We start from the raw sequence: 50,518 nt of genomic DNA, 5'->3' as shown, positions 1-50,518 counted from the left end.
CACCAGTGATTTCAAAGCCTGGGTTTAGGTTTTATAAACAAAATAAATACATATGCCTTTTAGAGGAGGCTTTATTCAAAATGGGTCTGTTAGATAAAACCCATTATGATCCATTTATTTTACTCACAGCTTATAAAACACAATCATTGTTAATTTACTTTTTTAATCTATTTCATTATAATGTTATATGGATATGAGAACCATTTCACTGAACATTTGATAAATATAAATGACTGACTGAAAGATGCATGTTGGTCTGAAAGATGCATGTTGTTGATTTTACCCAGAATTTTTTGGACATCTTTATTATTTTGGCATGATTTAAAAAATAAAAAGAAGAAGAAGTAACCAATGTTGAATAAAATTAAAATAATCACAAATCAATCGTATCTTGATCTCATCACATTCTCCTACTCTCCACCAAAACAGAGACATCCACTATTATTTGTGTGCACTCCCATTCTTGAGCTCTTCGGCTTGGCTTGTGCGCAGGGCTGAATACTTGCAAGGAGGCATCTGTTGCTTATAGTTCTGACAACATCTGCTGCCATTGCTCCCCTTTCCCAGCATGCTGTTGGATATGGTTTCTCCCAAAGGTGGCCTTTGTATGCACCATTGTGAATTCAATCATTGTCTGCCGCAGGCGGTTCCCACGAATCGTGCAAAGGAAGTTATTGCCATGATTAAAAACCTGTTGTCATTGCCTCTGCGCTGTGATCGTCACTTTTACTATGAGGGCATGAAAAAAAATACACTTTTGAACAGATGAGCTCAATGACATCGGTAATCAAGGAGGAACTGCTGAAATTTCTACTGAACTGGAAAATTAATGAGCACAGAAAAATGTTAAAGAAAATAAAGTGAACCTATACAAATGTGTATTTTTCACCCACGCTTGCTTTGATGACTTCGAACTAACTATCTGTCCAATATGGTCAGTTAAAAGATTGGTAAAAGCTGGGTTTGGGGTTTGAGTTTGTAGATTCCCTGTCTCCTGGGGTGTATCTGTCAGCTGGTACGATTTCCAAGAGCCCCTTCTGGGAGCACAAGGGATTCAAAGAAGCTTGGTCCCTAGGGACCGACTTTTAACTCCTGACAATGTCCACAGTGTCACAACATAATAGCCCACCATGGGGTTGGTGGGGAAGACACAGCAGATGTTAATGATAAACTTTGCTCACTGTCCTCCTCCTCAGGACGACTGCCATTGGTCTGTTTCACTCGCAGCCTGCTAAGCTGCAGACAACATAAAAGACTTGCATGATATTTCTGCCACACCACAAAATAGGCTTGCCTTTGCCACACTTAAGAATAACATTCGGCACCTAAGCGAGTGTTTGCTCTTCAGACAAGCTGTGCGTTATAAAACAAATGTGTTTGTGCCCACAGAAAATATTCATAATTATACTGTCTTACCGTTTCTGACATACACTACCGTTCAAAAGTTTGGGGTCATTGAGAAATGTCCTTGTTTTTTAAATAAAATCACATTTATTGTCCATTAAAATAACATCAAATTTATCAGAAATACAGTGTAGACATTGTTAACATTGTAAATGATTATTGTAGGTGGAAATGGCAGATTTTTAATGGAATATCTACATAGGAGTACAGAGGCCAATTATCAGCAACCATCCCTCCTGTGTTCCAATGGCACGTTGTGTTAGCTAATCCAAGTTTGTCATTTTAAAATGCTAATTGATTGTTAGAAAACCCTTTCGCAATTATGTTAGCACAGCTGAAAACTGTTGTGCTGATTAAAGAAGCAATAAAACTGGCCTTCTTAGTTGAGTATCTGGAGCATCAGCATTTGTGGGTTTGATTACAGGCTCAAAATGGCCAGAAACAAAGACCTTTCTTCTGAAACTCGTCAGTCTATTCTTGAGAAGTTAAGACTATTCCATGCGAGAAATTGCCAAGAAACTGAAGATCTCGTACAAAGCTGTGTACTACTCCCTTCACAGAAAATCGCAAACTGGCTCTAACCAGAATAGAAAGAGGAGTGGGAGGCCGTGGTGCACAACTGAGCAAGAGAACAAGTACATTAGAGTGTCTAGTTTGAGAAACAGATGCCTCACAAGTCCTCAACTGGCAGCTTCATTAAATAGTACCCGCAAAACACCAGTCTCAACGGCAACAGTGAAGAGGCAACTCCGGGATGCTGGCCTGCAAAGAAAAAACCTTATCTCAGACTGGCCAATAAAAAGAAACGATTAAGAACACAGACACAGAACACAGACACACAGACACACAGACACAGACAAAGAACACAGACAAAGAACAAAGAACACAGACAAAGAACACAGACAAAGAACACAGACACTGGACAGAGGAACTCTCATCCACATGTACACCTCAAATTGACTCAAATGATGTCAATTAGCCTATCAGAAGCTTCTAAAGCCATGACATCATTTTCTAGAATTTCCCTAGCTGTTTAAAGGCACAGTCAACTTAGTGTATGTAAACTTCTGACCCACTGGAATTGTGATACAGTGAATTACAAGTTAAATAATCTGTCTGTAAACAATTGTTGAAAAAATTACTTGTGTCATACACAACTGACTTGCCAAAGTCCTAACTGACTTGCCAAAACTATAGTTTGTTAACAAGAAATTTGTGGAGTGGTTGAAAAACGAGTTTTAATGGCTCCAACCTATGTGTATGCAAACTTCCGACTTCAACTGTACATGTAAATAATGTCAACTGCTGGTCTGTTGATTATCAATAAAGTAATTGATGTAAGTCGCTTGTTTGCATTTTTTGTGCATGCATCCATCTTGCACTCAGAAAATATAAACTCAGTTTACTCAGTGCATTCAGGACAATTGTATGTATTGATGTTGGCTGGATTTTCAGGCATACCAAGATGCTGGCATTTCACAGTTCATCCAAAGTTCACGTTGATTCTCAAACATGTTCAATCAAATTAAATGATTTTAATAAGCTCTTCTCAATACATTTCTACCTCCACTCTCAAGCTTGTTTACTTCCTTTGCCCGAATTACTCGGCCATATTTGCCTGACATGTTGACACAATCTCTGTTTGGACAGATGAGGAGCTAGGCCTGACTTCTTGTCTGTTTTCCATGACTAAGGGGATGTGGAACCCTTGGATTCCTGCAGAGGCTTTTAGGAGGACCAACGCTCTCCGAAAGGGTGCTGGCCATCCCCGGACAGTAAAAGTGTCAGCTACAACATGCGTAGAGAAAACAAAGAGAGATTGTTATGCTCTCTGGATCACTGAGTTTTGTATCAGAGGGTGGAAAGCTCTGTACCTTAATGATCATTGGAAAGCTCTGTCCCATAATGATCATACCCACTCTGGCACCAAAGGGCCAGAGTGGGGATGGGCATTATGCTACATGTGGAATTTTACTTTACTCCACCTATGTGGCACTAATGGAATGGAGGCATGCCTCTCCTGTCTTGAATGGTCATCAATGTTGGTTCATGCCAATGGAAAGATGATCAGACCAGGTTGTAAATATTTTGAGTTTACCACATTTGTTACGCTGAGGCAAGAATTCCTTCTCTATTTGTACCTTTATTTATTTGATCTAATTCACTAGCTTTGGGTTTATTTTGTCAAATTGATCCATTTAGCTACGTTTACATTAAACATTTGTATTGCTGTGATTAGGAGGTCATATCAGCCGGTCCATTATCAACTACGTCCTCACTTCAAGTAGTGGTTCCTCTTCATTCCTTTGCATAATATCTTCTTCATTTTGCATAGTAACTTTATCTACAAATGTCTTCAGTTTAGTCCCCGGTCCATAGTGAGTGGAGAGGGCTGTTTAAAGTGTGTGGTGTGGGGACTGGTCGAGAGTGTTGTGTAAACAGTATTCCCCTTTGTGGGGATTTGTGTGATGACAAACTAGCTTTTACACCCACCGCTTTCCTTTGTGTCCTTTCCATTGTCCTGCATGAAACAGTTTTGTTTCCCAAGACTTCCCTGGCACAACCCTAAATCCTATCCTTAGCTCGTCGAATGAGATCTGAGGCTCCAGGTTGCAGTGGTTCTAAAGGGGGGTGGCTCCACATTGTGGGGAGTGACAGGTGACCACTATACAGGAACAAAGGATGGCTCATTGTCGGACCAGGATCCCCTTTCTTCTACCCATGTTCCCCTCTCTCCACAATCTGTCAAAATTGTACTTGCCATTGAGGGGCTTGGCAGCAGAAAACAGCTTTATATTGACTAATCCATGCAGAAGTAAGAGTGCGCATAGAGACTCGTCCAAAGGGGGTCCACAACACCAGCATCTCTCCTTTTTACTTGAAAAAGAATAAAAAGAAATACGGATGAAGAAAAAGGGGGATATCTGTGACCAGATTAATAAGATCATGGGAAAGTAACACTTAAACAAGTCATTGACTGTACTAACCAGAGCACTAACTGCTCTCTTGTCATGGTAATATAGATTAGGCCCAAACTAATTCTGCCTTCACAGAGGTCCCAGTGTGGATTTAAGAAATAACCTACAGATAACAAAGCCAGTTTGTTAGCCGTAGCCTGAAACAATTGGGTACATTTAAGTAAACGTTTAAAGGTTGCAACACCACCATTGGGCATCTCTTGGATGTACAGTACATTACACAGTGACAGAAAGTTCTGAAAAAGATCCTGCGGCTATTTTGTGTGAGTTGATTACTCGATAGTGTCACATCCAATCAACACCATTGACAAAAGACATCTACATCAAATACCATTCATGTAAATCTGAAGAATGTATCTGAAGAATGGCGCCAAAACTTTCAGGAACCGTTGAAACTTCAGTGTTCTCAGGGGGATCTCAGTCCTGTTGGGCGGTGGGAAGATGTTTAGGAGCTAGAGCTTATGTGCATCTTTTCAAAAGAAAAGAATGCCCACACAAACATTTGGCATCCCACCAGATTCCAAACATATAGTTGGATCAACCCGCTCCCCCCCACCCCCAGTGGATGAATAGAAGCCGCAAATCCTAAGGATGAATCCAGCACTAATAGCTGAAAAGCAGACAGTTGCCCTGCGTGATTCCATCAAAACCAATGCTCTGATCATTGCTATGGAATGGGAAGAGGATTGAGCTTTGTGTGTGAATGAATTGTGTTCAAGGTAGAATCCTGCCTAAACATGAACAAGTACGCAAGAAGTACACACTCGTACACACCCATTATATTGTGTGTATTGCATTACAAATACATTTATAAGCATGTATAGGTATAGATTTGTTAAAAGACACATTATGATTCTGATTATAATGTAATAGATTTTATGTGTGTAATGCATTCCACACGGATTTATAGCGTTTATATGTTTTTACAGGCTGTTAGAATAAGCCAGATGTAGGGTACACAGTTTAAAATGTCGGAAACAAAAGTAAACATTTAGTAAGAGAATGAATCTTTCGTAAAAAACACTTAGTTTAGTGTAAGTCCAAACATTAAAGTAAATCATACTTTCAAAAACCTTCTTTCCTTTTTAACAATCCTTTATTTCATGCTGATCAAAGACCTTCAAAGTTCTGCATTCAAAACACTCTGGCATATTGGCATTAATCGGTGACCTTTGTTTGATTATAGACACAAAACTGAAAAGAAAAAAAAGATTAAAAAGAAGATATTCCCCATTGGACGCAGAGCCGTGGACCAGGACTACACTGAATGAAGAAACAAAGGGGCTGCTTTAGGCCTGTCTCCTGATATTTTCCAACTCAGCGAAAAGCCTTTGTGCGACTGAAAAAAGTTAAGTTAAAAGCTTAGCATGGTATGTGGAAACAACTGTCCGATAGTTGTGTAATACTAGCAAATACTTTTCACTGGTCCCTATCGGAGCCACTATATTCTCCCTGCATTCACAGGGCAAACTCTCTCACCACTCCTCTCTGACTGGCTTTAAAACAAAGTTGAAATCATTTCATTGGCAAACAAAATGCGCACATGGAAATGGTCTGTAACGTTTTAACCAAGGCTAAGAAGACTTTCTATTACATTTATAAAGCACAAAATAGATATGTATTTAGAGACACACTCTGCTTTCTATTTGAATGCATACTCCAGGGAAGAGAATAATATTTACACTTTCATTATTGTTAGAATTGTAATGCCAAACAGGGTCAATGTTGCTATTGACCTTCCCTCGTTTTAACCCTATTCAAGACAGCAACATCCCTTTCGCAATAAAGAAAGAATCAAAATGAACTACAAAGTGAGTTCTCAGAAAGATTGCTTGTCATACATTACCAATAACCCGGGGAAATACTGTGATTAAAATAGCAGGTTAATAAAGCAGGTCTGGTTGATAAACATGTGACGTACCACATCATTAAAATGGTCAGAACATGAGGTTGACTTTCCTCGTCCCTGATTGAAGTTGCTCGTAAAAAAACGCCAACACTCTCACAGCTGTTTGATTCAAGAGCTTGTTTATCATTTCAGTGAGTAACCTGACAGTACACATTCAACTACCCATTCTGGTCAGAATATAAAATCTATATGCCACTGCTGCAGTCAGATCCTTGTTCAGATGGCGAACTAGAACAGCTCATTTTTCCCTTTAGAGTGTCAGTTAACTCATGCATTTCTTAGGTATCTTACTGCAGCATGTTTACAGATGGATGCTGTTTATCAAATAGAAAACGGATTGAACAGAAACATAATTCTGGATCAGCATTCTATAATGAATATTATTGTTTGGCTCTCTTGTGCTTATACACTGGTACAGTATACTGTATCTGCATCATGCTCCCCAATTCTGGAATGGGGTGTCTCTCTAGTCACCATCTGGACAGCTGCAAGTCAATGTGTTATTCAGTCTAGTTTTCAGCTGTCCACTGCTCACTCAGTGCTTCAAAGACTGATTATGAATGACTAAAGAAAGACTTACATACTGTGCATATAGTAATGATGTATTTTCTTCCTGCTTTCATATCTGAGAGGGCTGTTCGACTGTCCCCATAGGATAACCCTTTTTGGTTCCAGGTAGAACCCTTTTTGGTTCCGGTAGAACCCTTTTGAGTTCCATGTAAAACCCTCTGTGGAAAGGGTTCTACATGGAAGCCAAAAGTGTTCTACCTGGAACCAAAATGGGTTCTTCCAAGGGTTCTCCTTTGGATACAGCCGAAGAACCCTTTTAGGTTCTAGATGGCACCTTTTTTCCAAAAGTGTATATTTGTAACCATTTGTCATGCTAGTTTGGTTTCTCCTTAAGTATGGACCAAATAAGTATTTGACGAGTACAAAGTGCAAGTTACTTGTACACTACCACTAACAGCCTTACTAAATGACATTGACTAAGGTTTAAACAAAGTTGGAAAACTCAAACCAGCACATTTTCCAGGGGTGGTTTCTTTTTTTGACAGAGGGTTCTTTCTTCCTAAAAATAAATTGCCATCAAGATGAGGGTAGTAATTTGTGATTACCGGGTGTGTCTTTGTCTCACTTAGTGAGGTACCACAGGGAGACAGTTGCCCGTTGCATCAGGCCAAGAATACTCACAAAGTTTGCAGAGACTACTTAGAGAACTTGAGGTCAAACATTGTATGCATGTACTGTATGTCAAAGAGAAAGCGCAAGAGAAGTAACTCTAGTATTCAGTGTTGGATGTTTTGGGTGACATGTTATGGTGTATGTGGATATCACAAAGACACTTCTACGTTATGTTAATTATTTCATACATTATTTATTTTGGAAAAATATTTAGTTGATTTCCTTCATGGGCAACAGTGATAAAACAATTCCGATAGCTTCTGTACAATGCTTCTTAAATACATTTATGTTGGAAAACAAAGTCACATTGACCTGAAGTGCCTTATATACATTATACATATTTGCAAAACAAACAAAATGAACTTAAATTATATCAAAATGTACTCTACAAAAATCACAAACAAATGGAACACATAATGTAATTAAATTAAAAGAATACATCTTTGAAAAAAAAGCAACATTATTTTAACAAATTTGAAGGTAGTGTTTTCCCCTCTCTAAACCAATTCAGAAGACTGGCTCAAAGGATTTACAAATATACACTGCAGTCAGTGCATACTCATTATACACAGTAATTAACTCAAATGTGTATGTTTAAATACATATTAAAAAGCAACCCTCCATAGTGCAATGAGGTAAAAAACTGTCCTCACAGGCAGTGCAACAAGTCCATATTACGCACGTTCCTGGGAAACATAACTTGTGAGAGCGCGGGCCAGTGTGGTCCAACATCCTTTTTATCTGCAGTCACTGTGCTTACTTCAGTTGAGAACCAGCTCATTCTGAATATCACTTTCAATGTCTTAGTCTCACAGCAGCAGTCACACGAAGGGAAACCTTCCCCCTGGGTTTGAGCAGCATTCACCGGAGTAAAACCTCCTGTAGAGAAGACGAGCTACAGCTCAGCTTGGTGTTAAACCTGGGGAAGACAAGAGGGAAAGATGCTTTAGTTTCAGAGTGTTGAGCTATTCGCGGACCAGTGAAAACGAAATATGCAAACTGAAAAGAGATATTAGCAGTGGTGAAAAAGAGCCAGCTCAACTCACCTCAGTCGCAATGATACATTCATCTTTCTCGTCTGATATGACGTAGACTGACTGGTACTTTGTGTCATTGCACATCGATGCTTCGTTGCACGTCGACTCCTCTGGACGTTTATCTTCTGAGGCGTCACTGAGAACACAAGAAAAAGAAATACATTAATATCAACATTCACCAAGACTCTTCAGACACAAGCATGACTACTCCCATATGTGGCACATAATTTATATCCAAATGTGTAGATATTCACCTCTTTAAACTTTTCCTGTGTTTATCTTCGAAATCACTGTCCGAACACAGAGATTCGGAACAATTTGATTCGGAACACTTTGCCTCGCTTTTTTCTTGGTCCTCTTTCGACACATCTTCTGGCTTCAGCTCATGCACCAGATTATAATCCGATGACGAGTATCGGGACTTGTAGCCATTCTGCTCTCCTCCAGCACTGTCCGAGTGAAAGTCCACTTTCTTATTGGTGTTCTTGACCCCCGTCGTGCCGATCACGCTGACAGATAGGTCCTTGTCAGGTCGTTGACAGTTGTTGGCCAGGTTGTTCATGGTCTCACTCTCACTGTGGTTGTCTCCCTGCTGACTCCTCTGCTGCACCTTGACCCGGATGTAAACCACCAGCACGGCACAGGCCACCAGCAGCAGCAGCGCCAGGATAATCCCAGCACACACCGCGGTCCAGGGGAATGTGCCTTGGTCCTGGTCGTCAGAGTATCTCTTATCAGCTCCCCCTAACCCGGGCTGTCCCTGGGGGTGCGGTGGCAGGAGGAACTGGCAGTTATGGCCGCCGTAGCCTGGCACACAGGCGCACACGTAGCGGTTCTTCCTCTCGTGGCAGGTGGCTCCGTTGTGGCAGGGATTGTGCTCGCATTTGCTGATGGGCGAGCTGCAGTTCTTGCCGGTGTATCCAGGTGGGCAGGTGCATTTGTAATCGTTCATGCCATCCGAGCATGTGCCACCATTCTGGCAGGGGTAGTTGGCGCACTCGTCAATGTTGTCCTCACAGTTGGCTCCGGAGAAGCCCTCAGGGCACTGGCACATGTAGGAGTTCACAAGGTCCATACACTGAGCACCTGGAGACATTAGAAAGACATGTTAACCGTCTGTTCCAGTATTCATTCATGTCCTCATACCTTCAGTAGAAAGATTCAACTGGTAAACACAGAACTAGAGAACTTTGTTTCAGCTTACCGTTGGAGCATGGGTTGGAGGTGCAGTGGTCGATCTTCTTCTCACAGTTGAATCCGGCATAGCCGAGAGGACACTGGCAGTAGTATCCTCCCTCTGGGTTGTCAGCACAGCGTCCGCCGTTAAAGCAAGGCCCATCGGCACAGGTCATGGCACTGAGCTCACAGTTATTGCCATAGAAGCCAGGGGGGCAGGTACATTTGTATGTGTTTTCTTGATCCTGTCAGAGGAAAGACAAAGCACTTGCTTAGCAAAAGTTACAACTCCCTAACGACTTGTTATTAACTTGTTATCAACATGCTACATTCACCAGAAGGAATGCTTGCCAGCTTTAGCATGGAAGCACCACACACTATGTGACATTACATCACTGAGAAATGCTTTCTAATGTAACTAATGAGGGGCAGCTCAGCCAAACGACTTACAGTGCAGCTTCCCCCATTCCGGCAGGGGTTGTCGGAACATTTGTTGACCTCAATCCCACAGCTGGCCCCAGAGAAGCCGGGTTTACAGGAGCAGGTGTAGCTACCCTGGCCAGTATTGGTACAAGTGGCTCCATTCATGCAGGGCTTGTGGTGTGTGCAGTAGTTGAGATCTGAAACAGACAATGGCACATGTGGCTTAGTCTTCTGAGAGTTAATGTACAGTGATATCCAGGATGTTTTACGACTTATTTTGAGGCGAAGAAAGCACCCCCCACTAATGTTGTCACCAAGTTCAGATTGCAGTGTCCTATTCTCTGAACCTGATTGGTATAGTGCCTTAAAGAACAGATACTGTATGCTGTCTCAAGACCAGTAGAGTCTGGATATGGTGGATAATGACAGAAGAGCACTAGTCAGTTGCATATGGGAGATAAACAGAACTCACCTTGGTTGCAGAAGAGGCCACCCCATCCCTCCAGGCAGTTACACTGCCACGGCTGCTGGCAGGTGCCGTGAAGACATCCTGGGTAGCGGATGCAGTCATCACAGTAACGCCCACTGAAGCCAACTCTACACCTGTAACCACACACAATGGAAATGGTTAGATACTGGCATATATGAAACTATACCAAACTGTGATCCTGTTGACTGGTGTTTAACACAGAGATGGACAGGTCATTGGGACTTACTTGCATTCACCAGGCTTGTCACAGAACCCGTGCTCCTCACCACAACCAGGAAGACAGATCGCTGTAATGAAAGAAACCATCACACGTGAATCATGGGAATCTAACTCATTGGAACATGTGTTTATACCAGCATAGCTTCTTTTCAGATGGGCCCTTTTCAGTAAACACTGGCTAATTCATTTCAGTGGGCTGGTGGCCCCATTAGCCATTACCTAGAAAATACGCTCCCCTTGTCACCAGGGGGACCAACATTCTGCTTAACACAGTTGGTCCCACACAAAAGATTCACACACAAAGGCTTCTTTTTCTCCTAACTATGGGTCAGAAGTCCCTTTTTTTCCTTTCTGCTCATACAGCCCCTCCCCTTAATGTCCCCGAGTCTGTGCAGATAAGAGTGGACAGCTGGTGTACATGGTGCCAGTGCAGGACAGCTGCTCCATTGTCTACTCTCACTCAGCAGCTGCCCGCTTCCAACAATGCCTCACCGCACTAAGCCAATCAACGCCAAGCGCACTGCCAAGTAGCCAATCAGGCATTACATTTAATCTATGGCACGCGTGTGATTATTCGGCAAACTTCTCTCATTTAAATTCGCCTAAACAGTAGCATAGACACCTGTTGCAACCCAAATGTTTGATAAGTGAAACTATTTGGTAATAACACATCATTTATTCTGACTAAAGACTGCAAATTAACCACATTAAGAATACTTTTTGTCAAAGAAAAAGAAAAACGGAAAAACAACAAATGTTAAAGAAGGCTAAGTATGGGAAAGGAAAAGTAAGGTGGATGCAGTCTACTTACGTTCTGTGCAGTAGGTTCCCTTCCATCCTGAGTTGCAGATGATCTCACCACGTTCCCCACAGGTGAAGTGACCAAAGGCATCATCTCGTGGACGGCAGAAAACAGAACAGCCCTCCCCATAGTAATGCTCATCACAAACAAATCGGTAGGAGTACTTCAGCTCTGTTCTTCCACCAGTCTGTAAATCAGAGGACCACTCATCTCCCACTGTCAGATGCCTCTGAGTGGTGAAGCGACTGATCAGACGTTCAGGGTTATCTGAAAATGGTGAATACAGGAATTAGTACATATATCCCTATACATATTTACAATGAATGATGATGTACATTTGTTTGGTGACCTGTTGCACTCTATGGAATTTACCTGTTGAAAGATCATCATCGGAATCTGTGTGTAGGGCCTCAATGATCAGAGAGAATGTCCCCTGTTGAGAAAAAAAAGAAGGAAAAAAAACGAATCATGAACAACTGTGCCAAAGGGTTATAAGATGCTGAGGCACCACTGTCCATAAACATCAGGCTATTTCACATGTGAAGGATGGCGTCTGTTAGGCCTAATAATAGAGGTGTGCCACCTTCAGGCTTCACACTTAATTCAACCACTTTCACACTTACTCATAGCTGTAAAATGAAACGTTTCGGAATTTCACGCAGAGCTGCCAATTATATGCCATCTATGAGGATGTGAAGTTTCCCACCCTGATAGCATTTGTTAAACGTTCCCAAGTCCCCCTCCTGTCCTAATATAGGCTACATTTCACGACCGTTACTGACATTATCAATGCCCCATAAGTAGTGATCCCTGAGCATGCTGACAAAGCCGACATTGTATAATTTTACAAAAATGCGCTGAAACACTCACCGGCCACGTGAATCCAAAAGAAAATGGAATAGGATTGGCGAATGCTTCTGCAGTTGTTTCAGGCACTTGGAAGGAGTTTGATCCGAGGACAGGAGTCACCGCACCGCCATAGGTACAAGGGGGTTCCGGTGTTACGTTAACTTGATAATGCTTCAAGCAGATTCTAAAAAACGTTTTGCATTCACACTGCTGAATCCCAGAGGCTCCTTTGCAGCAGTTTGTATTGCCTGTCACTCCTTTCTTGTTGAGAAACTCTTGTAACTTCAACTCGAAAACGCCTGAACCAAGACCCTGTAAAAACACAATAAAAACATTAAGGTTGTAATATGTTTTCGATATGTACACATGACTAATGAATATGCCTACACTTAAATTACAAATCAATACAAGGGAGAGTCAAATTCGCAATACCTGGCATATCAAGACACAAAGGATGACGGCTATCGCGAGCGACTGGCGTCCCATTGTGGTGAGAATATTCAATAAATAGTTAAATGTCCACGAGCCAGGGCAATTTATGTATGACCCAGCTCAGAAAATCATCGAGAAAGTTATTTTCCGTTATCAAAAGTCCCAACTAAAAAATTCGTACGGTCTTCAGACGTCTTGAATGGAACTGGAGTTTATCTCGATGCTTCTCAGTGTATCTTCATGAACAAAGTTTACAGTACAATGTAATCCTCAACAGTGGTGCTGGTGACGAAAAAAATACCGACGAAAAATGTGGGAATGAACTCGAAATTCCGTGACAAGGCGTTAATTCCAATCCAGTTATGAGATAATGCAGTTCAACACAACTTCTGATTTGAGGGTGCAAAGGAGACAACCCAGTGTCAGGGTTGCTTGTGTTTTATTTATTTCCCCTTGATTGATAATGAGAAAAAGTTGTACTGATCCAAGGCTTTCTCAGTTATTCTCCCTATGTAGCTATGCGTGTGTCTGATATCCCAGTCAGCCTGCGGCTGGTTATATACAGACTGCGCTGCTAGAGTAATGAGATGCAAATGAGCTACTCCCCAATCTGGCTCGAGCTGTCACAAAGGGACACTTTTCAAAACCTCCCTCTCAAAAGATCGCCAAATGGTCACTGAGCTGTAAAATGTGCAACCCTCCTTCCCCATGGCACAAAACAAAACATTCTCATTTACATTCCAACAAATTTTTAACCTTCAAGAATCCTTTACATCCCTCTCTGACATAAACCTCAAATGACATCACAGAACATCTCCACATCGTAAGACCCATGTAGGCTCCATGTACCCGCTCCAAATAGCTCAGGCCTCCAATGTAAGATTATTTCAAACTTCTTTTTCAGCTTTTCATCCCCATTTTCTCTGAAACTGCTTTTTATTTTGTTTTTTTATTTTGTTGTTGTTTGCCAACATAAAGTGTTTGTTCACACCATTACAATTAGTTTATTTAACCACAATGTAAAACTAATGGTCAACATTAATTTACATGTAATCAAAAGGATGAATCGATCAACTATAGCCTAAACAGGTTTCCCCATAGCTCTTGAAAAATCTTCCCCAAAACGAATTATATTATCTCGATATAATTCAATATAACCAAACTACACAAATGTAGATGCTTGCACTTTACGCATGTACCATGGGTTTCCTCAATACTTTTATGACTTTTGAAAACTTTTAGCATCAACAGGTGGATGCTTTCATTTGTATGTATTTTTACAACTGTAAATATTGTGTTGACTTTAGGCATATATGTATAGATTTTCCATTTTCCATTCTTATTCACTGGGCAGTAAAAACTGAGCTGGTGTGTGTCATTCGCGTGGCTGTCATTAAGGCACTTTGTTATTGTGCGGGGGTAAGAATAAGTTTCTTCTTTGTTTCTCTCAGCTGTATGTTAATTCAGGCAGCAGCACCTGCTCTCTCCACAATGTACTAGGGAGAAAGAGCTCCCCTCGGCGCACGCTGCCGTCCCTACAACAATGTCCAGTTAAAAAAACAAGTAGTTTGCTATTCCAGAAAAATAGTTATCCCTTTTTTGATTATTTCGATATTATTCAACAACAGAGATTTTTCAACTAGGCCTAGTCTATAAAATCTGGAAACTGGACATTCTTTTTCATTGCTGAAACTTTTAGAAACACATTTGTGTCATGTGAAAGAGGACATAATTTGTATTGGTGGCTCTAAGCTGATTACTCTGCCTCTCTCTGGTGACATTGAGAGGCACTAGCGGTTCTGGGGGGGGGGGGGGGCAGTGCCCCTGTGACAACAATTTTGGACCCCCTTGTGGCCCCCCTAAATGTGGAGTATGAAATAATTTTTACATAACTAATTTTTGCTATCATTCTTTTTTTTTTACATCCGTTATTAGACAGTGGCAACGATGATGATTATGAACGTGGTCTTTTGCCTGCTAATGCCTGCAATGCAGGGAAGGAAACGATATGACAACAATAACGTCTAATGTAACTGGCCCCTCTAACAGTACAACTGGCCCCAGCTTGGCCCCCCCAGTTGAAATGGTCTAGAACCGCCACTGCTGAGAGGGTGTGTGTGTGTGTCGGGGTGGTCTTAATTAGGACGCTAATTGAAACGGCATTTCAATTTCTGGCGGGTGGCAACAACGACATTTACATTTTTGAGCGGCGTTTAAATACAAGGAAATCGTTGATCCCATGCGCAATTATGCAAAGTTTTTGTTTCGTGTGTTTTAATCTACTCTTGAGTTTACTAAGACATTGTGTGTATAATGTCTGACTGATGTTTTTTTTGTTTACAATCCTTATAATGTTCAAGATATGACACATCCAAATAAAGATTTGGAATAGGTGCCTACCTTTGTACCCAAAGGAAAAGTAGGAAAGAAAACATTTAAACACTATGACTAATACCATTATTCATGTGTCTACATGGCCATATGTGTTCTAAGATCTGAATTGTATTTAACCAGTTGATTCAATGCAGTAATCCGAAGGATGTGGCTCCACGTTTTTACAGGTCTTTGCTGTGTGCGCAATTCCGCGTGCTTGAGGTTTACGCATTCACCACTTCCCGCAACCCTTCTATCATCATATCGGCCTTCTATCAGGGATTTATTATATTGACGTGGCACACATTTTTCGATTACTGCAGCAAAGCGTAACTGAAAGGCATGGTGAAATCCTTCAGAATCATGCTCACTACACTTATTCTTTTCAAACTTAATTTATGCCACGCGATTCTGTCTTGGTTAAATCAAGCAGAAAGCTCCTTATTCGAACTCCCCCTTCTTTCTGAAGGTGGACTATGGGGAGACTGTTTAACTTAAGTGTTTCTATAGGGGGCTGTTGTACTTTAACTCCTGCCCACCAGTAGCTCCAATGAACAAAGGAGGGACTCGAGGTCTGACTATTCATCTTTTCTTTGCGCTTTAATTTTCATTGATTTTGAATACAAGGGGGAGCCCTTGGGGATTCTATCTGAAGGGCACGACACGCCTTTAGACGCGGACAGCCCCCCAAGCCAACCATCTGCTCCTCACCAAATGGCGTTTCCCCCCCAACTTCAACTGCATGTCTCTACTGTTTCTCTACATATTGCAGTCTTCATCCAAATTGGACTGGAAGCATGTTAAAGAGACCTCAACGGTATGATTCTGACCATATGGTTAGGGAAGCCAGAACTTTTCCCGGATAGATTGCTCGTGGGAACATAATCACTGTGAACATCACACCATAACGACCAGATAGGCCAACGCCTGAGTTGCTATGTTAACAGTACACTTCTACAACCCAATCATCAATTTAGTACCTTATTTGAAGTACCGCGGTATGGCAATTGCTCCTTTGGATCAAAATGATGACCTGCTGTTATAACTGTGTTGCATAAATATGTTATTAGTTGTAAATAATACATGAATGTATATTGTTTTGAACAACATCAACAGGTTGACAAACGTTTTGCTTTGTCAAATAGGCATGCAGGCAACAGGTGAGATGTGCTGAGGCATCTCTTTTCTCCATCGTTTCCCTCAGTGATATAACTGGAGTACAGACATAAGACGTAGCTTGTTCAGTGCGCTGAACCTCCAGGCCTAGATTTATTTTAGGACAATGGATCTCTCGTCGGCATCCTGTGTGATGCTGCAAAGGCTTGTGTTGATTACAATGATAAAGAATCTGTCGCGTGGCTCGATTGCTTCCAGATGAAGGATAGGCAACAGCGGAGCATCATCCCATGACGACAGAAACTCAATAGCAAATCATCTGCTCGCTTTGGCCCTACCCCTATTTTAATGACAATAGCCTACCCGTGTTCTTACCTGTGATTCTATGAAGGAGTTTGGATTCATTTGTCTTCAAGAAGTCCGATTACTCTGGCCAGCTGCTCTGTGAGTGGACAAAAACACATTTCAAAGAGGTCGTTTTTTGTGCCCTGTATGTTGTTGGGGTCATGGGGGGAGATTGGGGTAACTTTGTTTGTGTGGGTCTGTGTGTGAGAGTGTGCGTGTGCCTGTATTTGTGTGCATTCTTTAGGACGGATTTGCACTGCTGAGCCACTCTTGAATTCTTTAGCAGAGTGGTGGGCAGTCGCGTGCTTTACCGTGAACATCTGCCTCTCTTCTGAGTATTTTTTTTACTTGTGTGTCAAGGGTGGGTCCTTGGGGGGGGGGGGGGGGGGGGGGGGGGGGGGGGTGAAGAAAGTCAATAAAAGGTTAGAGGTGATCCACACTGCAATATCAAGACGTAGGCCTAAGTCTATAACCTAGTCATTTAAGAATATGAACATAAGAAAAGCCCATATTCAATGGATTAGACGTATAGCATACATTAAGGCCTCTGGGCCTACAAATTAAAGTATGCACTGCAAAATAGTTTGCATTGTTGTATTATGAAATAAAATAAATACATAGACTAAGGTAGGCTAAAATAGGCCTAATAAGTTAGCAGGAAATATTGTTGTGACTTTGTATGCTGCAGTCTTTTTTTGTTTTTAGCCAATTGCATCCCTACCCCCATAAAACCAACCACCCTCGCTATTTCACCCTCAGGATGAGCTCCAGTGATAAAATACCATCAGACCGTTGTTATGAGCCCCTCACCCCAATTCTGTAGCAAGGCAATCTGAATTACGACACAACGCCATCCCACTGAATGGTGGATTTAACGGGGCGGTGCCCCTTTAGAATGGCTCCCCATGTCCCTGGGAGCATCTGCCCAGAGATGAACAGATGTAAGCACCTGTGGTGACAGCCCGCATATGCTCTTACCCATTCACACTTTTCAAGACACTGACACAATAGAAGATAGAGCTTTGTGTGCGCAGTAATATAACTCCTGGATGATCTATTTCTCCTCAACAGCAGTAGGCCTAACATCAATTCAATATTATGCCTAGTTAACCAACTTCACTATTGATTAAACGCTTTCCTCAGCTATATTTCAAAAGGTTCAACAATTATTAGGGTATGAAGAGGGACAACATTTAAGCTAGGCCTGAATCATAACCTAGGCCTACTTCTTATTAAACAGGTTAAAGCTTTATGTTGCAATAGCTAAAATACATCTCCCTAAGGGGCTACTGTGGCGATGTTTCAAAAACCGAAACAAATGTTGCAGACTCGAGTTACCTTGTTGCAGAACGTTACATTCTACATCCAGGCTGTATCATGACAGGCGGTGATTGGGAGTCCCATAGGGCGGCGCTCAATTGGCCCAGCGTTGTCCGGGTTTGGCCGGTGTAGGCCGTCATTGTAAATAAGAATTTGTTCTTAAGTGACTAGCCTAGTTAAATAAAGGTAAAATAAATAAAATAAAATAAATAAAACAGTGTAAAAGTTAAACAAAAAGTATCCCTGCGCGCACGTGTGTTTTTGTCTCTAACGTGCTGACGCAACTCCGCGTCCAGTTCAAAACAGGAAGTGATCCTATCTGCTGAAGATTAGCTAGCACACATGCTGCCACGTTATCTTAACGCCGAAGTAAGTAAGTAAGATCACATTAAGGAAGGCTATTTGGTGCATCACGTACACACAGTTATGCAGACTGCAATGCATTGAATGCAGATACAGTGCATACCCATAGTTGCTTGCCAGGTCTAGGGGTTGTTTAGCTAGCTAGGTAGCTACTGTTTCATGCAAGTCCTGCAGACTGAAATGCATGGACAGGGAGGCACAACTAAGCGAGCGCAAAGTGAGCGTGCACCTTTGAAACGGTTTAAATTGTTGTGAAAATTATTTCCCTGAATATTCTGTGAGCATTACCCATTTAGTCAGTCATTAATTCACTTGAATGATATACATTGACTGGTATGAACTTGTGTAAAATATTGCTCCTTTCGCAATAGCTCAGCACACTATTTAAAACGTATTTATCTCATTTGTTTGTCTTTGTAGCAGGAATGGGTGTAAAAGGCTTGCAGTATTTTATGGAGAAATGTTGTCCAGAAACCTGTGTGATGGTGGACTTCAGGGAGATGGCAAGGCAGCATGTCAACAGCCACCAACAGGGCAGTAGCACCACTCTTCCTACACTGGTGGTGGATGGCATGGCCTGTCTGAGGCACTGGTATAGCTGTCAAGCCTGGGTGTATGGTGGTCAGTGGAAAGAGTATATGCATTGCCTGAAGGAGTTTGTTGGTGCATTCACGACTGCAGGTATCCGACTTGTGTTTTTCTTCGACGGGGTAGTGGAAGAAGAGAAACGGGCGGAGTGGGTGAATCGGCGACTGAAGGTGAACGAGGAGGTTGCCAAGGTGTTCCGCTATTTAAAGTTTCATGGTCAACAGCCTGGCCAGGAGCTGTTCTGCCTCCCCTCAGGGCTGGCCACCTTCTCTCGCTTTGCCCTCAAGTCTCTGGGCCAGGAGACCTGGTGCTCTGTTCGCGAGGCCGACTATGAGATCGCCAGCTTTGCACTCCGTCACAACTGTATGGGCATCCTGGGGCAGGACACAGACTTCATCATCTATGGCTCAGTCCCCTATCTGTCTGTGGCTCAGCTAAGGCTAGACACCATGACCACTGTGCTGTTTTCCACAGACAAACTGTGCCACGCCCTCCAGCTGCAGAAGAGTGAGCTCCCTCTGCTCGCGTGTCTCCTTGGTAATGACGTGGTGCCAGAGCAGCGGATGCAGCGGCTGCGTAGCGATGCCTTGGCAGCTTACAGGAGGAAACATCCACAGTCTCCACCTCAAGGGGAGAAGATTTATGCTGTAGCAGATTTCATCAGTAGCAACAAGCTGTCCAGAGAGGGAGCCCATGGTGTTAGCTGTCTGCCTCTAACAGATAGAGAGGTTCTGGAGAAAGGAGTACTGTACTATCTTCTTCCTGGTCAACAGCCGCTATGGGACATTAGTGATACCTCTCCTCGTAGCCCCGTGTGTCTGATGAAGAGCTACTTGAGTCCTGACATCCTCCAGGTAATTCAACAGAAGAAGCAGACATGCATTGTTGCAGTTTTAAAGAGATAATAACATAAAAAGCCCAAACAATATTATGGTGATGTTAGTTTTGAATCCTGTTTTACAGGCAGCCAAAGAAAAGCACATGCGAGCAGAGTGTTTTATGGTATACAATGTACTGTATGATGGTGTGGTGGAATGCAGTAATACACTTGAAGACGGGGATGATGCTGAGCTCATTCCACAGGCAATTGTGTATCAACCTTGCAGAGAACGCATCTACGGCATTCTGTTACCCACAAATCCAGGTATTGTATATTACATGGTTATTACAATATTACATGGTTATTACAACATTGCATTCTTGTTTGTTGTCAGTTTTACTACCAGGCACCAACTCAATGAAGCAGGTTGCTATTTATCGTGCATCTTTTCTCAGACAGTGGTGGACGGGCCCCAACCGTGAGGGAATGGTTTGTTTTTCCTGGAAACCCACTAAAGGACCCCAAAGTAGTCTCTCCCTTGCCCCTGAACCACTCTGGTATGTTGTGAATTCTTAACATTAATTTAACAACTCTTGTGGAATAAGAAGTTGATTGCATATTGATGCAAAGTGCTGTAGATAGATTTATCTCACTTTGAAATAATATTTTCCTTGCCATGTTGGAAACCAGATTTGAAGCGTTTATGGTTTGGGAAGGACTCCGAAACAAAAGGCCTCCGCATCTCCACCTTCTTGGCTGTATTTGAGTTGGATGAATTCTCAGTGGAGCATGATCGTCTGGATGGCTCTTTGATGGCTGTGCTGTGCCTTGTGACTTACATTGCCATGCAGGTGGGGAAAATACTATGTTTTAGTGTGAAGTGTTTTTTTTCCGTCTGTCTTTACAAACGCCTGTACTTCAGCCTCTTGTCTCAGTAGAATGTTAGTCTACATGAACCAGTCTCCCCTCTGGGGTTGTACAATGTTGCCGTTGGTCTAGCCATATTATTCACCTTTGTTATGAAAAGAGGACTGCCATTATCACATAGATAATTTACCCCCCCCCCCCCCCCCGATGCTCTGATTTAAACTTTTTCTCTGTGGTTCTCTCTGGACAATGAAGCTATCAGCGTCTGATAAGGAACAATAGTTATGTCTACTGCTGCGCTTAGGGTGCTCTATGCATAATGCCTTTTTCATGTTTTCTCAGTGATTTCTCATTCTTGTATGTTTGTTTTGTATACAACACCGTGTTTCCATTACCCTCAGGCTAGAACACTCCTCATGCTTCTTTTTAGGTGGGCCACCTCTCCTTGGAAGACATAGATGCATATCTCAGCCAAGCTATCTGTGTCAGGTACAAATCCTACACAGAACTGCTTCACACAAGGGTGAGTGAGATACGCTAGTGTCCTCTGGCTGTTTCAGACAAACCATTTAAGATCTTTATAGATGCTTTATAGAAGGGTTATATCACATTTCTGAAAGTGTCAGATATAAAGACCTGTTACTTATATAGTTATACATTTGCTTATAAATTATTTGTGTAGCATCTATGTAGGCCTTATTAAGAGTTTGTGAAGACTTCATTTAGCTTTTAAAGTTGTTTTGTTTTAAAGTGGGATCCTTCTATTTTCTAAAAACTAAAGATAGTTGGAAAGCTTTTCGGAAGGCATAGAAGTCTTTCCAGTATGTGTTCTGCATCTTTATACTACTCATCCAAGTCTTCTAATTTTGCATGTGAGGACAAGCTGCTAATTAGGTTGGAGAGTGTATAGTGTATAGCCCATGATCATATGGCTCCAACCCAGTCATTGAGGTGTTTGCAAATAAACAACCACTTAAGATAATGGCCTGACAAAGGCCTCAGAGTGTGATGAACGTCAGATGGAGGATGATTGGCTTATAGCAAATTACTGACAACAGACTGAGAGACAATAGCAGGTAGGGTGCACTGATTTTATTTGACCCACCCTAGGTCTTGTGAATGTCTGTCTCCACACCGGCAGGCATTATTCACTCACTTAAATGACAACTGTGTAGACACATTCAAACAAATTCATCCCTAACCGCACCAAGGACAACAACAAGAGAATGGGGCTGGGAGAATTGCATAGCCAAGAAGCCGTTTTTCCACGATACAGCTCGTCCCACAGAAGAAACTCGGTTGACTCTCTCAATATGCAAGAAGATGCAGCAGGAGAAACTGCTGGGGGTGGGGGTGTAATTTTGGGTCGCATTGCGACATTCCTGCCCAAACTGCTCTAATTGTGGCCTGAACCTGAGAGCGATGCTTTAGCGACGGACTCCAAGCTGTCCCTGACACTGACCACAGCGGCTATTTGCAGCTCCCCACCCTAATTTAAACCTTACTATGTCTGCTATTTCTGCCCCGGCTGCCCAGAGCGGGCGGCGGTTTTCCTGGGCCCGGGTTGATAGTGGCTCCTTACAGTAGAGATAATGGATGATAGCAATGACAAATTAAAGCCTAGTGGGAGACATTCAGGAAGCCACCTCCTGATTTACAGTGCCTCCATAGCGTCCTCCCTAAAGCTAGCATCAGTCAGTTTCTCTGGTCTTGTCAAATCAGGATTGTTACTGTTAGTCTGATATTAATAGAAATCGACTCACTGTGGACACTATCATCTGTAACTCTCCATTCTTTCTCTTGTGATCATTGAACATTGTAAGGATTTTGTGTGTGTTGGTTTATATAACAGCCTCAGTCAACTCCAGCTTGTGTAACACTAGATCCCAGACTATATGGGGTGATTTGTTTGTGTTGGGGAGATTTCCATTTAGTTAGTGCACATTAGCAGGTGTTGAATGGGTGGACTGGAGGAGGGAGCGAGAGAGGCACACGCGCCGGGCGGGGTGGGGACAGCCTGCTGCTGGACAGATCAGAGTGTGTAAGCTTGTCTGCCTTTCCTATTCCAGGGCTCCACACGCACCTGTTGCCCCACACCATTGTTGCATCCCATAGGGAAGTATGTCACATCTGCCTGAATTCTCAGAAGGCCAGGGGTGGGGAGGGTCAGTGAGAGGAGGAGGGGGAGACAGATGGCAGGAGACTTTCCAGGAGCAGCCTGATGCCCCCGGAGAGTCTCTATCTCTCTCCTCTCTCTCTAATCTCTCTCCCCCTGCAGTGCTTTCTCATACTGGGGGAATGTCCATTCAGCCTTGGGCTGGGGATCAGGGGATGCCACTGCATTAGGGAGGTTGGAGGATTCCAGATTTCCTGCTTTATCCCTCGGTATTCCGGGATTCCTCCAACCGGGATTTCGGGAAAACCAGGGAACTTATTGAAAGTTCCCGGAATTTTTCACCCCTGGTCATGAGACACTTCATCTAAGCTTGTTCAGCAGAATGGGATGTGCGGTGCTGTTTCAAATATACACTGGTAAGATCCTCTCTTGTGTAATGGACAGATGATTGTCCTAAACACAGAGGGGTGCCCCCAGGAGTGTCGGCTGTCTCAGGCGTCTGGTTGGAGTAGATTTGAATGCTTATGCTTTGGGGAAGTTGCTGTGAGGACAGCTGCACCCATCTACTTAAAGACATGGTTCTCCCCAACTTTTACCCTCTTCACTGAGGGTGGTTCCATGGCTGGAGATAAGTATTCTTACTTCAGCATTTAGAGTAAAATACACCTAATTTTGGAAAGGAGGTTTGACTAAGTTTAGAAATGTTCAAGGAAAATTGTAACTGGTTTTCTAATTGGCCAGGGATCCCACACACAAGTATGTGTTTCCTACTTAACTGCCACTTTCAACCAATGAACAGGACAAGTGTAACCACACATTGTCAAATTACTACGTGTCAAATTGGCCAGTTTAGGCCTATACTCTGTTTTTAAACAAGCCCCAAAGTAGTAGCTTCCCTTGCTTGCCTGTATGTGTGTTTAGATATGGGATGAGTGCTTTGTTTAGGGGCAGTGTGCCTGCTGACTGTAGCCTTTTTAGCTTTCTTCGTTTGCTTTAGCTGAAGCTGTGTTTGAATGAGGAGCAGGTGGCAGGCAGGTCTCTGGGCTGATGTGTTTGAATGAGGAGCAGGTGGCAGGCAGGTCTCTGGGCTGATGTGTTTGAATGGGGAGCAGGTGGCAGGCAGGTCTCTGGGCTGATGTGTTTGAATGAGGAGCAGGTGGCAGGCAGGTCTCTGGGCTGATGTGTTTGAATGGGGAGCAGGTGGCAGGCAGGTCTCTGGGCTGATGTGTTTGAATGGGGAGCAGGTGGCAGGCAGGTCTCTGGGCTGATGTGTTTGAATGGGGAGCAGGTGGCAGGCAGGTCTCTGGGCTGATGTGTTTGAATGGGGAGCAGGCAGCAGGCAGGTCTCTGGGCTGATGTGTTTGAATGGGGAGCAGGGGGCAGGCAGGTCTCTGGGCTGATGTGTTTGAATGGGGAGCAGGGGGCAGGCAGGTCTCTGGGCTGATGTGTTTGAATGAGGAGCAGGTGGCAGGCAGGTCTCTGGGCTGATGTGTTTGAATGGGGAGCAGGTGGCAGGCAGGTCTCTGGGCTGATGTGTTTGAATGAGGAGCAGGCGGCAGGCAGGTCTCTGGGCTGATGTGTTTGAATGAGGAGCAGGTGGCAGGCAGGTCTCTGGGCTGATGTGTTTGAATGGGGAGCAGGCAGCAGGCAGGTCTCTGGGCTGATGTGTTTGAATGAGGAGCAGGTGGCAGGCAGGTCTCTGGGCTGATGTGTTTGAATGGGGAGCAGGCAGGTCTCTGGGCTGATGTGTTTGAATGAGGAGCAGGCGGCAGGCAGGTCTCTGGGCTGATGTGTTTGAATGGGGAGCAGGTGGCAGGCAGGTCTCTGGGCTGATGTGTTTGAATGGGGAGCAGGCGGCAGGCAGGTCTCTGGGCTGATGTGTTTGAATGAGGAGCAGGTGGCAGGCAGGTCTATGGGCTGATGTGTTTGAATGAGGAGCAGGCGGCAGGCAGGTCTCTGGGCTGATGTGTTTGAATGGGGAGCAGGTGGCAGGCAGGTCTCTGGGCTGATGTGTTTGAATGAGGAGCAGGCGGCAGGCAGGTCTCTGGGCTGATGTGTTTGAATGAGGAGCAGGCGGCAGGCAGGTCTCTGGGCTTATGTGTTTGAATGGGGAGCAGGTGGCAGGCAGGTCTCTGGGCTGATGTGTTTGAATGGGGAGCAGGCGGCAGGCAGGTCTCTGGGCTGATGTGTTTGAATGAGGAGCAGGCGGCAGGCAGGTCTCTGGGCTTATGTGTTTGAATGGGGAGCAGGCGGCAGGCAGGTCTCTGGGCTGATGTGTTTGAATGGGGAGCAGGGGGCAGGCAGGTCTCTGGGCTGATGTGTTTGAATGGGGAGCAGGTGGCAGGCAGGTCTCTGGGCTGATGTGTTTGAATGGGGAGCAGGGGGCAGGCAGGTCTCTGGGCTGATGTGTTTGAATGGGGAGCAGGCGGCAGGCAGGTCTCTGGGCTGTTTGGCAGGGCCTAATCAGACCTCTTATCTCCTATGGGAGGGACCAGGTGAGACCTGAGGGTAAAGACACTCCCCTACGTATTTATTTGGACAGTGAAGCTGAAACTTAATTTGTCTCTATACTCCAGCATTTAGGATTTGAGATCAAATGTTTCATATGAGGTGACAATACAGAATGTCAGTTTTTATTTGAGGGTATTTTAATATCTGTTTTACCATTTAGAAATTAAAGCACTTTATGTAAAATTACAGATGCACAAAGATCATGCCCCCAAAACATGCTAACCTCTCAGCATTACCAAAACATGCTAACCTCTCAGCATTACCAAAACATGCTAACCTCTCAGCATTACCAAAACATGCTAACCTCTCAGCATTACCAAAACATGCTAACCTCTCAGCATTACCAAAACATGCTAACCTCTCAGCATTACCAAAACAGGGGTTGTTAGCATTTTCTGGGGGTATGATATTTAGGCCTCTGTCACAATTCATTATTCAATATTCATTCATAATTATCTGTAATCATGGTAGTATCCACATCAATGTAGAAGTGTTTAGAAACATATTCTATTATTATTTACAATAAAAGTGACTCCAAAATGACACCATACATTATTTACTATTAATTTCTACTGGGCACAACATAATCTGAAACAGAACCAAAACAAACTGCATATACATCCAACAACTTTGTGGAGTCACAAGCTTGATGAAAGTCATTGTGTGCTAGGAATATGGGACCAAATACTACATTTTTGACTAAATTTAATACACTGTAAGTGCATTTGTCCAAATACTTATGATACCTTCAAATGGGGGGACTAGACACATAAAGTGCTTTCATGTCTAAACAGATATGCATGAAAATACCCTCAAATAAAAGGTGACATTATGTACTGTCCCATCATATAAAACATTTGAGCACATATCCAAAATGCTGGAGTACAGAGCCAAATGAAACCTTTTAGTGTTCCTGTCCTAGTGAATATGTAGGGAATTGTACAGGGAACATCTGCCTGTTGGCTAGCTAGCTACTGCTCTTGTCCTGCTGCTACCCCTGCCTCTCCTCTCTATGTGCAGATCAACTCTCTGGGGCAGAGTTTATTTACTGTAACTGGCCTGGCTCCATAATGTATGTGCTATAGCATACTCTTCTATTGTCGTCATGCCATACAGTTAGGACGATACATTACAGAACACTCCCAAAGAAACATTTGGTGTAGAACAGATATGATTGTCTGTCATGTAGAATAGAGAATCATGTGAGCTCTATTGACTCTATTTCTATCTGCTCTGCAGGTCTCTCATGTGGAGCCCCGGGCGGTTCAGCTGGGCTCTCTGTTTGTCCGAGGGCTGACCCACCTGGTGGCCGCCAACAGTGCTTGCGGATGCCCCTTCCCCATGGAGCAGCTGATGCCCTGGAACACCTTTGACGGCCTGCTCTTCCACTCAAAGTATCTGCTGGCTCACTCAGGGAGGCCTCAGGAGGAGCTGCTGGAGGGCAATGTGAGTCAGTGTACACAGTGGTAGTAGGATTGATTATAGAGATTAGCTAATGTAACGGTGGTGGTAGGGTTGATTGTAGATATTAGCTGCTGAAACAGTGGTGGTAGGATTGATTGTGGATATTAGCTAATGTAACAGTGGTGGTAGGAATGATTTGTAGATATTAGCTAATGTAACAGTGGTGGTAGGATTGATTGTAGATATTAGCTAATGTAACAGTGGTGGTAGGATTGATTGTAGATATTAGCTACTGTAACAGTGGTGGGTAGGCTTGATTGTAGATATTAGCTACTGTAACAGTGGTGGTAGGATGGTTGTAGATATTAGCTACTGAAACAGTGGTGGTAGGATTGATTGTAGATATTAGCTACTGTAACAGTGGTGGTAGGCTTGATTGTAGATATTAGCTACTGAAACAGTGGTGGTAGGATTGTAGATATTAGCTAATGTAACGGTGGTAGGAATGATTGTAGATATTAGCTACTGAAACAGTGGTGGTAGGATTGTAGATATTAGCTAATGTAACGGTGGTAGGAATGATTGTAGATATTAGCTACTGAAACAGTGGTGGTAGGATTGATTGTAAATATTAGCTACTGAAACAGTGGTGGTAGGATTGATTGTAAATATTAGCTACTGAAACAGTGGTGGTAGGGTTGATTGAAGATATTAGCTAATGTAACAGTGGTGGTAGGATTGATTATACACTGAACTAAAATATAAATGTAACATGCAACAATTTCAAAGATTTTAATGAGTTACAGTTCATATAAGGAAATCAGTCTATTTAAATAAAATCATTAGGCCCTAATCTATGGATTTCACATGACTGGGAATACAGATAGGCATCTGTTGGTCAAAGATACCTTAAAAAAAAGGTAGGAGTGTGAATCAGAAAACCAGTCAGTATCTGGTGTGACCACACATCTCCTTAGCATAGAGTTGATTGTGGCCTGTGGAATGTTGTCCCACTCCTCTTCAATGGCTGTGCGAAGTTGCTGGATATTGGCAGGAACTGGAACATGCTGTCGTACACGTCGATCCAGAGCGTCCCAAACATGCTCAATGGGTGACATGTGAGTATGCATGCCATGGAAGAACTGGGACATTTTCAGCTTCTAGGAATTGTGTACAGATCCTTGTGACATGGGACCGTGCATTATAATGCTGAAACATGAGGTGATGGCTGCGGATGAATGGCACGACAATGGACCTCAGGAGCTTGTCACGGTATCTCTGTGCATTCAAATTGACATAGATAAAATGGAATTGTGTTTGTGGTCTGTAGCTTATACTTGCCCATACCATAACCCCACCGCCACCATGGGACACTCTCTTCACAATGTTGACATAAGCAAACCGCTCACCCAAATGACACCATACACGCTATCGGCCTGGTACAGTTGAAACCAGGATTCTTCCGTGAGCACACTTCTCCAACGTGCCAGTGGCCATCGATGGTGAGCATTTGCCCACTGAAGTCGGTTACGACTCCAAACTGCGCTCAGGTCAATACCCTGGTGAGGACCACGAGCACGCAGATGAGCTTCCCTGAGATGGTTTCTGACAGTTTGTGCAGAAATTCTTTGTTTGTGCAAACCCACAGTTTCATTAGCTGTCCGGGTGGCTGGTCTCAGACAATCCCACAGATGAAGAAGTCAGATGTAGAGGTCCTGGCTGGCGTGGTTACACGTGGTCTGCGGTTGTGAGGCCGGTTGGACATGCTGACAAATTCTCTAAAACAACGTTGGAGGCGGATTATGGTAGAGAAATTAATGTTAAATTCTCTGGCAACAGCTCTGGTGGACATTCCTGCAGTCAGCATGCCAATTGCATGCTCCCTCAAAACTTGAGACATCTGTGGCATTGTTGTGCACATTTTAGAGTGACCTTTTATTGTCCCCAGCACAAGGTGCACCTGTGTAATGATCATGCTGTTTGATCAGCTTCTTGATATGCCACACCTCTCAGGTGGATGGATTATCTTGGCAAAGGAGAAATGCTCACTAACGGATATAAACAAATTTGTGCACAAAATTTGAGAAATAAGCTTTATGGAACATTTCTGGGATATTTTCTTTCAGCTCATGAAACATGGGACCAACACTTTACATGTTGCATTTTATATTTTTGTTTAGTGTAGATATGAGCTACTATAACTGGTGGTAGGTTTGATTTATAGCTATTAGCTACTATGTCTGTGGTGACTATCCTCAGATGAGGCCCCAAAAGCAAATTCCAGACATTGTGGCTCCAAAGTTGTCTTTGAAACCAATAGAAGTCAAAATCATGTAGGGGAAACCCTACCTTGTGTGTACACTCAACTGGGAAGTGTTTTTCTTACTGAACTTGGCTCATCCTCTTGTTTAGGTATCCTGGGTGTCCCTGTTCCGTTTTCTGAGAGAGCTGGTCCTGGGAATCTGCAGCAGCCGTGGCCAGACCATCCAGTCCAGACCACGGATAACACATCCCGGTGAGAGACCCATTCATTTTACCAATGAAACATGTTGAGGTTCGAGTGTCGGTGAACAAAGCACACACATTTACATAAACACAGTCCATTCGTAGCAAGGTCATTCTGTCCAGTTAGTGGGTAATCACTGTTCAATATACTTTATCTACAAAACATTTTTATATGCTTATACTCTTTGTTTAGGCTAATGTTAAAAAAAATTCATGACAACATGGATCCTCCTCAAAGTTATGCTGCAATGTTGGTTGATTACTGAGGCAAAGACATTGCTACTCTTTGCCACGCTCGGAGAGTCAGCCTATCATTATTATCCATATGTTCTGAATAAAAGGAAAGAATTATAGTTGAGAGAATGTGTACTCTACCATGTAGGACTGTGGGTGCCCCTTGTGGGGGAACAATACCCAGTAGTCTCTACAGTCTATAATAAGATCCATCTGGGCCTCAGTCCATTGGCAACGTTCCAGTAGAAGATTATTTTGGCTCCTCAAGATGCTTTGTCATAACAAGAATAATTCTGGGTTTCTTTTTATAGGATGTGATCTATATTAGGTAACATAACAAGACAACCAAATTATAACATCCCAGGACCAGCCTGTTACAAAGTCCTCAACCCCCACTGCTCATCTGGCATCCAGCGTACTGTGGTTCTCTTTGGAGATTAAAAGAACCCGGACGGAAAAATCTGTTTGTTCTCTTGACATTGAACAACACGTGAAATATGAACTACATTTTCTTTAGCTTTGGTTGGTTTTGCTTGGGCTGCAATGATTTGATTTGTGATGTCTGCTCTTTGTCCAAACACAGTATTTGAATGAATGTATGATACCCTATTTCTGTGGGCCACAAATACTATGAGATATTGAGAGTGGAAAGGAGGCTTAAGTTTGGAATAAGCGACTAGTTCTGTAAACAAAATCTAACAAACTCAAAATAAGTGTTGAAGTATAGATGGGAATGGGAACTTGTCCCAAACTGTCATGCTTAGTAGGGCCAAGACAATACCAGTATCTCCATACTCCTTAGTATCGTAGCAAGGAAACAAAACATGAAGCGGATTTAAATTATTTAGGAAAACAGGGTCTAATGTTGGAAACAGACATCGTTATGTTGTCATCCAGTCACATGTATTTATTTTCCAAGCTATAGGGCACAATATTTGACATACAGCAGGTTTTTAAACGGAACAAAAGAGTTTCGTCTGCTTTGTGTTTTCATTTTTGCCATGGAAAATATATTGAGATATTGGTATCGTCACAGCCCTACAATAAGCCCTACAATGCTTTTCAGTAAAAAATTGTTATGCTCCCAGAATATTGAGTTCCTCTGAGGTGAAACAAACATTCTGACCTTAATAACATAATGAGGCCCCTCTAATCATTAGAGTGGCTAAGTAAAAACAAGACAAAAACAGAGCCACCACGACCATGCGTGTGTGTCTGCCTGCATGCGTGTGTCTGCCTGCATGCTTGTGTGTCTGCCTGCATGCGCGTGTGAGGCCGATGTTTTAAGAACTGCCTTTTTTTCCCCTTTCGTTTTTGTTTGTCTCCTTGCCAATGTTCACTTTAAGTCTCTTGTCTTTCATACAAGTATTGTCCTGAGTTTATAGATCCCATACGCTGAAAAAAACCAGTTTTTTACTCCTTTTATTCAGTGTACACAAAGGTATGTCTTCAATATATGTCTTAGACTCAACCAGTAATCATTACCCAAGGGTTGTGGGGAGATGGTGGTGGCGCTTTGCGAGCACAGAATTGTATGGTTTGTGTTTGGAGTGATTCTTAATGTTTCGTCTCCACAGCGAAATATTTATACCGAGACTCTGAAACTCATAATTAACAGAGCATTTAAATATTTTGTGTGGTGTTTTCCTCAGGGAAGCATGTGGATCACAGCGAGCAGTGGAGGGAAAGAGGAGCCCCATCGGGACAGCATGGTCCCTCTCCTCAACGCTACAGACCCCAGACCAGATCCCCATCAGGACAGCATGGTCCCTCTCCTCAACGCTACAGACCCCAGACCAGATCCCCGTCAGGACAGCATGGTCCCTCTCCTCAACGCTACAGACCCCAGACCAGATCCCCTTCAGGACAGCATGGTCCCTCTCCTCAACTCTACAGACCCCAGACCAGATCCCCATCAGGACAGCATTTTCCTTCTCCTCAACACTACAGACCCCAGACCAGATCCCCATCAGGACAGCATTGTCCCCCTCCTCAACACTACAGACCCCAGAGCAGAGGTCCTAGAGCACAGGCACATGGTAGGCTACAGACAGACCACTAGCTGCAGGTTGCTGCCTGGGCCAGGGCGTAGTGCCATTGAGGTTTATTCCAACCAGCCAACAACAAAGCAGTAGCAACCTAATTTGATTCTGTTGTTGGTTGAATGACTTTCAACCAGCTGACTAAAACATGATGTTTTTTTTTTTACTTGATTTTATTAATAATCGTATGATATCATTCATAATTAATCATATTTTATAGTTTTCACAGAACATAACAGACCAAGATCAACACGTCCAAACAGAAGGAGATACCACCTGGCACCTAGGTGAGTGTCTGTTATGAGCAAGCTGCATCCATTCATCTGCATTGCCTTGAAAAAAAAATGTATTCTGATTTGTCTTGCCCCTCTGTTTTTAATGTAGGTGGCAGAACCCCCATCCTGATTTCCCCTGACTGTCAGTGTTGAGTGGACATGCCTTGCTGGGACCATGTTACAGAATTGCCCTGTTAAGAGCAGCACAGCCCAACACACTCAGGGGATATGTCTGATATTAGACTGACTTGTGTTGAACTTTGAACACAGTTTGTGTTACCATAACCTCACAATTGGATTGGCTTGGAGAAATGTAGTTCATGTAACTGAGATATTGGTTGCAATAGGAGAGGATATGCGTCACAAGGAGAGGATTTTGTTTCTTACTAACTGTTTGAGGTACTGGAATGTAACAAGTGAAAGAGGACCTGAGGGAGCAGTTACATTTCACTTGGTTTAGCATCTGAAATCCCAAAGTAAGTATTGACATACCAAAATAAGACGGGATAGGTGAGAGTGGGGAAAGTTGAGCCAAAGAGGTAAGTTGAGCCGCCCTTGTTTCTAGGAAACCAGACACATGTCATTTCACCAAATGTTTAGGAAGAGGTCATCATTTAATAGAGTCTGTGAGGGAAGAAACCACATGGAAAAAGTGGTAAGCAAGTTGGGTCCTCCAAAAATATTTTCACCAAGTCAAATGTATTTAATGTGTTAGGTTAAGATACAAGCATCATGAAACTTCTAACTAGACACTTTTAAGATGGTTCCATACGTCAGTAGAGGTCTGTATAAGCTTCAATATGAGGTCCTAAACCTAGCATAAAAGTGCATCCTTGTAGCTGTGTGGGCTAATATAGTCAAAATGTTTGCCTTGTGGTAAATTAAGCCAATGGTTGAGGCAATGGCAAGTTGAGCAAATTGAAGTGTTTTCTTCCCAGGCATAATAAAAGGCATTATCGCTGGGATATGAGGTACCAACAAGACCTGGCCTGTGTTACGTGTTTTAACAAGTACAAAGTGTTTTTTAGGTGTTAAACCTGTGTTTTAAAATATGCTTTAAATTATTTTTAAGTGATTGGGTTGAATTGTGTTTGGGAAATAAAAATAGACGTTTTATAAGGGTAGTGGTAATATTTCATTCGGTACAGAAATGTGTAGGCGGCTTAACTTTACCCTGTCCCGTGGCTCAACTTACCCCATAAGTTGAGCCAAGAGAGCACTTTTTTGGGGGGACAAATTATGTAATTTTTACATGAATTCTGATAATTTCCATGGATACACAACATCCTGAAATATACGTAGATCATTGTTTGAAAGAACACTGTATTTCCCTTGATAGAGATGCTGAATACATTTTAAAAAATGTCTCAATTGACCCCACTTTCTTACCCCTACATTTTCTCCCAATGCTAGGATGTTAGTCTGGGGCCAGTGGAATCTGAGGTAGTTACTCTGAATCTGTCAAGTTACTCTGCATCTGAGCAAACTCCAAAGCATCACTTCAGAGATGTGGTGAGAGATGACTTGACTTTGTTGATGTTTTTATATCAACTATCACTTAGGGTATTTTATCATTTCACTGTAATTTACTGTGTGATTATTCACGCAGATGTGATTTGTCATCATTTTCAAAATGACACATTTCAAATGAAGTCTCAGACCCTGAACAAGAGCAACATCCAATGCTATCAAAACCAACTGCCATGCTCCACTGCCATTATCAGTGTTTAGAATGCTGCTACATTCCCTCAGAGAAGGCAGCGAGCAGCGCTAGGCTTACACTCAGAGAATCTCTGAGCTGGGTGATGACATGCATGGTGTACCAAGCAGGGCCTCCCTATTCCTGACAAGGACAACACCTTCTACAAGTGGTAATTCACCACATTACCTGGCCAAAGTGGTCAAAGCACAGCTCTTTCCTCTTATCTGCAGAAAATGAAGCACATGCTGAAATGAAAAACAAAGCAATATAAACAGATGTCTTGACCTTGGCGGCAGAGCAACATATAGACTGAGCAGGAAAGAGATCCGATCGATTTCTACAGAAGAAAGAAAGGAGAAAAGGACCAGGTTGTTGATACGGTGATGATGATGTCACAGGGTTCAGTATGATACTGAGATAGATGGGCTTTTAGACAAAATACAATGAAAGTCCTGTGAAGTCACCATGAAGGGAAACTATGCTGGTTAGAGCACTACTGCACAAGCCTTTTTCATATAATCTGATTATGTAAAACAGTGGACTGAATGCATGAGTAACCCACAGGGGTTTGTCTTAGCTGTGACTAGTATGATGTCAAAGGTGTCGCAGCAGGTAGCCTAGAGGAGGACCATTAGCCTGAAGATTGCTGGTTTGGATGTGGAGTTATGGAAGGAAACAGAGTCCAAACTAAGATTAATTTTGGTACCAAGGTCTTTAAATCTGGCCCCCATACACAATGCTAAATGAAGCGTATATGTGCATGTAAGTTAAAAAGCAGCCCAGAAAGAGGCAAAGTAGCTGCAACAGCAACACATCTTCCCTTTTGAGTTTCACAGTCCCCAATTACCCATTTAATTATGGCATGGCTTCATGTGCCCTAATGGTAAATATAGTCTCTTTGCCCCAGAGGCTCTGTGGTTGTGGTCAAGGCCAAGTGGGCCAGAACTGAAGGTGCCGCGTGGGGGCTGTGGTGGCTGAATGCGTGACGGGCGGGGCGCACCCATCCTCATGGCCATAACAGGGAGCAAGTCGCCTGTTGTGCGCCAGGCCGGGGGAGAGACAGGAGAGCAAGAGCGGCGGGTCTCTGCCACAGGAACCAGAGGACTTGGCACACTGTCATCTCTGTTTCCTCTATGGAACAGAGGGAATGGGTGGGGCCTGCAGGCGCGCCGGCACAGCCATCCGTTCCAGAGCCCCGAGACTGTGCTGTACCCAAAGAAATGAAAGCCTGCACACTGCTGTTTTCAGTTTGACTTTGTGTTTTGGTGGTTGGGTGTGGGAAGAGAGGGGAGGGGGGATAGTGAAGATGGTAGCATGTGCCAAAAACTGTGAAAGGGCCTTTACTGCAGTTGGTTGGCTACTCTAGATTGTCATTATCAAGGTGTTGAATACAAGTACCCGTTAGTTGTGGCTTGAATTTAACATTTTGTGTGTATGTTTAGAAAATATAAACAATCAAAATGTCAAATGTTTACTTATAGTGTTGGTGATAATTATAGAATGTCCAATCTGTTGTCTATAATAAGCCCTTTTAGGACTGCCTATAACTTGAGTTGAAACACAGTAGTTTACCAATAAAAACGACGCGCTGCTGGGACAGGACAAATATGCAATACTACAATAGTCAAAAAATAGTTTAAAATGCCAAGAGCCAAAGTGAGCAAATATAGCCAGGGATATTTACAGCCTGAACAATAAATAGACACCTTTCTTTACAAAGTCTGGAACCGGTCCCAGATTTGTTGATGCTGCGTTTGTGGATGGACTTCCGCAAAGTCAAAAACCAATGGAGAAGAAGAAAACACAATCAAAAGAGCGGGCACGTAGTGTGCTGGCTGGATGTTGGCATATATTTAGTGGGTTGAGGTGAGTGTGAGTGCTAGTCTGCCTTTGTGCATGTCAACTGAACAGTATCATGCCCTCGCCAACACTAGCCCATAGCTTTCACTATTCTCTTTGTTGTATTTGGAATCTAAGCCCATTTAGAGCCATTATTTAAAACAAAACGGGATTGCCACTGGCTCCAATTGTTCATATGATGACAGTTAAGTGTGAACTGTAATACGAAATAGCTTGAGTAATAGTATTGAGGACTTTGAAACCAGCTCTTTTAATAGCTCTGTATTGTCTGCCTGACAGCACTAAGCATGGTTTAGTTGGTGTTAATGTGACAACTCACTTTAGAAGGATGCCCTACTACCATTGAATTCAATCTATTTCAGTTAAATCGTGTCCTAGGAAAGAACTAAAAGAGAGAGGACATTCTTAACCAGACATGGAAATGGGTTAAGTCACCTGTTACTTTGACCAAAGTCAACCTACGGATGTAGGATCTTAATTTGAGCCAGTTTGCTACAGCAGGAAAATAATCCTGCAGTAACAGTAAATGTGTATTAGAATGAATGGACATTTTTGTAGGGATTGATACATTTTTCCTAAGGGATAATGAAGTCTGAAATTCCAAAGTGGAAATTACAAACTTCAGAAGCCTTTTTAAACCTCAGATCGACAAGTTTTAAATTTCCTGCAACAGGTTGATCAAATTAAGATCATACATCTTTACCATGAAACCCTCCCTTGTTACAGAGCTATAAAACCCAGCAAGGGGAAGTAAATATATACACATACAGTATGTCAGCATGAGCAAACCATTCCTCCTATTTCTCATCCTGCCTAGTAATATACAGTCAGTTGTCAAACCCAGTTTGGTTAACGTTCAGTCTAAAAATGCAATGGACTGTCAGTAATTTGCCTTCAGATTCTCCAGTGCTATTCACCTCGTAGGGCTAATCTCGCTTTGTGGTATGTAACAATGCAGCACCAAATGAGGAGGAAATGTCAGGTTATGTTTCAGTGCCAGCCTCCTTCCCACCCTCCATCTGTAGTAATAGCCGGTGCTTATTGGAACATATGCTGCTTGTTGCACACCCACCATCTGTTGGCTGAACTGATGGAGTGATCCTGTTGCCAGGGTGATGGGGCCATTCAGTGAAATAGCCCTGCCTACAAACATTTATTCTCAAGTTTTGGTGTTTCTAGTACATAGGAATGTCTTTGGTACTGCATGTTACCTAGAGCAACTTTTGTCAGTGGAAAGGGTTTTGAAGACAATAAGCGTCTTTGTAAAGTAACAACCTAACAATTTTGTGCATAATACAATTAGTCTGAATACCAAACTGCTATTAGGAGCTTTCAATATCTACATTTAGATCATCAAAATAATGCTGCTTTCAATATGATTTAATATCTTGTAATATTTAGACATGTTAAGTTTCTCCCAAATGGAAGGTCACATTCAAAGCACTTATACTGTTGTTTTCCGTTATATTCATGTAGGTATGGCCCTCGGGTATGGCCCTCGGGTATATATCCTAAAGAAAAGCCATTCCCAGAGAGTCGAGAGCGAGAGATGTTCAGTGCACACTCTAGTTTGGTGTGCCGTTGAGCCTAGCCGTGTCTGATTTCTGTTCTTTCAACTGCCACCACTCCAGTGAACCTGAGACACAAAGAGGAAAGGAGCGCCCCAACACAAAGGACCAGGGAGAAAGTCAAAGCACTTGAAACCCAATCCTCAAGACTTATGCCACCGTTTGGCCATCTACTTTGCTCTCAACTGTATCTAACTGATGCTGTATTGACTTCAGTCAAAAGATTTAAGGAACCCCTGTACCCCCTACTCCACCTTCCATTCCACATGCCTGCTGGCCATATGTCAGCCCCATGCGTGACTTACTACTGTATCACTCACAAAGCAGGGAAAGTTCTCAAAAGTGCACCAAACTCTTTGGGTAACCTTGTCTGAATGAATACAAGGACATGGCTATGAGTTGCAGCTGTGACTTGCTGAAATTCTGTGGACTAATTGAATGAAACAGTGACAGATAAAATGACATACTGGTCGAGATTAAATTCAACGTACAAAGGAGAAAGAAAGTTGCCTTCAGCTGTGGTCTGTAGTGTGATGAGTGTAAGGAAGGACAGAACTTGCATTGTTGCTGCATGAGCTCTATTCTCACACAACTGCCTACAGTAGCTCAGCACCACAGGGTTCTGTGAAATACCTGGAACAACAGGCCAGACAAACAAGAGGCTACAACGTCTTCAGTTTTTAAACCCTACTTTTACATTCTTCTAAATTGGGGGATGTTATTATAGGCTCATGAGAGCCTGAACAAATATACACCTGAAATAATTGTTTATTTTTGAGGGCCTCAAAAGGGCCTCTCTGTACCCCCACACTAACATAATGGTACCCATACCAACCAACACACATACACAAAAAAAGTTTCCATGTAGTTGAGTTGTGAGTGGATGTGGGCCAATTATGTCGGAATGTGAAGTGGTAGGGGGCTTCACGTGTCAAAACCTTTTTAATGACAAGGATGAGGAAGGCAATAAAAACAGTAGCTGCCAAAGGAGGTTCGTTCAGAGTTTGTTAAAACAATGTACGAACTAATCACGGCAGAGGGCCCTGCACCACATGAGAGCCGCCCCCCAGAGGGCAGAGCAGGGGAGATGGAAGTACCACATGGAGCGAGCTGCTGCCATGGAGGTCAGAGATGTGAGAGACCGAGCACAGAGGGGAAGGCGTGGGCTTCCTCTAGCCTGCACGGTCCTGACTGACTTTCACAGTCTCACGTGGTGCGTTCTGGCTGTTGACCCTGTACTGCTGAAGATCTCTATCGGGTCTTCAAGGGACCGGCAAACCATCCCTGCTGCTTGTAGGATGGTTTTAGGATACAGCACTTTCCCAAAAACAAAAACTGATATTTTTACTTTGACTTCCTGCTGTATCTTTGTCTTATGTAGAGTCAGCTGTTAGTGATGCTTTATTTGAATGTTGTATCATAATTCCTGCCATAGGTTATCATTCATATGACTTTGAGTTTGGTATTATCTACTGCATTATGACAGTTTGACATAAATGTAGGTCACATCATGGCTGGCATGGCTGTCAAAGTCATCATGTTTATGACAACATTATCACATTCCCACATTTGTCGGTTATGCAGTATGTAATATCAGTGTAACTTGGGAGTGTTATTTATTGAGGAGAAAAACATTAAAAGTTTCTGTTCAATTTTAATTGACCCACTGACCTAGGGAAAAATAATAATGGCTATATGCAGTGTATCAAAAAATATATATATATTTTTTGCTTAGGTCACTGATTCAGACTCATATAGAGCAGGAATAGATGAATGCACCATCTCGAATGTTATCATCTAATTAACTATGCAGATTTTATTAACAGCCAGTCACCAAGGGCAAGTGCTGAGGCACATTCTATTAGAAATGCTAATAGGCCAATTAATGTGGCCGGTGTGAAGGCCTTTCTTCTCTCCGGAGAATAAACCCTGCCCTCGACTGTGTTAAACATATGGCTGTTATTTATTATGGCAGTGCTATTGCAAGTAGCTACAATTCCCATGATGTGCTCTCATACAGTATATTAACAGCTCATTCCCACAGCATTGTGTTGGATCTGGGTTTATGTGCCACTGACTGTCACCAACCATTGCCCTTGCTGGCAGGCTTTTGTCTAGATCTATATTGAGGGTTAACAGAGGGAGGTGCCTAGGTTGCATATTAATGAGGAGTAAGGGTGTTGGGGCCTATAGAAGGCCCAGTTATATACTGTAAACACTCATCTCCATGCCAATCCACCCATCCCACTAACATTTGATTTAGCCATCAACTCCTGGTTTGGAGTCCAGGTTCACAGTATTTTACTGAATGTGAAGTCAAGTAAAACCTCAACATGTCTCTCTGGATCTGTTTATTTTGAACCAGCATCGTCAAATGGTGACAACAATGGCTTGATTCGCTCTCCGCTAACGTCATCCCCAGATCCCACCGTTGGATTGGATCAACAACCGTGCTAACTGAAGCACACATAATCTTAGCAAACAGAAGTAATGGCCATATCTTAAACAATATTTAGTTCTGATAAATGCACAAATGTATTGGGGTTGACATTAGCAATGAGTAACGTTTTGATTGTAATCAACCAGATCACTAGTCACTCAGAAAAAAACGGTGTTGATGCAACAGGCACAAGGACACATAATGTACAGTATAGTATCTGTAAGCGCGTGTGTATCGTTTTGCTTGTTGGGGGAATCATTTTGTTGCATAAAAAAAAACAGCTCTGTCTTTCATATTCTGCCAAAATTGCCTGCACATGTCCTCAGACAAGCTAAGCATTAAGTATAGCAGAGTTGTGATTTACTGGAGACTGTGAGTCCAGTCACAGCCATAGAGCCTCCCCTAGGAAAACAAAAGAAAGAAACCTCACAGATTCTATGCTGTGGTTTACCCCCCAAATCCTCAGGGTTCTGGTGGCAAACTGATCCAAACCAGTCTTATTTTCCCCCCACATTCGAGGGACTTCTGTAAATTATACTTGAGTGTATTTTGATGCAAGACACTGAGTCAACCAAAAGGACAAGAAAAGACAATAAAAAGTAACAAAGAGGGCAAAATGGTGCTTAGCCCAGTACCAACCCTCTCATTATGAAGTCCCCTCTTCTCCCTCTGGCTTTTTCAGCTGAAACGCTCTGCTTCGCTCCCAGTCCCAACACAGCAACATTTAAATCACTTTACTCCTAACAGGAAGGCTTGGGCAAAGTCTCGTTCCTCTCCACTATATTTAGACGTCAGTGTTTATAAATTGCATCCCTTCACAAATGTGTTGACTCAAGCTCGGCCTTACTGGAGGCAGGCAGGCAGGCTGCCCAGCCGCCCTTTCTCTCTGTGCTCAGGCACTAATCAGGGGTCGCTGTGGATCAGGGGTCACTGTGGATCAGGGGTCACTGTGGCAGCAGTCTGCCAGCCGGGGGAGGACGGCAGGCTTGCAGCCGGCTGCATTCTCCCGGTCACAGAAGGCCAGTGTGGCTTAGATTCTTACACTTAAATGTCCCTTCTCTTTCTCTTTACAGCTACTGTATTCTGTTGAATTTTGCCACCAGAAAGATGGTGCAGTGTGGATGATAGTAGGCTATGTAGTCAATAGAACACTGGAGCCATTCTCTTCCCTTTAGGAAGATTTCACCAAGGATTTGGACTGTTGCCTCTTTCCCACCGTGATCCCCTAATTATCATTAATGACACAGGCAGAATGATACAAATCAAGGTACTTTCATCCATCAAAGATTTATGCTATTGGAAATGGGAATTAGTGGCCCTTTCCTTTGGCAATCATTATCTCTGATTATGTTTTCTGGATAATGTGAGAGAAACTGACAAACTGCTGTTGGCTCGAAGATGACATCTGGAACATTCTAAGCAGCGTTGCGGGTCCAATGAGCCCTATGATCATTTAGCAAGTCTTTAGCAGGGCCGGTGACAGAGGAGCTGCGAGACTGACTCCCAGTAGCATATGGCTTTGTAGTTAGGCAAGGAGTCACCCTCTCCTGGGCCTAACAGCAGTCATGCCACAAAGAGCCAATTACATGTACATTTAAAAGCCATTGAACTGAACAGGTCCAACAAGCACGGCTAGGTTTCCCAGTCTCAACCTCAGATGCCCTTGCATCTTCCTTCTCCGGGGTTTTTTCCATGGAAACTTCTGCCCCTGCCAGCCGGCCACACACTCAGTAACACCGGGTTATAAATGGACTAGCTATTTCCACCCAAATGGCACCTGGAGAGGAGATGCCATGCACTTCCTCTGACCTGATGTCAATCACATGCTTGAAGCCCTGGGTTAAGAGGGAGGCGCAGGGGTCACCACGGGCCATGGTCCTCTCTTCCATGACCTGAGCTGTGGAGGATCAGCATGAGGAGAGTCACTCAGGTGTTTTCTCCCTCCCATGGGTTCCTTATGATAAATAATGGGGAAGTGACGGCCGCTCTTCGACAGAGCAGACCCTTTGATCCTGCCTCTGTGGCAATAAAAGGCTTTGATGCTGCTTTAGCACTGTCCATGTTTCACATTGTCAGAATCCAAGCTAAGCTTTTCTGAATAGAGGTGTTGCCTTGATCCTACGTCTTAAAGGGACGTGGCCTCCTTGGCTACTGTTAGGTGAGAGTCAGTGGAAGTGCTTGGAGTCGGCCATGGTGCCATCCTGTCCTCCTATAGTTGTGCTAATGAGAACCTCCAATTTTGATCCAGTTGTATCTTTCCACAGGAAACCAAGCGACATAGGCCTACTAATATATTACACTATACAGTAACCATGGTATGCTGCTAATACTTACCACTTCAAAAGCGGGCTTACTCATTTAGTTTGTTTCTCATCTAGACAGTTAGACACAAAGGAATCAATGTCACCTCGTGATATTTGTCTCTAAAGAGATTAAACTGTTTTGTACTAGTAGACAAATGCAGAACAAGGAGGAATTCCACACAAACTTTATGGTGTGAGTATTCTGTAATGGAAGGACCACTATTTAAATAGCGGGGTCTGAGTTGAGTTATCTAAATCACCACTGCTACTGTAGCAGTAAAGGGCACTTACTCATCCCATCCTAAACCACCACAGCATCCTGAGGACAGATGCCGTCCTTCAGATGAGCTGGGTAATTGAGCAGTAAACAGGAATCCCTCCTAATAGGCAGATACATGCCATCAGCCTGTTTCTTTGATAAGAAGACGTGCTTCCAGTTGACAGGGTCTTGTCAAACAGCATCCTACCAGGAACTCCCTAATATACCTTTTAGAGGGAGGAGGTGATTGTAATACATGTTCTAATGAAGCAGACTGACCATAATAGACTCAAAGGGAAGTGTGTGTGTGTGTGTGTGCGTGCGTGCGTGCGTAAATTGGGGGGTCAATGAGGAGGAACTCAGGAGCTGGCTGCCACATCGTTAACCACTGTGGAGGAGAAACCCCTGCTGCCAGGGAGGTGTGAATAACCCCCATTCTCACCTTGGACCATCCCCAAGTGCCAAAGGCCTGCTGGGCAGCCACTTCACAGAGGCCTGGGAAAGATCCAGGCAGAAACAACACAGACAGAGGGACACCTGGAAGTAGGGAGGGACACAAGGTTACGCATACAGTGACTTCGACATCCATTGTTTTGGATTCCTTAGTTGTGGAACTGCCACGTCCGTTTGGGACATTACAACAACAGAGAAGTTACTGCAAACAACAAACACAGTTTGTTTCCCCTCGGACACCATTTAAATTTTCTTTACCACGCTGCTCACTTCCGTTTGGACTCTCCTCAACACCATTTCGTCAACAAAATAATAACAGAGGGACTGGGTAGAACAGTGGTGCTGGTTCCCTTAATGCAGATTCCATCTTTAAGGCCTTGGTGTTTATATTTTAACTTGTGCTTTACCAAGTAGGGAACAACATGATTCAGGTTTCTGACCCAGATTACAGATGAAGTGGTTTAGTAGAGGGTTCTCCAAGAAGAGGGCTGTCGGAAGAGCACACCTGTCGGTTTAGAAGCAATCCTTTCTTTCTTTAGATTACTATTGCATAGTGTATATGAGAACCATATAGAATACCAGTCAAAAGTTTGGACAAACCTACTCATTCAAGGGTTTTTCTTTATTTTTAATATTTTCTACATTGTAGAATAATAGTGAAGACATCAACACTATGAAATAACACATATGGAATCATGAAGTAACCAAAAGTGTTAAACAAATCAAAATATATTTTATATTTGAGATTCTTCAAAGTAGCCACCCTTTGCCTTGATGACAGCTTTGCACTTTCTTGGCATTATCTCAACCTGCCTCATAAGGAAGTCACCTGGAATGCATTTCAATTAACCTTGTAAAAAGTTAAAAGTGGCATTTGTGGTTTACAGAAGATAGCCCTACTTGGTAAAAGACCATGTCCATATTATGGCAAGAACAGCTCAAATAAGCAAAAAGGAACAACAGTCCATCATTACTTTAAGACATGAAGGTCATTCAATCCGGAACATTTCAAGAAATTTGAAAGTTTCTTCAAGTGCAGTCGCAAAAACCATCAAGCGCTTTGATAAAACTGGCTCTCACGAGGACAGCCACAGGAAAGGAAGACCAAGAGTTGCCTCTGCTGCAGAGGATAAGTTCATTAGAGATTTTTTTTACCCTCTATTTAACTAGGGAAGTCAGTTAAGAACAAATTCTTACAATGACAGCCTAGGAACAGTGGGTTACCTGCATTGTTCAGAAGCAGAATGACAGATTTTTACCTTGTCAGCTCGGGGATTCGATCTAGCAACCTTTTAGTTACTGGCCCAACACTCTAACCACTAAGCTACCGGCCTCCAAGTTACCAGTCTCAGAAATTGCAGCCCTAATAAATGCTTCACAGAGTTCAAGTAACAGACACATCTCAACATCAACTGTTCAGAGGAGACTGCGTGAATCAGGCCTTTATGGTCGAATTGCTGCAAAGAAACCTCTACTAAAGGACACCAATAATAAGAAGAGACTTGCTGGGGCCAAGAAACACAAGCAATGGACATCATCTGATGAGTCCAAATTTGACATTTTTGGTTCCAACCGCTGTCTTTGTGAGACGCAGAGTAGGTGAACGGATGATCTCTGCATATGTGGTTCCCACCATGAAGCATGGAGGAGGAGGTGTAATGGTGTGGGGATGCTTTGCTGGTGATTTATTTAGAATTCAAGGCACACTTAACCAGTATGGCTACCACAGCATTCTGCAGCGATACGCCATCCCTTCTGGTTTGCGGTTAGGGAATATAATTTATTTTCCAACAGGACAATGACCCAACAAACCTTCAGGCTGTGTAAGGGCTATTTGACCAAGATGGAGAGTGATGGAGTGCTGCATCAGATGACCTGGCCTCCACAATCACCTGACCTCAAACCAATTGAGATTGTTTGGGATGAGTTGGACCGCAGATAGAAGAAAAAGCAGCCAACAAGTACTCAGCATATGTGGGAACTCCTTAATGACTGTTGGAAAAACATTCCAGGTGAAGCTGGTTGAGAGAATGCCAAGAGTGTGCAAAGCTGTTATCATGGCAAAGGGTGGCTACTTTGAAGAATCTCGAAAATAAAATATATTTGGATTTGTTTAACTCTTTTTTGGTTACTACATGATTCAATATGTGTTATTTCATAGTGTTGATGTCTTCATTATTATTCTACAATGTAGAAAATAGTACAAATAAAGAAAAACCCTTGAATGAGTAGTTGTGCCCTAACTTTTGACTGGTACTGTACATAGATCTTTATAAATGGTTCTAGTTGCTACAGGATTGCAAGTTGAAGAGAGACAAAGACCAAGAGATTCAAACAAATTCATTACATCATTCCAGTACACACAATGTTCTATTTCCAAACGTGTGACAGTGTCATACACCAGTTTCCTTTACTAGATAAAATGTCAATGATAGGGTATCTCATCCTGTCAAAGTGAAAGGGAGTGTCTGTGTGTCTCAGTAGCCACCCTGAGGTTTGTCAAGGGAAGCTGGAGCCACGCACCTATCTCTGATCACTTGATTGAGTGCTGTTTTTAGAAACTCTGCATCCTGCTCCATGTCCCCCCACCTTTTCCTATTACTGATACCTTTGTCATTCATTCTGTTCCAGGGAGGTTAAGTGCGGGGGATGTTAGGCTTATGATGAGCTACGTATGATAACACAGTTGCAACTGATTCTGAGGAGAGAATCAACACTCTCACTCCTAATGAAGCCCTGTGTGTTTCGCAGGGTTCTGGTTCACTGTGTTGGGGCTCATTACACTCATAATGGCAAGGATGTAAAGTGGAAATCTTTCCAACAGGGAGGGATGGCTATGCTGTTTAAATACAGGGTCTTGGTGTATGGCATTTCTCAAAATACAGAAAATGAATTGTGTCATCTGAAATATGTGATGACAATTCTCATTTGTCAAGTTTTATACATGCTGGAACATTAATGTGCTATCCTTTTTTCTGGTAAATCAATTAAAACGTATCTGTCATTATCCACTAAACATATCATTCCATTAAGTCATTACATTTTTGCGTATGCAAGCAGCAGATTTTCCCAGTTCTCTCTGAGCTTTGGTTTAATTTCTTGAGTCCCTACTTTGGTTGTTAGTGACCCAGCATTCTGCAACAAAATACAGCATTCTAACGTAATAAAGTGTACATCTGTTTCTTTAGTTTTTCTGTAATTCATGAACTATTTAGAATTCTCTTGATTTGTTTCATGAAAAGAGAAGCTGCATTTGGGATCTGATTTAATTATATCTCTTTCCCACAAGCTGTTGTCTCCCTGTACATTTTGCCCCCCTCTCCTTCCCTTTGGAGCTGTCTGTGGGAAAAGCCATCCAGCTAGCAGGGTAGAGAAAGCATTGAAATTGGTAATTCAATTCCACTGTATTGCAATGAGCAGAGAGAGAGGGAGACACGGAGGAAGAGGAAGACAGAGAGAGGCGGGAGAGAGAGGGAGTGGCGAAGGGGGGAGAGAGAGAGGCGGGGGAGAGAGAGAAGAGAGAGAGAGAGATGCAATATTGGTATATTATATGACACCTTGTTGACTGCAGTAGTCTGAAGAATGATGATGATCTTATGTCCAAACAATCAATACATTACATTACACTTCACTATAAAACTCGCAAAGATCTTTTATTTTACCGAACAGGAATGAGTAAGTCAGCAGCACAAGAGAATGGCGATGGGCCATGTTGCAGCATGGCTCTACTTGTGCAGTTGCTGAGACGAGGTAACTGGGCCCTGTCAACAGTAACGCTCCCCTGTCCCTAAGTGTAGAAGAGCCCTGATAACAGCCAGCATGTGGGTGAGAGGTGCTGTTAGAGCAGACAGGGCTGAGCTCCAGCCTCACGCCACCGGGGTGTTACCTCTCCCCCCTAACCTTCCCCTCCCTCTGCCCCCACTGCTATCTCCTGTGCCTCTTTAATGAACCCAAGTGTCAAAACAGGGATGATGAATAGAAAGTGCCCATGTACAGATGCAGTGTGATAAGTAGGGAGGAGCAATGGTGTGTGTGTGTTTGTGTGTGTGTGTTTGTGTGTGTGTGTTTGTATGTGTGGAGGACAGAGACTTGAGAGGAGGTGTGCAGATCAAAGGTGGTTCTGCTTATGGAGTTTGATTAAACTGTGGACCTGTAATACGGACCCACTAAGTCCTTTACCATCCCACAACAACAATGGGCTTCCTGAAGCTTTGGAGGAATGCCACAAATAACTGTCTCCAATCAGTCAGTCTGCCACAGCATGGCATGTATGGGAGCCTACAGGTCTACCTGAACCATTGTAACCAGAGTCTATACTTTGAAACAATCATGGTGAGGGAGTGGGATTACTAGAATGGTGCCTGTGAGGTACTGTAGTAAATATGTGTGGTTTGTTGCAAAGCTGAGTAAAATCTCCTAATAAACTAAGAACAGAAATATACTGTAGTATACTATGACCCCAGCCTCACGCTATTCCATAGGCTGGGGTCATAGTAACTAAAGGCTGCTTGTCCATGCCTCTTGGTCCTAGGCTTCGGGATAGTTAAAAGGCCAGTGCCAGAGTACCTGAGGACCTACTGGGTACATAATTAAAAAGCATGTCTGACATGTATTGGGGAGCACAATTGTGGATTGATTTCAAAACCAATAGAAGAATCTTACAATTTATTCTAAAACTCACAGGCAGCCAGTGCAGAGACTTTAAAACCAATGTAATGTGCTCTCCGTCTGGTCTTGGTCAGTACCCGTGCTGCAGCATTCTGTATGTTTTGCAGTTGACCAGTGGTTTTCTTGGGTAGACCAAACAGGGGAGCATTACAGTAGTCAAGCCTGCTTATAATAAAAGCATGTATGAGTCTCTCTGTATCAGCCTTAGAGAGAAACGGCTGCACCTTAGCAAGGTTCCTCAGGTGGTAAAAAGCTATTTTGGTCAAATTCCTAATGTGTGTTTTGAAACTGAGTTAAGAATCTAAAATGACAGCTAGGTTTTTTACCTTGTGTTTTATCTTTATAGCCCGTGAATTAAAATGTGCGGTTCTCTCTCTGTGCTTTGGCTCCAGCAATAAGTACCTCAGTCTTATCTTGATTTAGCTGGAAGAAGTTGTGAGCCATCCAAGTATTTAAATCATCAATACAGTCTAACCATTTATCCGTGGAGCTAAAATCCTCTTGTGACACAGAAATGTAAAGTTGTGTGTCATCTGTGTAGCAGGGAAAATCAATCCTGTGCTTTCTGATAATGCTGCCAAGGGGTAACATATATAAACTGAACGGTAATGGACCCAAAATCAAACCTTGTGGAAAGCCACGTCATATCAATTTTCTTTGAGTTATGTTCCTCAAGGGTGACAAAAAAATAGACTGGTTAAATAGGTCCTAAACCAATTTAGAACTGGCCCGGAGAAGCCAACCCACCTCTCCAGTCTGTCTAGAAGGACATCAGAGTCAACCGTGTCGAATGCAGCACATACATCCAAGAATACAAGGACAGAGAGCTTCTAGGCATCTGTGTTTTATTTTAATACAGTTGCCACTTAAATCATTTAGCTGTTTAAAAAACAATGTCTCCAGAATTTTACTTACAGTTTTTCTCAATTGTTTACACACAAATACTGGTACTTGAGACACAATGACCACAACATGTAACTCATGCACCAACCCCCTGAACCAATTCTGCTAAACTACAAGCACAATTCCTGCTTTACACTGAAATTGCAGTTCTAAAACACACTTTTTTCAAAACACTACACACAATTCTTTGCATTTGGCACAATTTTCATGCAGAAAATCTCTTTTTTTCACAATGAACACACTGCCATTCAAATATGCACACTGACTCATCACATGGGCAAACACCCGTCACACAGTTTTACAATTAGCAATCAGAGCTTTAGCATAAAAGGGCAACAGGTGAGCTCTTCTGTTTTGGAGCAATGGATGCCAACATTGGAAACAGAGGCAGAGGAGTGAGAGTAAGAGGAGGAGGACGGGGAGGACGAGGAAGGCCAAGGACCGTAATCTCTGATGGGATCCGAGCCACTTTGGTTGATCATGTGGTCTAACAATGAGGGAGGCTGGGCAAAGAGTACAGCCAAATTTGAGCAGGTACACTGTAGCATCCGGACATTCCGAAATGAGAATAGGTAAGAAATCTACTCTCACTAGACAATTGCAGAACTGCATATCAATACAGTACTCAATGAGTACAGTAGTACAGTATTGCCTGTGGACTGTTCTGTAGGACTGTAAAAATAAAGTATGTTTCAAGTATTTGGGAAATGTATTCCTACTTTGTATTTACAGTATTTGACTATTTGTTTGGCAGAACTGAAAGATTACCAACACAAGGTGGTCGGGAATGTGTTCTGTCTCCTGAACAGGAAACTGAAATCATGAACATGGTCCTAGAAAATAACGCCATAACATTACGGCAAATACAAAGAAAAATAATAGAAAACAATGAGATATTTCAAAATATTGATAGGGTAAGCTTATCAACACTGGACCGTGTCTTGCACAGAAATAATCTCAGGATGAAGCAGGTCTACAGGGTGCCATTTGAACGCAATTCAGAAAGAGTCAAAGAATTGCGATATAACTATGTGCAAGTGAGTCCTATACAATCCCACAATTGATGCATACTCTCAACACTGTATAAATTATACATATTTCGGTATTGTAATCATAATGATTGTGCTTCACAATAGTGACCACTCCATGTCTATTTCTGATATTGTCATGTGTGTTTCAGAGAGTCCTTGAGCTAGAGGTGGCTGCAGTGGAGCACCAGTTCATCTTCATTGATGAGGTTGGATTCAACCTCACAAAAATATGAAAGAGGGGAAGGAATATCATTGGCCAGCGTGTTCAAGTCCCTGGCCAGCGCGGAGGGAACATCACAATGTGTGCAGCGATTACCCACCACGGCGTCATCCATCACCATGCTACCCTTGGCCCCTACAACACCGCCCATCTGATCACATTCCTGGACACCCTACACAACACACTCATTCCACCAGATCAGGTAGATGGCCCAGAGCAGCTCAGGTACGTTGTCATTTGGGACAAGGTAAGTTTCCACAGGGCTGCTCTGGTTCGTAACTGGTTCACTGCCCACCCACGCTTTGTAGTTGTTTATCTCCCTCCATATTCTCCATTCCTACATCCTATTGAGGAATTATTTTCTGCCTGGAGATGGAAAGTGTATGACCGAAATCCACAAACGCGTATACCTCTTCTCCAAGCTATGGAAGACGCATGTGAAGATGTAGCAACTGATGCTTTTCATGGCTGGAATCGCCATGCTAGGCGATATTTCCCCCGCTGCTTGGCCAGGGAAAACATTGCTTGTGATGTGGATGAGGTGCTGTGGCCAGACCGCAACAGAAGAGAGGATGCAGCATATTTTTTTTATTAAAAAAAAAAAAAAAAAAAAAATATTACTTTTTATTTTTTTTACTGTATACATTAAATTATTCTGTTTTGTATGTAGACCACTGTATGTGCAACTTTGTTGGTTGGGAATGGGATGTACACTGTGTACATTGTTTTTGTGGGAAAAATTAAATATATTTGTTACTGTGTATTTGTGTGTTCTGAGTATAAAAACAATATTCTCAAATATTTTACAACACACTTATGTATGTACTGTCTGTAGTAATGGCAACACTGAACCAAAAAAATGCCTAAGTCATTATGATGAATGGAGAAGAAGTGTTTTCCATTCATCAGTGTCTTACATTGAGCACATCAGTGTTCAACTGGTTCTTATAAATGTCTATTCATATGATGGTTTGTGTGTGTCATTTGAAAACAAAATACCATTTTGATAAGAAATAACATTGTTTTGAATGTAAAGTTTCATTTTGCTGGAGAATTGAGGGGTTTTGCCCATTGTGTTTTTTGATTTGTGTGTAGAGTTCTGAGAATGAGGCATGCTTTCAGAAAATGTGTGTAAACAATCAAGAAAAACTGTAAGAATGGAAGGTTGGAGATGCTGAAGAATCTAGATTACTTTTCTTCAGAAGGGGTTTCACCATAGCAGGTTAGTGCAGTGGTAAAAGTAACTGAACAGGGAGTGATTAACATTAGCTTGCACTTCAAGTTTTTATTGTCACGCAAACAAGTACAGTGAAATGCCTTTCTTGCTTGCT

The 50,518-nt window shown here is 42.8% G+C and overlaps 2 protein-coding genes across 7 annotated transcripts; one reads left to right on the top strand and one right to left on the bottom strand.

The window, feature by feature from the left end:
• Positions 1-7,641: 7,641 nt before the first annotated feature.
• Positions 7,642-16,916, bottom strand: dldh (dihydrolipoamide dehydrogenase). Of its 3 annotated transcripts, none has more exons than XM_045710102.2 (11): positions 16,766-16,916; positions 12,491-12,781; positions 11,993-12,053; positions 11,630-11,887; positions 10,826-10,886; positions 10,582-10,712; positions 10,137-10,306; positions 9,715-9,931; positions 8,765-9,596; positions 8,520-8,646; positions 7,642-8,392 (listed from the first exon to the last, which is right to left on the bottom strand). In XM_045710102.2, the coding sequence occupies exons 1-11, from the start codon at positions 16,793-16,795 to the stop codon at positions 8,387-8,389; spliced, it is 2,184 nt and encodes a 727-aa protein (XP_045566058.1). In that variant the 5' UTR covers positions 16,796-16,916; the 3' UTR covers positions 7,642-8,386. The 3 variants fall into 3 exon arrangements, with proteins under 3 accessions (XP_045566058.1, XP_014035363.2, XP_014035362.2); XM_014179888.3 differs by lacking the exon at positions 16,766-16,916 and adding an exon at positions 12,902-13,459; XM_014179887.2 differs by lacking the exons at positions 7,642-8,392; positions 16,766-16,916 and adding an exon at positions 12,902-13,459 and having other exon boundaries at positions 8,511-8,646.
• A 1,399-nt stretch (positions 16,917-18,315) lies between these two features.
• On the top strand, positions 18,316-32,901 carry fam120b (family with sequence similarity 120 member B). 4 transcript variants are annotated; one of them, XM_014179881.3, is made up of 11 exons: positions 18,316-18,428; positions 18,839-19,860; positions 19,970-20,150; positions 20,282-20,383; positions 20,517-20,677; positions 21,124-21,216; positions 26,560-26,766; positions 29,137-29,239; positions 31,116-31,502; positions 31,735-31,792; positions 31,890-32,901. In XM_014179881.3, the coding sequence occupies exons 1-11, from the start codon at positions 18,398-18,400 to the stop codon at positions 31,918-31,920; spliced, it is 2,376 nt and encodes a 791-aa protein (XP_014035356.2). In that variant the 5' UTR covers positions 18,316-18,397; the 3' UTR covers positions 31,921-32,901. The 4 variants fall into 4 exon arrangements, with proteins under 4 accessions (XP_014035356.2, XP_014035354.2, XP_014035361.2 ...); XM_014179879.3 differs by having other exon boundaries at positions 31,726-31,792; XM_014179883.3 differs by having other exon boundaries at positions 18,355-18,424; positions 31,726-31,792.
• The last annotated feature ends 17,617 nt before the right edge of the window (positions 32,902-50,518 follow it).

The sequence above is a fragment of the Salmo salar genome, chromosome 28, assembly GCF_965601325.2.
Source record: "Salmo salar chromosome 28, fSalSal1, whole genome shotgun sequence".
Lineage (NCBI taxonomy): Eukaryota > Metazoa > Chordata > Actinopteri > Salmoniformes > Salmonidae > Salmo > Salmo salar.
The sequence above is the reverse complement of the archived record's forward strand: the minus strand, read 5'-3'. Positions and strand labels throughout refer to the sequence as shown.

Excerpts from the sequence above, each read along its gene's own strand:
- dldh (XM_014179887.2), bottom strand. The coding sequence starts at position 12,955 with ATGGGACGCCAGTCGCTCGCGATAGCCGTCATCCTTTGTGTCTTGATA. Across the intron at positions 10,307-10,581 it reads TGGCCTCTTCTGCAACCAAG|ATCTCAACTACTGCACACAC; the intron begins GTGAGTTCTGTT and ends TGTCTGTTTCAG. Across the intron at positions 8,647-8,764 it reads CACAGGAAAAGTTTAAAGAG|TGACGCCTCAGAAGATAAAC; the intron begins GTGAATATCTAC and ends TTGTGTTCTCAG.
- fam120b (XM_014179879.3), top strand. The coding sequence starts at position 18,398 with ATGCTGCCACGTTATCTTAACGCCGAAGTAA. Across the intron at positions 20,151-20,281 it reads TCTGTTACCCACAAATCCAG|ACAGTGGTGGACGGGCCCCA; the intron begins GTATTGTATATT and ends ATCTTTTCTCAG. Across the intron at positions 21,217-26,559 it reads CAGAACTGCTTCACACAAGG|GTCTCTCATGTGGAGCCCCG; the intron begins GTGAGTGAGATA and ends TCTGCTCTGCAG.